This window comes from Aedes aegypti, chromosome 2 (assembly GCF_002204515.2).
Source record: "Aedes aegypti strain LVP_AGWG chromosome 2, AaegL5.0 Primary Assembly, whole genome shotgun sequence".
Taxonomy (NCBI): domain Eukaryota; kingdom Metazoa; phylum Arthropoda; class Insecta; order Diptera; family Culicidae; genus Aedes; species Aedes aegypti.
This window is the reverse complement of record NC_035108.1, coordinates 233362576-233425698: the sequence shown is the minus strand read 5'-3', so window position 1 is coordinate 233425698 and position 63123 is coordinate 233362576. Positions and strand designations below refer to the sequence as shown.

Below are 63123 nucleotides of genomic sequence, written 5' to 3'. Positions count from 1 at the left end.
ATCTGGCCAGTAGGTCATCCGGGACCTCGTTCCCCCCTAGGTTATCATTTTTTTTATTAGTAGTCTTGTAAATAGTAGTTAGGTTATCAATTTTTTTCTTTTTTTTTAAACTAGACGAAGGGTTTGGCGGCAATGGGAATGGTTTAGTGGGTCGGGGATGTAGTCCTGTTTACTGCTTGCATGTAGTAAATGGTCCCCAACCCCACACTCCTGGACCTTGGTCCGGGGTCTGTTGAGCAGATTGGGGGGATAATCTTGATAATAATTGCTAGGAAAAAAAAGGAGCCTTATGGCCCTTCAAGATCTGTTTGGACAGGACATTGGGATAGGCTGCTCTGGACAACACACCATGTAGGTTAATTCCGCACACTTGAAATATCAATTTTGTGCTCAATTTTCTTAAATTTCATGATGCACAGCATTGCGGAGCTTCTTTATGTGTCATACACTCCCGTGCATAAGTTTGGGTTCACCCCCTCAAAAACATACAAAAGTAATCTGTCCATATCTCAGTGATCACGTCCAATTGAAACTCTTTAAGCCGCATTCGAAAGACAAAGAGTTCTTCTTACTTCGTATGTATTTTTCCAAAAACATGTTTTGAATTTTGTATACTAAATTTTTACTTAAAGTTGATACATTTTTCAAAAAACACACTGAAAAATCATATCTAATTTCCTTAGCATTGGGTCGACCAAAATTTTAAATCCAAGTGTCATTAGAATCGTAATCTTATATTCTTTGAAGAGACCCCACGAAATTTTGGCGGAAAAATCTGGAAAGTATATTTAAAATGAATGAAACAGTCACTCAAGTCATCGTGCAAAAGTTTGGGTTCACCTGAGCCGCACGCACATCATTTTTGTCAATATCTCTGCCATTTTTCAACCGATTTTAATATTTTAAAGATTTTTTGACCGCAAATAATGGCGCGTACATGATTGGTTTGAGATTTCACAGATTTAAGTAAGTTCAGGTGAACCCAAACTTTTGCACGATGACTTGACTGACTGTTTCATTAATTTTTAATACTTTTCAGATTTTTTCGGAAAAATTTCGTGAGTGCTCCTCAAAGAATATAAGATTACGATTATAATGACACCTTGTTTTTAAATTTTGGTCGATCCAATGCTGAGGAAACTAGCTTTGTTTTTTCAGAGTGGTTTTTTTGAAAAATGTCACAACTTTAAGTAAAAATTTAGTATAAAAGATCAAAAACTGTTTTTGGAAAAATACATACGAAGTAAGAGTAACTCTTTGCCTTTTGAATGCGGCTTAGAGAGTTTTAATTGAACGTGTAATCACAGAGGTATGGACTGAACACTTTTGCAATTTTTTTGTGGGGGTGAACCGAAACTTATGCACGGGAGTGTATCTATCCTTAGTATCAAAATTCGTCCACTCTTGACCATTGAGTTGGGCTCGTTACTACACTAGCGTAAAACTGTTCCTAAAATGTTATCTACACTAACTGCTTGATTCAATGAGAAATAAATTTTGCATAACTCTTAGAGTAGTCAAGGTAACACAACTATAATCGATAGAATCGAAGCCTTGTGGAATTCTAACTTTGGTCTTATTATTTTATCGGTGTTTCAAACTCAAATTTAAATTTGACAATTTTACTGGCCTTAATAAATTTTTTAGTATATATATTAGTGGAGTATCAAGAATGGTCATTAGTAAAAGAACTGCTACAAAAACTGTTAATTATTCGAAAGTAAATCAGAAAAAATGCGAGTTAAACATCTGGAAATCATCATACAAATTCCTTGAATTATAAATGGAAGATATTCTGATTAATCTATCCGATATAATACCAAACGAATGGTGACAAACTTTCTAGGGAAACTTTGGTAGGTTTACGCTTAAATACAAAACTGAGTACGATTCCGAAAAAATTCTCGCATTCAGTACATTTTTGTGGCAATATTAATATTTTCATCTAGCGAGTTGACTACACTTGAGCTTTTTTGTGTCTCAAAGTAATATGATTTGAACCATGAGCTTATTCACAAATTTCATAACGCTGAAGGGGATGAGTGGGTGTCTTCACGATGTTACGGCTCATACAAAATTTGTATAATATACATACAAAAGGCGTTACGAGCCTGTTCGATTCGTGGAAGATGAGTCACCCCCTAGCCTTTTAGATGAGTTGGCTGATCAAGGAATAGAAACTGTTAATTTGAACCCGGGCCGAAATTCGAATGGCACTGCAGGTTGGCGTTTGCTAGGAACAAAAAAGGTTTGGCGCTCTGATTGGACAGAATATGACAATCGGCAACAGCGTCGTGCATCACAGCAAAAAACTAAGGATAAGGCCCAAAAACGGAAGAAAGCGAATAAACACAGAGGCCATAACAACAGTACCAATCGAAAAATAAACTCCATTTTTTCAAAAACTCCCCCAAGCACACCAGAATTAAAAATGAACGCGAAAATATGAAAAACAATACCTCATAAAAATGGTTCAACTACAACGATAGCAACATGAAGCGCAGAAGCAATGGAGCGGTTTCTAATGGTCTTCCCTCGGATAAGGATTTACTCGCAGCAGCAAAGCTGACTTTTTCCAAGCCTTCAGTTAAGCAACGTGGGATCAAATTTCAGAGAGGCGAAATTTTGAATGCGTTATCCTGTCGATGATGGATCCCTTTCGTGCTCAACCTCTAGTTCGAACTGGTAGTTTGGTCCTGTCTTAAGAAACTCCTTTTCGCAGCATTGTTCTGCATGCTCCTGTGAAAAAACGTGTTTTCGATCAACTTGACGCAGTCTTCAGACGTAGACCCTGGCGATCCAATCGTGGCTGATGAACAACCAGTTGGTAATATTTTAAATAATGACAATGTATCTAATAATAGATCTGAGCTTTCAAATTGTGTTATGCAAAGGGATGTGTTACCATCAACTTCTTCAGAAGCAAATGGTACCGAAATTTTAGTATATTGCCAAAATTTTAATCGCATGAAGAGTGCATCTAAAATGAACGAAATTTACAAAAAAAATGATAACTTCATCCTTCTCAGTTGTTTTGGGCACTGAAACTAGTTGGAATGAAAAAAATTAAAAGTGAAGAAGTTTTTGGTAATAGTTTTAATGTATTCAGAGATGACCGAGATCTGGTCCTTACCCAAAGAATGTCTGGTGGTGTAGTTCTCATCGTAATATCTACGAAATTCAATTCAGAATTAATTATTTCATCCAAACATAAAGAATTTGAACATGTGTGGGTGAAAGCATACATCGCTTCTGTGTATTTTCCGCCAGACCAAACTTGCAAATCATCATATGAAATTTTCTTTCAAACTGCTGAAGAAATTGTATCCCAGTTATCTCCAGAATTCAAAGTGCATATCTATGGCGACTTTAATCAGCGTAATGCTGATTTTATTCATGATTCCGAAAACGAAAGCATTCTGCTTCCGGTTGTCGGTGAAAACGAATCATTACAATTTATTTTTGAAAAAGCTACATTTTTAGGTTTAAATCAAATAAATCATGTGAAAAACCGGAAAAAAACTGTTATTTGGACTTCTTATTCTCAAACATTATGGAAGATTTCTGTGTGAATGAATCTCTTTCTTAGGGGACGGACCTGGTGTAGTGGTTAGAACACACGCCTCTCACGCCGAGGACCTGGGATCGAATCCCATCCCCGAGATAGTCACTAAAAATTTCAGTGACGTCTTCCTTCGGAAGGGAAGTAAAGCCGTTGGTCCCGAGATGAACTAGCCCAGGGCTAAAAATCTCGTTAATAAAAAGAAAGAAAGAAAAAAAAAAATCTCTTTCTCCACTATGGAAAAATGAAGCATTTCATACAGCTATTGAGTACTCAATTTTTGTTCACAATAATCACAATTCTGACAACTGTGACTTTGAGAATTTCTTTGATTATAAAAACGCTAATTATGACGGAATAAAACAAAAATTAAATAGAATAGATTGGCAATCCGTTTTGAAAAACCTAGAAGATTTAGAAAGTGCAGTGACGGATTTTTATTCAATTTTGTCGGAAATTATTCAGATGGAAGTTCCACTATTGCGAAGACGTCGTAGGAATGGGTCAAATATCCTGTTTGGATTAATAAGCAAATAGAAAATTTGAAAAATCCTGAGCAAAAGGCTCATAAAATTTACAGGCAACAAAAAACTCAAGAAAGTTTAGAAAATTATTTGTATATTGTCAACCAACTTAATCAAGCCATATCCACTGCACTTGAAGAGTACAACACAAAAATAGAAAATGATTTAAAATCTTGCCCTAGGAATTTCTTCAATTATGCTAAATCGAAGATGAAGTCTAACAATTTTCCATCTAAAATGACATTGGATGATAGAGCAGCAGATAATCCAGATGGCATGTGCAATCTTTTCGCTACTTTTTTCCAAGAGACTTTTACTAACTTTTCGGATAAAGATCGTGACTTTGAATATTTTTCTAGTTTTCCTGATTTTACAAGCGATATCGGTGTTAGTCAAATAATGGTGCAGGATATTTTAACAGGACTGAAGAATTTAGATTCCACCAAAGGATCAGGGCCAGATGGAATCCCACCTATTTTACTGAAAAACTTAGCTAATGAATTTACAGCACCATTATTTTGGCTATTCAACAAGTCACTTAAAATGAGCAGATTTCCGTAAGAATGGAAAAGATCGTATCTCATACCCATTTACAAGTTTGGTAGAAAATCTGATGTTCGAAATTATCGTGGAAATATCGTGCTATTATTTCATCCATTCCAAAACTGTTTGAATCAATTATAAATAAAAATGTGTTCAGCCAAATAAAACATAGAATAACGAATACACAAAATGGTTTCTTGGGCCGTTGGGCCGTTCTACTACAACAAACCTTTTGGAATTTGTAAATTACACTTTGAATGCAATGGATAGAGGTAACCACGTCGAAGCACTTTACACCGATTTTAGTAAGGCATTTGACAGACTAGACATTCCTATGTTGATTTTCAAGCTCAATAAAATGGGAATTGCGATGAGACTCCTCAACTGGATTGTATCTTATTTAACAGATCACCAACAAATAGTTAGATTTGAGGGAAAACTATCTAAACCTGTTCACGTTACATCAGGAGTTCCCCAAGGTTCGCATTTAGGTCCATTGTTGTTTATATTATTTGTTAACGATATTTCATATGTGCTTAAACATCTTAGAATTCTGATTTATGCCGACGATATGAAACTTTATATGGAAATCAATAGCAACAAAAATAGCGACATTTATCTGAATGAAATAAGTATATTTGATAAATGGTGTAGCAAAAGCTTACTTCAATTAAACGTCAAAAAATGTAATTTAATCACATATAGCAGAAAACGGAATACACCACAGATTACTGTCTCTTTAGGAAATCAAATTGTTCAAAAGTGCGACAAGATTAGAGATTTAGGTGTCATATTAAATTCTAAACTTACCTTTACTGATCATTATAATACGATTATCCATAAAGCAATCAATATGTTGAGCTTTATTAAGCGTTTTAGCTACAATTTACGGGATCCATATACGATTAAAACCTTGTACATTGCTTATGTAAGATCAGTTCTAGAATATTGTAGTATTGTGTGGTCTCCGCATATAAAAACACATGGTGATAGAATCGAATCAGTACAAAAGCAATTTCTTTTATATGCCTTACGCAAATTAGGCTGGACAACGTTTCCACTGCCATCATACGAGGCTCGATGCATGCTTATCGATATTCAAACCTTAAATAAGCGTCGCGAAATAGCCATGATTTCATTTGTCAATTATATTGTATCGCAGCGTATTGATTTTACCAATCTTTTATCATGTTTGAATTTCTACACGCCCGCTAGACAGTTAAGAAATCGGAATTTGTTTGCAACAATTAGTGTTTTTATGAGCCTTTCCACAGTTAAAAACTGAAACCAATCTTTCCCAACTAACCATCTTGCGATAAGAACAAAGATATTCCATCAGAAGTCGAATTCATTTCCAATTCACAGAAATCCTCAATTGTTGGGATTCGAATTCTCGACCCTTTGTCTTGCTGGATAGCTAGGGCCCATTCACAAATTTCATAACGCTGATACAAAATTCGAAAAATATTCATACAAAATGTGTTACGAAGGGGTGGGTGGGTGTCAAAAATGACCATTTTGGGCGTTATGAAATTTGTGAATAAGCTTCTACGCGTTAAACGCTACGGCTATTTGGACCCGAAAGGGAATATGTATAAAAAATAAATTTATGACAATTTCAAAAGAGAGTTTTCACATTAAAATAAATGGGAAATGTGAGCATATTCACTTCAACATTAACAAATTTTATCAAAATAAATATAAGACTGCAGGAATACTAAGTTTAATTAGACGACACAGCCTTCACATCACTTGACTGCCATCTACCTGTCGATGTTGTATGTAGCCTACTGTGAACTTTTATATGAATATATTCATATATGATCTTATCAATGAAGCGTTTTGACGTTTCTCATTCTACTGATCCATGGCAATTTTTGTTTGCAAACAGAGCACCACAGCTGCGAGACAGATGCATATGCTTTATGTAATTACCATCCAATGGAGCGCGCTGGGAAAAATCCTGTGCTGTGATGAACAATTTGTGAATACATTTGTAATAAAAGCTCTACAATAAGCAAAATGGCTTGTATGACACACGTACAACGTGTACGAACATTGTACAAAACAATATTAAGATTGCACAGAGGTAAGAATTCAAGTAGATATTCATTGTTGTTGAATCCTGTGGAGGTATGTTGAAACACTTCATACTGACACATCAGAATAAGTTAAAAGATTAACAAGTTTGATACTAGTATTAAGCTATACAATTTAAATACTTTTAGGCTTACCAGAAGGACTTCAGGTCCTAGGAAATCAATATGTACGTGACGAATTTCGCAGACATAAAACCTGTACTACTCACGAAGCGTCTCTATTCATGAACGAATGGACGGTAAGTGTCTTTTGAAACAAATTAACTTTGTATCACTTTAAAACTTTTTTTTATTTATTCAAGGACTACGCAATATCTTTAGCCAATCAATTGGGCATTAAAGGAAAACCAAATCCAATAGAGTACGTGGGAAACAATCTGGATGTTCACAAACTAGGTGATTTTCGAGATGAACAAGTGGCACAGCTATACGAATTATTGCAAGCATCTAAAGGAATGAACGAAGAGAATCGATAAAACAAATTGCGTTTATTTATTTATTTAGCAAAATGCGTTTATTTATTTTATCCGATATTGTCAGATAATTAATGAGTATGATAACGGATACCAAAACTTCTTCTATTCAATACTTGTTTGGGACCAGTATGTATAAAAGTACACAAAAAAAAATGGCATCCATTATCGATCATGCTAATATTTTAATAACTTATTGGTTAACGTCGATTAACACGAACCTGTTGAGGAGTACTTGTATTACAATAATTTCATTAGTTCAAAATTAGGAGGTATTCCATTCATGCATAATATTTCAAGCTCTTTTTAAAACAACTCAGCTTTAATAAATCTAATCTCCCAGAAAACATTGAATTGCCACGCAGCAGGTATGTTGCCAGTTCTATGCAAAACTCTAAAATAAAGTAAGCATCTTGTATTTTTTCGATTATAATCATTATCATTTACATTATTTTTTATATTTTCAGCTTCAGTAATTAATAACTTTATATCCAATTAACAGTTGCCTAACTCTTGACGATACTGCTTTAAATGATGATAACAGAATATTTCTGTTACTATTTATCTGATCTCTTTACCTGCCACACGATATACGAATGTGAAAATGGCAATATTGGCGAAGAAAGCTCTCAGTTAAAAACTACTAGCTGCTAAAGCTGAGAAGCAGGCTCTGTCCCAGTGGGGACGTAATGCCAAGAAGAAGAAGAAGAAGAAGACCAAAACGCAATTCATTGAATGATATATTGAAATCTTATATCAACTCAATTTTGACGAAAATCCAGATGGGACTGACTTGTGATTCATGATAGTTAACTTGATATGACTATTCCTTGACCTGACAAAAGGTTAATCCACCAGGTTTGCGTGTTACTGATGAAATACAAATACGATACAAATAGTATCAATTTTCATATCTGAAAGTTAACTTTAAATTAGTATAAATTGTTTCACAGTTGTTGCTAGGTTCTTCTTGATTTTAACTGTTGCATTTGTGGCAATAACCGATACATTTACTCGCCGATGCCACCGAATTTTTCCAAAAAAAAGCTCTATGAAATGCATTTTTAGATTTATCCAAACGTTAGTTCTGGACAAGGTTCCGAATTCTCACTCACTCTCACGATAATGGATTTATCCCTCAAAGCAATTTTCAGCGATAAGCTACCTTGCGATTTTGTCCGCGCACAAAACAAAGCGATAATAGATAGTTGCACATTTCAACAGCAATGAGAAGTTTGTTTCTTTCTTTTCCTATCCATGGAGAACTTCTTCTGTAGATATCCATCGCCACGAGCAGCAGTTGCTTTATGCACTAAATTAACCACTACTTTCGTCAAGTCGGTGAGGTAGCATGTTAAGCATGCACGCATCGTGGCTATTTATAGCAATGTTCTAGGTTCGAATCCCGTCGCCGGTACTAGTTTTTGTTGATTCACATAGTGATAATTCTCGAGAGCAGTTGGTGAGTGATGGAGTGAAAAAGAAATTATCCCCAGAGTGAAATGATTTTCGGTTATCCTCCATCGTAACTAGGGTAGGTGTACCAATTATGGATGCAATATGTCAACGGTATGGATAAAAATCAGATTTTAAAAAAGACAATTTACACCGTCTTCAGCCAAAGGCTGCACAGACTGAACGATCACTAACATTAGGCAACGGACATAACACATAACACCCAGTAGTCCAGCGATGAATTTTTCGTTTTGACGAAAAGTTTCCACCGACCGGAGTGGGAATCGAACCCACACCCCGTGACACAATACGCCTAAACGACTGACGCCGCTAACCGCACGGCCACGAAGCCCACATTTCTAGAACGTAAGCATGACTTGTTGATGTTAATTAATAGTTTGAAGCCTTACGAAACAGTTGAGCTAAACGGTTTGAGTACTAAATTGACTTAAAGCTTCTAAAAATTGGTTTTATAAAGCGTTGTTCTTGTACCAATTATGGCAATAGTGTTCCTAGCATTCGACATAAAAGTGGATCAATTATGAACTATCGAATATTTGCACGAAATACGCTTAAATGCCATCCAGAATGAATGATAATGCTATGCTAATGAGTAATGAAGTGATTGCTCATTAAATTTACTGCAATTTTGTTGTATATAGACATTAAACCAATTTATCGCAATGGCTTCATGGGAGCAAAAGAATTTTCTAAAAGGAGTCGAAATGTAGCGAAAATGAATAATATGATACAAAACAGCATTAATGAACCAGCTAAATTTGTTCATTTATTCTCACTAGGGAACATACATTCATCGGTTGAAGCAGTTTTACCGGATGAAAACATAAATTTCGTAACGGGTGTCCTTAAGGCCCAAGTAAAAATGGTGCAAAAGTCAAAACTGAAATAGCAGTTTTCTCTTATTAAATAGACAAATCGAAGAAAATAAAAACACACAGCTCTTTTATTTGCCAAATAAAAAGGCTCTGTGTTCTTATTTTTATTGATTTATCGTTTTAAAAGAAAACTACTTTTTCAGTTCTGACTTTTGAGCCATTTTTTCTTGCACCTTAAGCAAACCGCTAAGAAGGTGACGTATGTGTGAGGCAAAATTTTCAAATGTTCATTATTTGAAGCTTATTGCACGAATGTTCGTATCAAGGTTTAGTTATCATCAAAAACAAATAAGTTTATCATTCCTGTGAACATTAGCCGTTATGTTCTAGTAAAACAATAAGAAAAATATCTTTTTGTTCCCACTATTGCAATAATTGGTACTATAGCCATAATTGGTACTTCTACCCTATAGGGAAAATTAGTGTGAGCGAAAAGAAATGTTCGCGTGAGGAAGCGAAAAAGCATTCTCCTTACGTGCGAAAAATCGTAGATTTCGCATCATTGATACGAAAATTCAGAACCTGAAATATCTTTAGAAATTTATGAAGTGGTGTGGTTCTTTAGTTCTTTCATGATTAATCCTGGATTGCCAGCAGGATACTTGTCTCAAATTGATAAAATTCCTTCGAAATGTATACTTTTAGAAGTTCCATCCAAAGTATTTTCACAGATTTCGACACGAGGTTTCGCAAGAATCCTTCAAAAAATTGCCAAGGTTTTTTTCCTTAATTACTTCAGACCTACTCACAATAATTTCTGAAGTAACAATTAGTAGAATGTAGGAATATACATTTTGAGGATTTTCCTTTTATGTATCTTATTCTAATTTATTAAGAGAAATTTCATATGAGAATCGATGGATTGATGCTCGAAAAAATCTCTGCATTAGATAAGTAGATGAAAAAACCGAATTTAGTACTATACCATTTAATTCCACTAGAGTTTGTATCCTTTGACAGATACGCGTATTTCGACCTCAACTGTAAGGCCGTCTTCAATGTCGTGTACTAGACTCGACTCTAGTACACGACATTGAAGACGGCCTTACTGTTGAGGTCGAAACACGCGTATCTGTCAAAGGATACAAACTCTAGTGGAATTAAATGGTATTGTACTAAATTCGGTTTTTCATCTACTTATAGGTATTCTACTAAACATCTCGAAGATTTATTATCTGCATTAGATGTTGAAAATATATTAGTATAAATCCTGGAATAAATCACGACAAAATACCTATTAACTTTTGTGCACCTGACCTATTTTTCACAACCAAATTTTCGTGATCTTTTTGTTCTAATTTTCAGAATTTTCAGCCGATTTCTATGAAATTGTGACACAACACCATAACACTATTAAAGTTTCATTACCTGTACTGGGAAACCAAGTCGAACGGTCAGTTCCGGATTTATACGGTGTCTGTCCGAAGGAGGAGTCATTTGAGACATTTCCATAATTATTTTACACAGATCACAACAAAACTTCAGCGCTTGTAACTGTTAGTATATTACAACTCCGTTGGTACTTATCTGGCCGATTCCTGGAACATTATTTGAGGACCAAAATGTGATCAGCATAAAATTTATGTTTTAATCATATAATGCGACATCAATCTTCAAGATTTTACAATGGTAGTATAATACAATGCATATCGAGTATAATAACTAATAATAGTAGCGTACAATAACAAAGGGTTAGCTACTTGTACTTCTGGAATATCCTTGAGCCAATTCCAGGACCCTAAAAAGGGACGTCAATCCGTCGATTATATTTCACGTTAAATGAGTTAAAATATACACTGTAGTTTTGTTGCGATCTGTGCAAAATAGTTATTGAAATGTATCAAATTACCTTCGGACAAACCGTTTAAACCAGTGCTTCCCAACATTTTTGACTTTCGCCCCCCTGAGGCCAGTATATTTTTGGAATCGCCCCCCTAATATGTTTTTGAAATATTTATATTAGTCGCTCTACTTTGCTAAAATTCAGACCAAATCATTAACATAAACAATCAAAGATTAGTTAAGGTATCAAGTTCACTGATGTAAAAATGTTAAACATATATGGTTTTGAAACTTAAATTAATCATATCATATTAATTGATATTCTTGTATCATCAAATCTATCTGCAGATCTGCATAATATCACCATGATATATTTTCTTAAATTTCAATGAACGACAATGATGTACTGGTAAGTAATTCATAACAGCAATCAACCTAAGTGTTTTACATGCTACTGCCACAGTTTTCACTGCACTAAATAAATTTGGCTGACTTTCTGAACTTCTGAAACTTATAAATTTGATTGATTAAACATGTTATTTTTGAAATTGAAAAACAAATTCTATAAATTCTGTGAAACACATGTTTGACAATTTTAAAACTCCAAAACTTAAAAAAGAACATTGGTAAATCCAAAAAACTTTCCATTGCCTTATTAACTGTAATGTAAGCACGTTTTTTTTATAAAAATAGTATTTTTTTTCTTAAAATCTGGAGGTTTTTATCCGATAATTCTTATAATCTATTTTTAGTTACATGCTTAACGTCTTCGGTAATTATTAGTTTTGACGCTGGCACCTGTTTTTTGCCAACAACATTTTCTGATTTTTTTAATAGTTTGTGATATAAGAGTAACAAGTTTTGTCGAACCCGGATGCCAATAATCATAATACTAGCTGCCCAATTATAAAGCTTTTATAAATAAAACATCAATTTAATAAACTTAGATATTTGAAGCAATATCTAAAAATGTTGATTGATCGCTTTAAAAACAATTCCAAACTATCTCTGACTACACATATATAATATAGTTCTGAATACATTATGTTTTGGGAAAATTTCTGCCAATTAATAATTCATAGCGATTTTTAACACTCATGCTTAAAAAACTGGATGTTTTACAAACATATTTTGTCTTTGACAATGTGTGTCCAAGTTTTGTCTATCTTGATTTTAAAAGAAAATGTTATAAGGTACAAACAAATAGAGGGAAAGGTTTAGATGTGGAATCTTCAGATTATTAGAATATAATCTCCTATCAAATTGAATCTCTTTTCCAAATTAATCGTTGTTTTCAGTTTGTCCAACTTTCACTCCCTTTCCAGTATTTTAGCCCCATCAAATTTCTTTTCACAAATTTTCGCTCCCTTGGACGTGAAATTCACCCCCAGGGGAATTCTTGCCCACTTTGGGAATCTCTGGTTTAAACCCAGAATCGACCATCCGACATGGGTTCCCAGTACAGGTCATACAATTTGTGTTGTGCCAAAATTTCAAAAAAAAATTGGCTGTGTAAAATAGGTTAGTGGTGCAAAGCTTTTGAATGTATCAGATGGAGTTTCCGTGAATCCTCGGTATTCCTCGTTGAGCTGGAAAGTCCCCGAACCATCAGTCTAATCAACTCAACCTGCAATAACATATCCACGGAACACCATGGGAGGAAAGAACTCGAAGGAAGAGAATACAGCCCACACCCACGGAAACCAGCTGGTTACCGTGATACAAACCCAAGATGCCCACACGGAGGAACATCGACAACAACAAGGACTCCTGATGGCAGTTATCGCACTACAAATAATCATCCTGCTACTGATGGTGACAAAAATAATCTTCAAGACGATGAGGAAAAGATGGATGAACAAAGGTATCCAGGCGGCGAAATCCATTGCCAGCATCAATAATGTTTAAACAAAATGAAAAAGTGAATTAGTTATAAGCAATCAAATGTAAAATTAATACCAAGTGACCCGAAAGACAGTAAGTTAAAGGGTCACTCAAATAAAGATTTTCTATCTATTCTATCTACCTCGGTATTCCTGTAGAATTCACTATAGGAATTCATTAATGTCATGCGTCGAGTAATTCCTGAAAGAATCTGAAAGAACATTTGGAAAAATATTCGAGATGCATTCGTTTGAACAATTGTATCAATTTTTTTAAAGACACGGCACGTTAATGCTTCCAGTGGGAGATTTTCCATTTGAAGGAAGCACCACACTAGACAACGGACTAGCATGCAACGCCCAGTGGCACAGTCGAAATACGTTCCTGACGAAAAGTTTTCCGGACTGAAGCGGTAATCGAACCCATCTCCCTTGACTCGATGCAGCTAAATGCTTGGTAACACTAACCGCACAGCTACGAAGCACACACTTCCTAAAGAGAAGGCCACAAAGAATCCTATATCCGTTTTTAAAAGAAATACATACAAATGTTTTAGGCTAATATTTCTTGGAGGAACTTTGATTTCATGTGATTTCACGTCTTTTGGATGCACATAAAAAAGCGAGCTGAATGACGTAAATTTGTGTCTTAAATCTTAAATACGTTAGTGTTGGGAAATGTCAATCACAATTTTCGCGTAAAATTCCATTTTTTGTGCAATACATCTTCAAGAACACGTTGTTGTTACATTCCATCTCTTACATTATGTGTCATTTAGCCATACCGTGAATTACATCCACAGTAATTTCCATTATTTGTAAGAGTGAACTGATAGGAAAATTCCTTTCTACAGAAATGCTCGTGGGTGAGAGATGCTTGAAGGAAAACTTTAAAAACCCTTCGAAATAATTTCTTATATATTTTTTTATTTTTCGGAATTTGTTTGCAATGTTCTTGCAAAATAGGTTGAAGAGCTAATTTCTTAGAGGTATTGCTCTTAGTTTGATAGTAGTTTTATTATATGTTGTGTCTTGTTTTTTCTCTATGTTTATGGATGAATTTGCTTTCCAGAAGCAAAAAAGTGGAATTCTTATGGAATCTGTAAAATACTTCTTTGGGATATTACCAGGGTCTTCCTCAATCACATTTTTTTTTAATAAACCGGGGAAGGCATGATTAAAAGGTTTTGAAAGGAATTTATGCAGTTACTCAAGGAATTATTGAAAATTTACTTGAAGTTATTATTGTAATCACATCATCCCTTGAGAAATTCCATTTGAAATTCATGGATGAGTTTGATAAGAAATGCCTAAAGTAACTTTTTGAAGAATATGTAAAGAATTTCCTGAATAACCCATTACTGAAATTACCAGGCGTATACTTGAGAAATTCTTGAAAAAAAGTATATTGTGATTTGTAAAACATACTGTCTTTTAGAAGCATGAATTTCAACATAAAAAATGCATAAACAAATATTTGAGAAATTTTTGAATGAGATTCTGAAGAATTCTTGAAGGAAATGTTGTGAAAATACCAGGTAAAAATCACTGTATGTTCACTGAAGATACTCGAAGTATTTTCAAAATAAAAGTCTGAAAAAATGGAAGAACCTTAAGGAGAAATCCCTTGAGATATTACTGGACACATCCATCATCCATCCTTTCTGAATGTATTTATTTTGAAATAAGTAGTAGTTCTGCTGGCAAGATCTTTGGCAGAATTCTGGTTAATTTTATAATAATTTTCAGCAATTTACTTACGAGATTCGTTTTTGCTTCTCAATGCAATCTTTTTAGGTCTATGGTAAAAGTCTGATTTTGTAATTGAACTATAACAAATTTAGCATGATGCAACTATTCATAAATAAGAGACACACGTTGAAAAAATCGAACAAAATATTATCCTCCGTTACATATTTACCTTTTGAGTTTATTATCTATCAAATAGGAAAGGGGGAGGCAAAATATTTTTCAATTTAAAATTTAGTTGAAGTTTCTCACATCAATGAGCTATGAAAGGCTCAAAAATAGGCGAAGATTCATGAAAAATTGTTGTTTCTGTTTGTGCTCGTCAGTGTTGGCAAAAATTAGTGATTCAAGGAATAGCTGTAGAGTAGGGTGACCAAAAAGGATCATACTACAAAAATCAAATTTGTTCATTTGGACACCCGCAAGCAGGTACCCAAAGCTCCCAAAAGGTACTGTGAAAGTGTAAGTGAAATTCGTCAACTATAACGGGAGCTTAAAGTTTGTACAATGGGGAAAATTTACCAAATATATAGGACTAACTGTTTAAGCTACATTTAGAACCATAGGATGTGCTATAATACATAAATAAGAGACTGCAACAAATCAAAAATCTTTTCGTTAAGCAACAAAAAAGTTATACCTACACAAATAAAAACATTTAAATTTCAATGTAGCGTAAACAGCAGAGTATAGTAAAAGTAAATCAAAATCAATCTATTGTTACAGCATCACGTTTAATTTTCAACTAAAGATGCTTGGATGATCATGGTGATACATAATGGTGTAAATTTAAAGTGCATGCGATTGAAAAATAAGCGAGTTTAATAAGTTTATTTTGATGCTCCAAATATTTGCATGAAAATGAACTTTAATTTACAACATATTTTTAGCTGTGTATGGAAATCGAAATTTCTGAACTCCTGGGCGAAACGGACAGAAATATTCACGAACGTTACGAAAATGTGTGGTCTACAAAGCTAAGAAAGATAAATTGTTAATTAGTCTATTCGTAATTATCATTTTTATTAACGTGGCTTTTGCCTAGGGCATATTTGTCACTATTATGTTAGTGGAATGAATATAACAATGATTAATAACATGTTGCGATGATCATTTAGAAAGTTTTTCATAAATGCGGTACTGGTACTGAATTCCGTTTTCCTCTTGGATCTCCTCAGGAACATCATCATCGTTCTTCACCAGTTGAAACTCGCTATTGATTTCCGGGAAGAATGCGTCACATTCGTACGTCTCCTTGATTTCCGTCAGATAGATACGGTGGCATCTCTCAGACTGCATTGCTTCTTTGTAGACTGCATTGCCGCCGACAATCCAAATGTTTTCGATTTCATTTGCCAGCGGAGATTCATCTAGCTTTGTCAGTGCTTCTTGCATGCTTTTGCACACCATCACATCAGATGGGTAAGTATTGGCACTGGGATCTCGAGTTAGAATAATGTTCAGTCTCTCTGGCAAAGGCCGTTTCGACTCAGGTACACCGAAGTAAGTCTTCCGGCCCATGATAATGGCATTGCGTTTGCTTGTGTCAGTGATCTTCTTCGTCATTCTAGAAAAGTATTTCAACTCCTGCCTGTAAGAAAAGCGATCAGATCAGTTAGCGAGAATTAGAATCTATAAGTCATACCTCAATCTCCACGGCAGATCTCCTTTGATGCCAATTCCACCATTGGCACAAACTGCGACTATCAAGCTGAACTTCTTCATGTTTTAATTATACAAATTAAAAAAAAACGAAAGTATCTTCGAGCACTAGCGCAAGATCAACCAGTTGAACTGAACGAAAAAGTAGCTTTCGACAGACACAAACAGCCAACCACGAGAGATAACGACAATCGAAATGTGCGAATCATCAAGCCGAATCCTTGTCTGCAGATATCAACAAAAAGCTACCAAACAACAACAATTTCGCTTCAATGTTTGTGTGCCACCTTCACATGTTGTTTTTTTCACTCCGAAATAACACTTAAACATGCAAGTCGCGTTTGCCGCCTGGACTTGTAATATAAGCGATCGTAAGGTGCTGCATATAAATTCATATACTTGTAGTTCTGTACTTGTTTGTGCTAATAGTCAGCACAAATTCAGTAGTTGACTAGAAGATATCGCTTTTTGAACGATTAGTTACCATATGTATGACAAAAATACAAAAATAAGGAATAAATCGCCTAACTCCATTAAATGGGAACAAAGAGATGAATATCAGGTACGGTTTCCTCATGTATATAAGTAAAAAGTTTTGCCTCAAATCCTATAATCCAGGATCCGGTTTGATGCATTTTCCAACACTCACATACATCGAAATTCCACTGAAATTAGAAATATTGCAATTAGAGGTTTATAACTAGTATGTAGCACGATATAACTTATATAAAACCGTGATGTAACATAGCAAAAGCGTATTCTAAGTTTATTTCCAATTCTGGGTTTTTGAAATTATTCGATGACTTTTTCACTAAGCATTTACTTTTATTCTAAATCTACTAAAAATAAACTTTAAAACATTAAATTTTGTTCATAGCATTCCGTGACGTCAGTTTGTTCATATAAACGTTCCCAATACATTTACACAACATCAGTGCCTGATGTATCCCCACTAGTCTCTTACATCCTCTCAGCAAAATTGCACAGACTCAGTACTACTTGTTTTTGAGGTGTCATTGAAGATCAGCCTGCCGTAAGTGAGTGAGTGTTTAGATTTCAATAATGGCAACGAAGAAAATCGGTTTATAACTTTTTTTTTTCTGCTTCCCAAAGCGGAAAATTCCCGGCTTGCGTCTTTATACGTAAAAAGTAGTGCCCCGCGAAGACGCAGCAAGTGTTATTCCAAGCGTTCTGCATTTACATTGTTAGATAAGATTCTCATTTGCGCAAACAGTGAATTTGTGGATATTTGGCGAAATTTTCAAGTGCGGCATTAGCATCTACCTGAGCGATACAGTAACCAAATCTACATAGCAAAATGCGTCTATTTCCGGTGCGGATGTCCAACATCAATAAGATGTTGGATTTCTATTCCCAGTTCAACCCTTCACCTTTAAGTATCAAACAGTTCATAGACTTTGGTAAGTGGCTTACGGTGTTATCATCTATGATAGATTGCTTTACTACGTTTTACAATGGAAATGAGAGCATCATTTGGCTCACACAGATAAGAATTAATAATCACTGTTCGTTATGCAAACAAAGATGATGCAACACAGTTCATCGATCAGGGGTCCTTGAAGGATCTACCATTTTTAGACGTCAGATGTGCAAAAATATCAGATCAAGATATACTCTCGCTGCGGACAATTAAAATTTCATCACAATGTGTAATAACGACCTACACTACTTCCCTTGCCCTTGAAAATTTACGCTTCCCGTATGGAATAGCTCTGTGACTATGCAAATCTTGTCGGCTTGGTGTGTGAAAATAATATCGTGACGACCGTTTTAGTTAATAGTTCTGTAAACCCATTAAATCAAGTGCAATCTGAGACAAACTTTCATACGGCTTTTCAGATTTTCCTATCAAAGAACAGCTTTATGATAATATAGAGCACACCCTCGAAGGTCATTTTTATTTATATGTTAATCAGTGATGCCAGCTCAGCTGTAGCTAGCTTTACATCGTACGTGGAGGACAACAAAGTTACAACAATTACATGGAAATGAAATTGTATGAAGAAAATAACAATAATTTCAAAAATTGTAGCGTCTTAAATGTGGAAAACTTTAGTTATAAAAAATATCATTGAACAACAGCTTCTTCCGTTAACATGATGAGATGAATTTGCAAAAAAAAATAATCAGGTGTTTGCTAAAATACATAAATAAATTTCACGCAGTCGATTGAGATGAGTCTGCGATGATAAATAAAAATAGAAATCAAAATGAGTGTGAGCGTTCTTGTTTTTTTTAAGGATGTTTATGATACTAGTTTGCTACATTTGTCTCTAAGGCAGGAAAAGATTCAGAAGTTGAATATGTAGGAGACAGTGGGGAGCTGTTGGCCATGGGGAATTGCTGATCAGTTCAATATTTTTTAAATCGCTTTTGCTGAGTAAACAAATTTGCTTCATTAATATCATTCGTAACATTATATCCATGAAATGAATTTAGAGGTTCAGTGTTAGTGCTCTTCTTAATATGGTGAAACTAATTAGGCCATTGTTAACATTTTGTAGGTCATATATTACATTTCATTTTTCGATGCATTTCTGCATTCTCACAGGCAAATTCAAATCAAAGGCTGTTTGTAGATTAAAAAAATATATTTTTATGAAACTTGGTACAACAAGCTGGGTTTACATTATTATGTAAGAACATAACTTATACGTATAATTCAATTCAAAGTTTAAACATCGGATATTGTATGTAATGCATTATATCCAAAGCAGGGAGACAACCTCAGAATAAACATCAAAATTTAATTCTGAACCTCTGCAAATCCTTCTTTGGGCTATTACCTCCGCTAGCCTCGAGCGTAGCCAGGATTTTCATTTGGGGCAAACCCCGAAGGCAATATTCATCAATTCTTTCTTCTTTTCAACATTTCCTCAGGGATGTTTGTTGAGAAATTTGCTCCGTGTTTTTTTTTTTTTTTTGGATTTCTACCATGAAGCACTCTATGAGTTTCTCATCGGATTCTTTCGCTGGAGATTTTTTTTTTTTCAAGAGACTCTTAATTAAAGGCATGCAGAGATTTATCTTATCGCTAGTACAGAGATACATATGAGAACACCTTTAAGAGTTCGTTTATGTTTCCTTCTAAGAAACTTTTAGAATTAACACCTAACTTCAGTAATCTAGATGCATTTCAGATTTCAATTAATTTTTTTAAAAATAATTCAATTATTTCTCTTAGGGCAAATTTAGAAACTCCTCCAAAAATAAAGGTTAATTTCCTCAGAAGCTTCTTTTGTTATTTCTTTAAGCGTACTTCCAAGTATAGTCTTCTTCTTCTTTCTGGTGTTACGTCACAACTGGGACAGATGCTGCTTCTCAGCCTAGTGTTCTTATGAGGACTTCCACGGTTATTAACTGAAAGTTTTCTTTGCCAATTGACCATGTATGCATGTGCATATCATTTGGCAGATACGAAGATAGTCTATGCCCAGTAGTGTGGGACAAAATTTAGATTCTCGCTCCAGTCCAATTTTTGGATTGCATTTAGGTCATGGGACACAACAACTGTGCAAAATTTCAGCTCGATCGGTGAAACTATATTTTAGCGCCAGCCGATCAAAGTTTGTATAGGATTAACTATGGGAAAATTTACTTTTGCAAGGAAAAATCGTCAGAGGTCATCCATTGACCTCTATAAAAATTCTGAACACAGACCTCGATGAGTATTTTTACGATAAAGAATATTGCCCAAGACCGCGAAGCAATCCGTTACTTGTGAAAAAAGTTATTCAATGAAAACCTATTGGCAAGGCGACAGAGTGCAAGTAGAAGAGCCCGAGCAAGCATGAGTTTTTTCGTTGGGTCGTCGGTTTTTAGTTCTTTTTTTTCGGTTTTCACGTTTGCCGGGCAGTGCGGGTTAAAAAGCCCGAGCAAGCAAGAGTTTTTGCATTGTGTCGACAGTTTTTTACGTTTGTTAAGCTGAAAGTGGATTGTGGCTGCGCAGTCAAGGATGAAGTATCAATTGGTGAGCTCGTTTCATGCTTTTATTTCAAATCCGTAAAATTTGTATGACCACATTTAATCGTACAGCGGTGAAACGGCAATATAATTTTCAACAAACTATGAATGCTTCGAATAGAAGTAATAAACCATAGAAGAAGAATGTCGCTGGCGTCGCAGTAGGAACATCTTTTGCTGGTGGAGATAGGCGGGGCTATAAATGTCAACGCGAAAATGTATGCAGTTGGACACTTATGTACCCAACATGTTTCTGAGCGAGAACAAAGGCAACACCAGCGACATTATTCTTCTATGGTTTACTATTTCTATTATGCTTCGTCACAATGTGTATCGGCATAAAATCTTATCTGTAAACTTTTTATGTTTTACATATTTTTTTCCAAAAATCCTTTCCCTTTTACCTTTGTTTTTGTAATTGAAGAAATACTTTGGATGATTCGACACTATGAGTGTAGATTTGTTAAAGTTTTACATTATTCAACAAACTTTGAATGGTTTGCCACTGCAAGTTTCGGCATAAAAGTGTTCTGTGATGGTCCAGTCAATCGAGCTTTTTTTTTATTTTTCATATGAGTAAAATATGATAACCCATGCATTCGATCCTACCTCTGTAGGAATGATGCGTTCGAATATTTGAATGATTCGTCATTTTAAGTGTCGACATTATTTTCTTCTTCTTGGAAATTGTTCATATCAATCGAAAATATTTTATTCAAAGACATGTCTATATCTTACAAATATTTTTTATCATGGTCTATTCGCTTATCAAAGTGAATCCTGTGTCCCAACGATCCTCCCAATTAACAAACATACCTCCCAGTAACCTTTGTGGAGATGCAGAGGCAAACACGGCCTCCAAATAGCAAAGGTTACGCACTAACATTCCTTCCCCCAATCCCTCTTGACTGCAAGGACGTTGCCGGCGCCGTTATTTACCCTGTATAAATAGAGGCGCTGAATTATGCACATTGAAGAAGTTTGTAGCCAAGCACAGCCGAACTTCTAGTTGATTCTTTGTGCATTTTCACTAACCTCGATCAATCACGGAATAGCAACCATTGATATGTGAAGTCTGTCTAAGCCAGGGTTTCTCAACCGGTGGTCCGCGGACCCCTAGGGGGTCGTGAAGAGTTCTCAGGGGGTCCGCGAAGCTGTTGAGAGCAAGTGCCGTTTCTTCTAATTGATGAATAAGTCTAGCGTACAATTCAAACGGACCAATCCTCAGATCATGGATTCAGAGAAAATTTGATGTTAATATTGTTCACCACATTTTCAATTCCTATTTCTCAGTATTCAAATCAATCTATATGATTTGTAGTTCGTTGATTGACGATTTACTATTACATTCGAAGCTTATTATAACGACATCGCATGGGACCGTCGTAATAGGGAAATGACACTAAAGAGAACAGTTATAACATCAAAATATTATTCAAGGGACCGGAAAATGTCGCTATAGAGAGCTTTTGTCGCTATAAAAGTTGTCGTTATTGCGAGCTTCGACTGTACTACATGTTAATAATCGATTTTATTCTTAATACCGCCAAAACATGCTAGACCCATTTTCGATTTTCAAGCAGGCATTGGCGTTTTCTTTAATTTTGTTAGCGTGCCGTGGCCCAAGGCTAGGCCCTTTTGGTTTTCAATGAATGGGCAAGAGAGAGTTCTTGGCCTCTCACCATGCTACGATCAATGATAGTTTGCGAAATTTTCCGAATGTTAATGAAGACAGTTCCGATCGTTGGCCGTTTTGAGCAGGGGACCAATGAATGATTTGAAAAAAAAAACTATTATTGGCCGTTTTGAAAATCGGGTTTGTACGGTAAGTTTTATGATTATTGGTTGAACTTCTATTTGATATTGTATATATTGGCTTTTCTCGATGACAACAGACAAAAATAGCATATTTTGCGTTACGAGTTTCGGCTTACTTCACTTCAGCCCTCATCAGACGCCTAAAATTACATTTATTAAACAGTTACAATTTTTTTTCCACAATAAAACGAACATTTCAATTTTCACATAAACACTTACAACATGCTGAACGCAACCTTACAGCTTGGTCTGTCACAACTATAAGGACTGTTCATTAAAGAAAGTGGACACCTGATTGTTAACATTTTGGTGTGAAAATTCCAAGGAAAAAAATCAAATTTTGTTTCAGTGTGTACTCAAGTGTTTATTTTGACAGCAGAAGAAAGTTGACATCAAACAGTTGTAAATTACAAGCGATAGGTCGGTTTAACATGGCGACACGCAGATTTATTCTGCACAAATGGTGTTCAGAAAAGCTGTCGTTCCGAGATTTGGCTTAAATCGCGAAGTGTCCAAATTCCCATTTTTCAACACTGTATCGAAAACAGATGCTTATGACGACGTGCAATACATCCGAACAGAAAAATTTGGGAAAAAAGTTTTTTTATGGCAAGTAATTTGCTCCTGCGGTATGAAAAGTACTACATTTTTCACAACGGGTTCAATCAACGGCGAACATTACAAAACTGAATGCTTTTAAAAACGTCTTCTGCCCATCTACCGAAAGTATAACAAGCCTCCATTGTTTTGGCCAGACCTGGCATCGACTTACTATGCTTCAGCTACTTTGGAGATGATCAAGAAGGAAAAAGTCGAATTTGTTGAAACATGGCAGATTCTACCAAATTGCCCATAACTACGCCCCATTTGGAAATATTGGGCAATAAACAAACAACATCTTAAGAAGGGTGGAAGATAAGCAAGTTCCATGGATTTTCTCAAGAAAATGTGGTAAGCAACACAAAGAAAAGTTACGAAGAAAGTTGTGCAGAATCCGATGGGAGGCATCAAGAGAAAAGTCAGAGCATTATCCAGGAATGCTCAATAAATGTTCAAAATTATGTGAATTTGGTCGAGATTACTTTGATTTTCATGTATTTCAAGAGAACTCATGAATTTGTTCGAAAATAAACAGTTTGCTTTAAAAAATACGTGTCCACTTTCTTAAATGAACAGTCCTTACTACTGATTTTTCCAAAACCCCAATTAACTAGCGCACCTTGCTCCATCACCCAGTTTCATTTTCGTCAATGTTTCCTCTCTCAGTCGTCCGTGTATGTGGCTCTCCACGCAGTCTCGCCAATAGACCATTGTACGTCGAGTTGAAATTGCCGCACTCACGTTGCAGGTTTACGGTCTCTCTTTCTCCCTGCTTTTTGATGTGGAAGACCTCTGCGATCATCCTGGTCTGGATTGCAGAACACAAGAATGACAGCAAAAAGAGGAATCCAAAATCGGGATTAGCAGTGCACACGATCGAAGAAGGTCTTTGATTTCGAAAAAACGACTGTTTTGGAACGCATCGAGAACCCAGAGACCAGGATGATCGCAGAGGTCTTCCACATCAAAAGGCAGGGAGAAGGAGAGACCGTAAACCTGCAACGTGAGTGCGGCAATTTCAACTCCACGTACAATGGTCTATTAGCGAGACTGCGTGGAGAGCCACATACACGGACGACTGAGAGAGGAAACATTGACGAAAATAAAACTGGGTGATGAGCAAGGTGCGCTCGTTAATTGGGATTTTGGGAAAATCAGTAGTATAGTTGTGACAGACCAAACTGTAAGGTTGCGTTCAGCATGTTGTAAGTGTTTATGTGAAAATTGAAATGTTCGTTTTATTGTGAAAAAAAAATTGTAACTGTTTAATAAATGTAATTTTAGGCGTCTGATGAGGGCTGAAGTGAAGTAAGCCGAAACGCGTAACGCAAAATATGCTGTTTTTGTCTGTTGTCACCGAGAAAGCCAATATATACAATATCAAATAGTTTTATGATTATGTTGACAATGTTTACATAGTTTGCAAGTGCTGGGAGATACTACCAAATTGTATCAAAGACCGATTTGTTTACAAATTGATCATTGATCCTTTAGAATTGTAACTCAAGAAATGTTGCAACTTGTTTTCAAGAGTACATTATTACCGAGTTGCAAATTTTTGATCTGTGAAGTACTTTTAAACTTAGGTCTATTTTGTTCTTTTCAACTGTGAAAATACTGCGAAATACCATCAATGTGATCCTGTCAGTTAAGGATTGCAAGTCAGCTATAGTTACTCAACGCACGTCCATGCAAATTCTATCCAGTGTGATCTTGAAGATTAAAAACTAAGTTATTTTCGGTTATCATCAGGAAATGATTTTTTTGATAATTCTTCCCACGGCTTTAAAAGAACACATGAAATCTACAATTAACTCTTGTTTTTTTTTAAACTATTTAGTAGTGGAATTCTTAGTGTTTCCTTGTGAAATATTTTATTATTTGCAATTCTGATTCACTTCGACAGCTAAGATTCGAGTCCCACCGATCGAGGATTTTCTCAGGTTGTTTTTTATTCAATTCTCAGGACACAGAGTATATTCGTTTTTGCCACAAAACATAAAAATGCAGAAACAAAGTTTTTGAAGAAAGTTTTCAGTTCTGAACAGGAGATTGTTCATAATAACACTGTAGTCCCTGAAGAAGGTCCCAAACAGGCCGATCGTTGGACAATATAAAATACCAGTTTTTAATCTAGTCAAGACCGAACAGGAAATTCTACATCAAGAAGAAAATCAACTACATTTTACATTGAGATATTGTTGTGTTACAGGATTTGAACGACAACGATGTTATAAAAACAAGTTGATAATTTATTAACCTTTAATGACTGATTAGACACCTAAGCTCAAAACCCGGTCTTCTTATCACCGTCAATGAAACTGATCATATTATTGCACTTCAGGATCATCAAAACATTCTTATAGTCTTAAATCGGTAATGGTCATTGTATTCTTTCAGTAGAGAGTACCATAAAAGATAAGATTACCGCACAATGCAAAGAAAGTGACAGTGACTTAAACGGCACTGCTCACGGAAAAGGTGGATGCTATACAAAGGTCATGTTTATTATTACCGGCATCGACACAAACAGTCGACTGCACGTTTCTAGAGTACCATGAACGGAAGAAGGATTTAGACTTGTACTTGTGTGTACTAAAAACAATGTTTTCTTTTACGAACTGCTTTTTCTCAATATTTTATGAACATTCTGCGCTTTACAAATTGTCTAAAAACAAATAAAGAAAATAAACGCACATAAAAATTGTGTGTCTATTGTATAAAAAGGGCATGCTAGTAAGTAACATAAACATATAAGGTTCATGGTATACATTTAATAAGAGGGATCTGAAAAATCCCGAACCCCGGAATATTCCTGAAAATCCCGGGATTCCCCGAAACTGAACTGAACTAGAAAGTACTGCTGTGTAATTTTCAAATTATGGAACGAAACAAACGGCATGTTGTTTGGATGACTCAAAGCTCGCTAAATGAGGATTTTATTGAGGTTATCTTGCATGTAAACTTATTTTTTTTTTTTCTGGTACACTGATAATATTTGGTACACTGATAAGAATTGCAATTCAATTTACATTCAAAGACGCCATAAAATTATATTTAGCAACATTTTTTTTTATTACAATAATGGCTTCTGATCATCATTTTATTTGTTCGTTTCTCATAACAATGTATAATAAGTAACTTTCTTTTTTGTAGTATCGTTGTAGTAAACGTTGAATTCATGAAATCTGATATAACATTATATGAAAGTTATATGAAAGTTTTACAAATATTGTTTTTCTTAATTTTATTTTCTCCCAGCCGTTTAAATTAGCCATGTGCTCGACCTTTATTCTAACCTAACATGCCTGCGGTTGTTGCGCCTATTCTTCAAAAGGCATGGAAAAAATATATGAGACAATGAATATACATAAATAGTTTACATGCATGATCATGAGGGTCGATTCTGACAGCTTAATAGGTAAAACTTGAGAGTGAATGTTATCTTTAGGGACAATGGAAATACGAGGCAAAATTTTCGAAATATCGTGGATGACTAAAGCGATAACACCAAAATATCGCGGCTTTGTCGCGGTCTCATACTTTAGGTAATATTTCACAAAAATGCATGTTTTTAGGGATTATATCCTAAAAATGTGAATATTCAGCTTTATTTTATTAATTAAATTAAGAATGATAAGTTTAAAAACAACGTGACAATTCAAAATTTTTAATAGAACATGCAAACCAGAAGGACTTCCAAGTTAAAATCAAATTATAAAAAAATATTTGATGGTACATCGACTTCAAATAAGAAACAACTATTTTCATAGCTAAAAATGGGGATTCACTACACAGATAAAAATATTTAAATAGCGTAAACAGAAGAGTATAATAAAAGTAAATCTAATTCATCTAGCATCACGTTAAATTTTCAACTAAAGATGCTTGAATGCTACATGATCGTGTAAATTTAAATTGCATTCGATTGGAAAATAAGCGACATTTTAGTTTATTTTGATGCTCCATGAAAATAAACTGAAATTTACAACATATTTTTGTAATATAAATTCAATAAATTTAGCTAACTTTGCGGCATTTCGCGGGATTTCCTCAAATTCGCGGCGACAGCCAAATTTTGTGAATTTCGTGGCTTCCTCGAAATCCCAAATTTCGGTTGTATTTACTTATTACCTATTTTTTACGCATAATGAATGAAATTTATTTAAAAAAAATTACAATATACAACTTCTGACGTTTAAGGCGGATAACTGAAATGTTTTTGAATGAAATGGAAGATTTTGTTTTTGTAATTGTAATTTCGGTCAAAACAAGGGTCAAAACCATGTTCGGTCATGGTGAAACTGCGCAATAAAACTAAACTTTGCATCAATATTCTCTCCGACCATTTCATAGCCTTTCTAGAAGAATTTGATGTTATCCCGGTATTTCCCGGGATTTTGAAAAAGAAAATTCCGAATCCCGGGATTTTTTCTAGTCCGGAAAACAAGACCCTCTACATTTAATGGCCAATTAAAAATATGGTAACGAATGTTTGAGTCTACTTATTTTATTGAAAATCTCAAAAAGGAACACTTCTTTTGATTGGCTTAGTATATGGTGCAGTACTCCATGTCAACGTAATGCTTACAGCAAAATATCGATGTTTTTCTTATTAGTTGCATTGGTAACGTATTCTTGAACATGTACATAAAGAATTGAGGTTGAAACTGGAATATTTTGATCTCCTAATAATAATAAAATATATGTATATATTAAGCGTGTGCGATCCTCTCTTATATAAGTAAATGCGACAGAATTCAAGTTTTTTAGAATTTCTTGACTTCAATAAGCAATATTGTATCGCTGCCAAGCGGTATGAAGTGAAAAAATGCTAACGAACATGCATCTTTTCACCTTTATTCACAGAAGAGAGAATCTATGAAGAGAAATAGATCATGTGACTTACGCCCTCATTCTAGCACACACTTGATATATACAGGTGAATCACTAGATAAACTGCAAAAAAAAACATGCTTTAAACGTTGGGAAAAATGGTATAAAGCCTGGAGAAAATAAGAACATAATACTAATATCCAAATACAAACTTATAAACGAATTCCTGCATTGTTAAAAAAAACTTAGGAAAGTAGCACAAAAAGAATCTCTGTAAGCTCTGTACATTTCTTAAGAAACTTCTTAAAGTTGAGATTTTCAAAAACAATGTTTTGGGGAATTAGGGGCATAATGAACACACCGGGCGAAAAAGACACCTCCTTATTCTATGAGAATGTGAATATTGCCCTAAAATTGAATACATAAATGATGTTATGGTCTTAAAATAAGTATTTACCACTAATGTATCCATTAAACTCAATATCTCCATACATTGCTGCAAGGCACGCTGTAGGAACAGTGGCGTAGCTAGGGGGTGCGATGGATGCGATCCACACCGGGCTCCGGATTCTTAGGGGCCCCGTAATCAAGGTGAAAATTTTTCATAGCATAAGAAATTCACTTTTTAATTAACTAAAATGCATTGAGGCAAGGTAAAGCAGGTTCGAAGGGGATCTGAATGGGTACTCGAGGAAGGACAAATAACTCCCACCTATTTATGCATACCATATTTTGGTATCATAATTAGATATTGTTCTAAAGTCAATGCCTTAATTTTGAATAATTATGTTATTGAAAAAATGTTTAAGACAATTCATAATATCTTCTTGAAGTATTCGACAACTACTTTTGAAAAAACTTTTATAAGAAAATCCATAATGTATTATTTACCTGATCTAATTATCAGTAAGGTGTTTGTAGAAAATGCATGAGATATTAGTTGAGGTATTTTCCGTTTTATGCAGGGCTTTTTATACTTCAAACTGGTTGTACCTAGGGGTGCGAACTGGATATCAACAAGCAGCCAGGCTAAAATTTTCATCAAAATGATCCGGGTATGCCTAGGAATGTGCGGCCATTATTTCGTCACGCTAAAATATGCAATATTTTTTATGTGATTCAAGCACTATCAACTGTTGAAAAAACGTTCACTTGATCATATCAATGCGTAAGTTTGTGGGCTTCGTAGCCGTGCGGTCAGTGTCACCAGGCATTTGGCCGCATCGTGCTAGGGAGTGTGGGTTCGATTCCCGCCTCAGGCCGGTAAACTTTTCGTGAGGACTGTTTTCCGACTGTGCCACTGGGCGTTGCATGCTAGTCCGTTGTCTAGTGTGGTGCTTCCTTCAAAGGGCATAACTGCCCACTGGAAGCATTAACGTGTCAGTGTCTTTAATCTAGGGCTAGAATAAAAAAAAAAAAAGTTTTTCAGAAATTTTGTGAAATATATTTTTACTAACATACAGTTAGAAACTATCTGATTCAGCTAATTTATTGAACTTATTGCCTGTATCAAACTGCAGAAGCTTTGTGTGAAGTATTTTAAGTGTGCAACTTGAAAATGGTTTCCTGTGAGACAAGCAAACAAACAACGGCTCGCACTGGTAGAAAAAAATGTGTTCAAATTGAATGACCAAACTGTCGAAGACCACACCCCTCAGGTTGTAACTATTGGTAAATAATTGGTAGGGGATACCTTAGTTTGGTATTCAATAACAATTTTCTTCTACTCTATAGCATCCAGTATAAGGTAGCGTTCCTGTTAACACCATAGGACAGTACTTTCAGTAGTTTAAAAATACATTGTTCTGTTAATCATCGAATATCAGTTGGCCCTCTAGGGTAAACAGGTATAATAAACCACCCCCCCCCCCCCTAAGAAAAAACTGCTCTATCGCAGTGGCAAATGCATTACTTCTATAGTTTTTGGTGTCAAAGTGTTATTTACTTAGTTGGTCATGCTCTGCATGCAACTTTCTCTTGCCAGGTAGCTTCTAAAAAGAGTACAAGACGTTTTCTGAAAACGGTCCAAATCTTGACGTTTCAAAACAAACCGGGCAATATGCCCCTCCCGTAGAAAAAGTTTCGCAGCGTTGTAGAAATGTTCCCAAGGAGAATTCCACCACATGCTAAGCTTAAAAGGGTCCATTAGGAGTCGTCTTCCGGTAAAAGTTTTTATAATAAGCACAATATTAAAGGATGGGCTTCATTTACAACGAGGCTTGCCTATCGGACCCAAAACGCCAAAAAGCTGATTTTTGATATTTTTGGTATTTCTATTGGTTGTTCATACTTCCCAAAGATCTTATATCCGCAACATCATTTTTTCGCGGATATTTAAGATATGTAATCATATTTACGTGTCACAGAAGCCTCAATCCCTTAAAAATTGGCTTAAGGTTTGGATAAATCTTTCTAGATACCGTTATGACTCGAAAGCCAGACACTTAAGCACCGGACTAACTTCAACATCATTGTTCTTCTTTCTGGCGTTACGTCCCCACTAGGACATAGCCTGCTTATCAGCTTAGTGTTCTTATGAGCACTTCCACAGTTATTAACTGAGAGCTTACTATGCCAATGACCATTTTTGCATGCGTATATCGTGTGTCAGGTACGAAGATACTCTATGCCTTGGGATGTCGAGAAAATTTCCAACCCGAAAAGATCCTCGTCTGGTGGGATTCGAACCCACGACCCTCAGCTTGGTCTTGCTAGCTGCGCGTTTACCGCTACGGCTATCTGGGCTTCAACATCATGTGCATAATTAATTATATCTATTTTCATAAGGTACCGTAATCAGGGGTAACATTAATCAGTTTTTAGGATATTTCTTGAATATTTCATCCAAAAATGTAAATGTTGTGAGTTTTATATTTTTAAAACAAGTACTGCCACCCATAGCTCGTGACTATATACTGTAGTTTTTTTTTTTTGAAAGATTTAAGCATGTTAACAAAAATGTTATGTGTGATTTTTTTCATTTTGCTGATATGGGGTAACATTGATCACCCATGTAAACAACGTTCGGTAATATTGAAAATGTCGTTACTTACATAAATCATGGCCCCTGAAGCCGAATATGATGTCGAAACGCTTACATCTCATTTACTTTTTGAGTTATTTTAAAATTAAAAACACCTTGAACAGCGGAATACGCCTAAGGGTAGGCAATTTCCTAAGGGAATTCTACATTCTTAACAGTAATTCGTTAATGTTGCCTAATTGACAACGGAATCGTTTTTGGCGATGCCATTTTTAGTGAGAACCGTATTTTCCTTGCTCATATCGCTTGCAGAACTTATGTGAGACATGAATCTTTGGTAATGTCATCCTTAACCATTGAAATCATTGTTTCACAAACTTGACAAATTTACGCATAAAGTTAACGCAATTTTTGCAAAAATCTTAATTTTTAATAGCTTATAAGTATGAGAAAGAGAAGCAATATTCATGCTTTGGAAATGTTTCATCAATAAATGACGATACCAACTTATTACGAGATGAATCGTTCCGATCAATGTTACCCCGCTGATCAATAATACCTCGGATTACGGTACTGTAATGTTACACGACGGTAAATGTTTATTAATTAGGATGCTGTAAGAAAGATAACGATCATTTTTCCAAAAAAAAACGTTTCAATATGCAAAACCAAGAGATGTGTCTTGCTTCGAAATCCGGACCCTCTTATTAAGTTGATTCGAATTCCGAACACTTCTTTTTGACGAAATATTTGCATATTTTGTATAAAACTCAACTCACCGTCTATACATTTCAGGATTTTGAATAGTTTACTATACGTAATCACAAAAGTATCGAGTGTTGACAAACTCTGAAGCTAACAGAAATGTAAGGGAAGTTTGGGCAAAATCGATTCTCTCACTTCATGGGAACCGTGAGATGCAGTCCAACCACTATGGGCGGTTTCCATACAGACTGGCGGCCAAAAATATTTTTTCCATCTCATGTCTTATTTATTAGTTTTGTGATACAAATTTGATGTTTTATTTTCAAAAACAACATTTCGAGACTAATTTTTAAATAGGGCCTGTGGCGAAATAATAAGTTTTGTTACTAATGATGCATATAAGCCATTTATGCGATTAACGTTGTGCAAACCATTATAAATGTTAGAACTTACATAGAAATGATGGTTCAAATGAATTAGCAATATTCATTTATTTTCTGAATTTGTTTTTAGCTGTTTTTATAGGAAATGGTTTAAAATATTGGAAAAATTTAAAAAGCCCTAAATCAAAAAAGTGCAAATTTGTGCAGCTAAATTCGTCACGATCCTTTAGTTTACATCTCAAAGTACCCTTGGAAATAAATTTTAGCCTGGGACAAGTTGGGACAAAAAAGTATGGGATGTGTAGAGTTTCGATGTAAAATATATTTTTTTTTTTTCAGTGCACTCCCCACATTTTCTCGACCTAAAACCTTTTAAAAACCATTATAAATGTTACCTTTTTAAAACCATTATAAATGTTAGAACTTACATAGAAATGATGGTTTAAATGAATTAGCAATATTCATTTATTTTCTGAATTTGTTTTTAGCTGTTTTTATAGGAAATGGTTAAAAATATTGGAAAAATTCAAAAAGCCCTAAATTAAAAAAGTGCAAATTTGTGCAGCTAAATTCGTCACGATCCTTTAGTTTACATCTCAAAGTACCCTTGGAAATAAATTTTAGCCTGGGACAAGTTGGGAGTTTCGATGTAAAATATTTTTTTTTTCAGTGCACTCCCCACATTTTCTCGACCAAAATACGATTTTTTATTTCATTTTATTTTAATTAGATAGTGTTTTCAATGAGCTTTTGGACAGTATATAAAAATCTGTATAACATATTACGATTATGCAGTATATAGTATTCAATGTGTACCTTGTGTTTTCATTGAATTCTTCATTTATCTTAAAAACTTTAACTTTGGCATACTGTATCAATTAAAATATAAAAGATCTTGTCCTGATATTCCAGGAATAACTTAATAGAAGTGTTTACTATGGACTGATGTACAAGAAAAACCTATTAGAACAAGTCATTTTTTCGATTATTGGCCACCTGATCGCCCATAGTGCCAACACACAATAAAATGTGTAGAGTATCGGAACGCATTTTGTTCTTTTTTTAGTTACCTTATCTTGATGCCTACACCGATACCTTAACATATATTGTCGCGCGCCCACCAAATCGGAACGCGCGTGTGGGACACGCGACGTGTGACTCGTTCCCGACATAACTGTCATAATGACATGTGTGGCGCTGCATTCTTACGATGTTTGTGAACACAGCGCACTATTCAAATATTAGTCGCGACACTTGGAAATTGAGAAAAAATATATTAGAAAAAAATGTTTGTCCTTATTTCTGTCGGATCCATAATATAACACACAACTAAAGTGGAAGAATAGTTTTGTGCATAAGTATTATAGTAGAGTTCATATTTACTGTATGGAAAATGTGCAAAATAATCATAGTGTCCGGCTTTCGAAGCTTCCGGCAATTCGAAGCAAAACGGTATATATCAGTGGCGCGGGAAGTGGGTAGGACAGGTACACAGGACATGTACTACGCATAAAAACACCTGCGTAGGACACTCAAAGGATTGGCCTACACATGATTAAACGAAAAAAAAAATACGAGGTCAGATGAAAACTAAAAAAATAAATTAAATAACTTATTATTTGTTCCTAGAAGTAATTCTTGGGAAGTTTCTGAAACATCCATGGAGAATTATCAGAAGATTATTGAAGAATCTTTGGATGATTTTACGTGTTATACACTACACGAGTGTGATAGTGCTAGCGATTTCTGAACGTGCGATCATTCTTGATACAATCTATCCGAGCGTTGTTGAATCTCCTGACGATTTTCAGAGCGATTCACATAGAACTCCCACAGCACACTTTCTAACAGCTCTTGGCTTAATCCACTTTTAATTCCCGTAAAATTATTTGATCAAATTCCTATAGAACTCCCACAGCACACTTTCTAACAGCTCTTGGCTGAATCCACTTTTAATTCCCGTAAAATTATTTGATCAAATTCCTATTGTGACATATATTTCTATAGAGATTTTGTTCAATGCTTTTCTATACATTACTTTAGAAAATCCTGTAGAATACTATCATGTGATTTAATTGTTTTTTATTATCTAAGCAAGTTATAGATAATCTTAAAGGAAATCCTCTAAAACTCCTTCAAGAGCCCAGGAGTTATTTTAGAGATTCTTGTTCATTGAGGGTGACTTCAAAACTTACACAGGTTTCATTAGAGGTTACTCTAGGATTTTCTTTCATTACGGATTTTTTTTTCATTAAATTTTGTTTGTTTGGCGTTTCTCTGGAGACATTTCTGGATAATTCCTAAAAAATTAACGCTTACTTGAAAAAACTCAAAAAATTAATGGAAGAATTTCTGTAGAATAAGATTTCTAAGAAGGAATTGTTGAAGGAAATCCCTAAGTGAAATCTTATATAAATCCTAAAAGACAATTTAAAAGGAAATCCTTGGAAATTTCTGGAGAAGTTATAGATTGAATTTTAGAAGAAGTTTTGACCGGAAACCTTGGAGAATGTCCCAGGGAAATCGATGGATAACATATTGTAGGAGTTAGATCTTTCTTTAGAAAAAATCTCAAAAAGTATTTGGAGAATTTTGGAAATATTTGGAATTCTGATGATTTCTGAAATAATCTTTGGATAAATTCCATTTCTGTGGTTCTCCTTAAAAAAATCCAGCTTGAATTATTGGGGTATCCTGAACAAAATTCTTGGAGAAATTCCCTACGAAAATCCGTGGAGAAATTCCTTGGGAAATAATCACTAAATGAACTCCTTTAGACAATTCCGGAGTTATATCTGACCATTGGGAAAAAACCCTGAATTTATGATGAAATTCCTAGAGAAGTCTTAGATCTTAGAAAAATGTCTGCCCATATTATATAAAGAATAAAACTTTTATCTCCTGGCTATTATTAGGTTTCGTATTGTTTTCTTAGTTCCAGTTTGGTCTCTTTTCCGGCTCTTTTTGGGTCTCTTTTTTTTTGGCAAGAGGTGTCTAATTTCCGATTTAGGGCAATCAATCGCTACCAGCTTTGTAAAGACGAAGAGGGTTGGGAGAAAAGGGGCGTTAGTAACCAAAACCTAGTTACTATTTTCTTTTTTTTTACTAGTTTTTTCGGCACTATTTTGAAGTTTTTTAGGCAATTTTTCATTTTATACAAATTGTGTGGGAGTTAAAAAAACAGTCTACTAAGAATCATGTTATTTTTCTGTTGAATGGAAAAATCATCTGAAACTATCGCAAGAAAGCTTTAAAACAGTAGTCCACAACTCAAAACCGGCCAAAATGTCACTTACATCCCTTTGCGTTCGACCCCCTTAAATATGGTACCTAACTTCCAATTTCCAGTCCAGGGTTAAAATTTTTCTCACAACATATTTGCCAACGTTTGTCCTACCCATGGTTTCGAACGTGGACGCGCCTCTAGTATATACCGGGTACCCCCGTTGGTTTGACCACATTTAATCTGAACACTTTTTAATCTGAACCCTGCTAATTTGCACATCGTTCAGATTAAAAATGGTTCAAACGTCATTTAGCTAATGGAACGGAGTGAAGTGAGATGGAACGCTGTGGAACGGAACGCAGAATCAAAACAAAACAGTGAAAAAGGTAACCAGAAACACGTTTCTAGGGTGACTAGATGTTCAAATTAAAAATGAACCCCGATGGTTTGCATGAGGTACCGTTCAAATTAGCGGGGGTGCACGGTATATTATATACTAGTGGACCCGGCAAACTTCGTCTTGCCATCAAGTAAGCTGTTGCAAAACGTCATGTAATCCCCCATACAAAATGACACCTGAGTCTTCTCCCGTTTTCCCGATTTTCCGGAGACTTTCCCAAACTTTTTCTTTGCAAGAACACGTCGCGTCCCTTGTCAAGTGCAACAGTGAAAAACTTTCCTCAATCCGTTGATCCGTTATCAAGTTATTTCGTGACATACAAACACCACTCCATTTTTATTTATATAGATATTTCTAGATACCTATTGTATAAGAATTCTTTGAAAAGCCCTCATGGCAATTTTTCAGAAATAGTTCCAGCGGCTTTTAGAACTAATCCTTCAAGAATTTCCTCTTAGATTATCCCGAAAATTACTGCATAAATACTTTCAGGGATTATTCCACAAAATCTATAAGGAATTCCTCCAGGAAATTTATAATTTGTTAAACCAGGAATTCCTCATAAATTTCTTCATAATTTGTGAGTTCTTCCAAAGATTTCTTGAATTATTTTTGAAGTAAATTCCACTTAAGTACTTTAATTAAAAACAAAAATATTTAGTGTTATAAACCACAAAATGCTACATCAATTATTCCTGTAGCTCCTCGAAAAGTTCAACTCGATATTTTCCAGGGTTTTCCCCTTAAGAAATTTTCGTTGGATAAATACTAATATCTCTGAAGACTCATCCAAGAGATCCGAAATTTTTTAAAAGAATTCTCTTTTGTAGGAATTTGACATGTATTTCATCATTGATATTTTAAGGATTCCATTTATAAATATATCTATCTCTATTTATAACTTTTGTTTTGAACTGATACGGACATCTTAGAAAGAAACTCTTGCTTCACCCGAATTTCTAAGAAATACGAACATAATATATACAACCTATACCATAATATTAAAAGAAATATATGATATCTGTAATAAATTATTACATTGTTACTATTTTGTTCTCTTACAGGTCTCAATGCATGTCCCACGAAGTCGTACATATTTCTACGTAAAGAGTTACCAGTCAGATTGGCCAACATAATGAAGGAAATCACACTTTTACCAGAGGGTCTGCTAAGGATGCCTTCGGTGGGTTTGGTCAGTGCATGGTACGTGAAAAGTTTTGAGGAAGTCCTTGAGTTTGAGAAAACAGAACCCACTGGTGACAATCTAGACAAGTAAATACATCAACCTTTGAACACAATACGTTTGAATGCGTTTGCAGCAGAATTTTTACCTCTAGTTTATTTTCCATTTTTCCGGAAATCATAGATTCTGCAAATCTCTCATACAAATCCGTGACCGGCATTCAGATGTCGTGCAAACCATGGCGCAGGGAATTCTAGAGCTGAAAGAATCGCGAAATGGACAAATCGAACCATCGACCGAGCTCTCAATGCAGTACTTCCTAGACCGGCTGTACATGTCACGTATTAGCATTCGAATGCTAATCAACCAACACAGTGAGTGCAATATGAAAGTCTATTTTTGCATCTGTTCATTCTCATTGTGTTATGTTTGTTTATTAAAATATTTTAGCGATTTTATTCGGAGAGATTCCGCAATCAGGCAGACATGTTGGATGTATTGATCCATTGTGTGATCCGCACATGGTCGTTCGAGACGCTTACGAGAATGCACGCTTTCTATGTGACCAATACTATCTTGCTAGTCCTGAATTAGAAGTGATAGAACACAACGGTAAGCATTATCATTATTTGAATAATTTCAATCAAAGCTGATGTGTGCATAGTACAAATCAATGCTGCACTCTGCCCCGAAAGAGCCTCTTTCATATTCTCTCAGACAAACAGACATAACTCTCTTAACCGTATGCATCGCACGATTCAACGGTCATATTGAAAATATAGTTTAGTTGGGGCTGTGACAGAATTTTTTTTGATAGTATTATGTCTGTTTGTCTGTGATATTCTTACGTAACGCAGTTTGAGAAGACGGAGACGTTATGATAATAAAATCTAATTGAATCTAATCCGTGGTAGGTTCGCTCATTATCTATCACCCCATTGCACATATGTATTGTGTAGAATAAATGGGGCTTCCCCAACAACGACGTATTGAAGCGCAGTTCATGGAGATTCAGTATGAGATATAAAATCAAAATGCAACAGATTTTTACATTTCAACATTAAAAACTCTTTGAAAATTTTGATAAATTTTAATTTGAAATTCATTCAGAATAAATTTGATTAGATATAACCTTTTTTGTGTGCTCATGCTAAAAAATTGAAATGATGCCGATTAAAATGAAATGGAATCGAATTTTATCAATGTTTACAATAGCGATTTCGAAATAATCTTGTCTCAACATTCCTTGAGAGCATTTTGAACCAATTTCTCCCATGAGTCGGCACATTCTTACTTTGTGCAAGTCATCGCCGAAATCACGCTCAACTTATCACGAAGCATTTGACTTTGTTTACGCAAAGCAATGAGCGGCTATAATTAAATCAAGCGACGCAACCGAGTAACAATCTCCTTTCATAACTTTGTTTTATTTTCAAACAAAAATTTTCAAGCATCGAACTTTTATATTGGAAAATTTATTAGTTGAGAAAAAAAATAGAATTCTTTACAGGCGACTTTGAATTTCTTAATATCGCTGTGCACCCTTCCATGAGAGCATTTTGAACCGAATTCTCTCATGAATCGATTTATATTTTAAGCAAGTAGGGTAAACGCTTCCTTAGTGGAGGTAGCTCCTGGTAAGAGGAAGTGTGTTGTATACTTATGATGTTTATATTTTCCTTTGGTATACGATGCAAAAATAATACAACCAATCGAACTATATACATGAAACTTAATCGTAAAATTGTTTAAACCAATTATTTTTGCTTAAAATTGAGTGCATCAATATCCATATTGAAGGGACACATTAGAAATCAAAGGTTTGCACCAATAACCTTCTGTCTGTGCGTGATAACTTTACGGAATTTCAATCAATTTTCGATTTCGATGGAGAGAAAATTCAATTTACTCTTGCTTAAAAATATAAGAAAATTCATGAGGGTGGTGGTTCAAGGCGGCGAAGGGTTATTGTGAAAAAGGTACAAAATAACGTGAAATTTGGAAATTTTGGACGCTTAAATCTCAGAAACTGCACATAAAACTATACGTTCTTCTGTAAAGATTTGCAACAGGGGAAGGGCTACTATTTTGCACATCAATTAGTTGGGAACTCCACCGCATGATGGTGCATATCAGAAAACATTATTTTTTGAACGCCCAAATTCTATAATCCTAGAAAAATATTTTTCAAGGTATTCAAGGTATTGGTGCGTGAAACCGCACCAACGCACAGTGCGTTGCTCCATAGACAAAAATCAAATTTCAAGTTATTTAATTCGACGATAATAAGTATCCACAAGTGTTTATAGATAACATCGGCTATTGAAACGTGTATTTATAAGATTTATAAAGCACTAAATGACTACAACAAGCGTCGAAAGTAACAGTTGTCGGAGTAGCAGAAAAACTTAATTTTGTCGCATGTTTTTAACATTACTTTCAACTAGTACGGAGGGTGTTGAAACCAATCCATTCTATCAAAATTTGAAAGAGAACATGTTTGAAGGTTAGTAAAGTATATTTGATATAATAAAAACACAAATTTTAACTTTGAATATGAGAAATTGGCACGATGAGTTGGCTATGAAATCAAACTTATGAAATACTAACATGTAACTTTGGTTATCGATTCAAAAAAAGTTCCACCGAGTTCCACCCTAAGTCACTCACAGACATGTTTATCAGAGTGTCCTCTAAAAGATCTGAAAGATACAGCTGCAATTCCCTGCAACTCTTCGAGATTTTCAACTATTTTTCGGTATACTGCTAAACCAGCACAAGTATGAAAATGAGTTGTTTGTGATAAAAAATCCGAAAATCTCGCAACGCTATGTGGTCAAAGCTGAACCAGACATTACACCAGAGCAAGTTTATGTTTAAAATAATATATTTTAAATAAAGTTTCCAAGATTTTATTCAAATTTCATGTTAAAAGCTAGAAAATTTAAAAAAATATGCTCATTTTTTTACATAAAGGCGTATAAGTCACTTTTGCTGCTATGACTGTGAAGAGACATATTTGCAAATAACTTCTTACATCATTATAGGCAATAATAGTATAAATTACAAGGTTTTTCTTTGAAAATAATGGAATTGGCGCTTAGGACAGTTTTGCGATTATGCGTATACTATACGATTATGCGTACTACTATGTCATTATGTGTACTACTATGTCATTTATGCAAATTGCAGCTCTTTTCACCAGAAAAAACTTTTCCTTTCATACCAAGGTGCTTAAATGGCTTGATCTTCCAGTTTTGATTTTTGTCCCGCATCTCCATACATTCAACGCACTGTGCAACGTGTCAAAAATTTTCAAATCGATTCACTAACAAAAAAGTTAGCCCTTCGAAATGCTCTGGGTCATATTGACCCCAGAAAATAGACAAAGGGTCGAAGGAACCATTCTAAAAACATTCCACCACTAAAGGGGCGGTGTGGCTATTATTTATGCACGGCTTTTTGCAGGGAAATTTCAAATAAATTGTCGTATTCATACCATTGACTGATACGAGGATCTGAAATCTATGATGTGTTGAAATCACATATTGCATGATTTTGTTTCAGTGTTCAGCTAAGGGAAAACTTAGGTCCAGTAGATTTACCCTATTCGCTATAATCACACTCAACACATCAAACTCGCGATGCTTTGCAATTTTGGCTTATGAATCGATGAATTATCATCAAAAATAAAAAACATATTTTTTCGTTCAAATTTTGGAAGAAATTCTCATGAAAACCTATCTTTGCGTTACACATAGCAAATGCAATAATAGATTTTCATGAACATTGCTTCTACTCGCGCTGTAGAAATCATGAGACTCAAAGCAAATCCATCCACCCAGTAACTCTTCGAAGGAATCATCAAGCAATCTCTACTACTACATTTTTTCAGAAATTGTGCTATCTGTTTTTTGGTTCCGGGTCATTTGGCCGAACGCCATTTAACCGAAATTGAAAAAAATAAGAGTGAACTGCAGTTAGCATGCATTTGTTATGAATTTCTAAGCTGAATTTCAAAGCACAACTTATTTTTAAAGGTGGAATAATCATTGATGTACAGCTCTTAAGTGTTAGCTCAAGGAACAGTCAATGCTGAAAGAAGAACATCCTAAATGTAAGCAATTATTCACTTCTCTGCTAATGGTAATAGCTGCCAGCATAGGTTTTCGCATTGCGCTTATTGTCAGCTTTGACAGTTGACAGCATCGATTAGCTTCAATCATTCTGATAGTAGGTGTAGTAGGCTGATGTACTTAGTATTTATCTAGTAGGCCAAACTAGCATGTTGGTAAAAGATATGTCATTCTTTATTGTTTACTGATTCATAATAAACCTGTTTCACGGAACATTACATTGGCGACGAGTTTGCAACGTACCCAAAGATTCAGTATTATAATTTCATAAAACTTCGTGTGTGTGGCTAAGCAAAGAATAATTAGAACACAAATAACAAAAGTAACCAAGCAGTGACTGTGAATTGGAATATATAAAAAAAAACATGCAGTGGATCTATGGAAAACTGACAAAGGAAAATATCGGTGAGGTTGATTTGTTTCTAGTGTGTATAAACTCGGTGGGGAAATGTAAATTAATTCAAAGAAAAAAAAAGATGTGGTAACTACTACTATTCGTTGGAATCAGTGTATTGTATAGTTTATGTTAAAAAAATGCTAATAACGTTAATGTTCTTATGAACGAACGCTAACGCCAATTCCTCCAGCGGTAAGCTTAGCTCGTGTACGTACGGAGGAAATGTTTCTTGAGGCTTGAAAATATGGAATGTCAAAATGTCAACGACAATAAACGTTTCGGTTTACAACAAATGCTACCAACACAAATTGATTTGCTATTTTACGTTGTTTTAATGTTTAATTTCAAATGAAAAACTTGAATGCTTATCACGTTGACCCAGTATTAGGAAATGAACTATAACGATACTGTTGCTCATGAGTTCAACAAGCAGGTATTTCAATAGAGCTGGATTGATGTCTGTATCTGAAGTAAAATATAGTATTTTAACGACAGATGTAACTCAGTTCATTACCTAAGAAGATAATCATTTAAGAAGTTTAAGAAGTTGCCTCTATTACAATCCATAATGTTTCATGTCATATAATTCAATATTATGAAATAATGTAACGAAATTTAAGAATTTGTCACTTCAATATAATATTATAAATAACTATTATTATGTTATTTCCTCAAACTGTTATCAATTGGAAACGTAATTGTTGCATGACAGTTTGACAAACTAAATACACCAATAATATAATACAGTAAACGAATACTCAATACAAATTAAACAAAACTTTATTTGAACAGTATAAAGTTTCAGTTTCAAATTAATGATAAAGAAAAGCTCTCAGTAAATAACCGTGGCGGTTCTCATCAAACAATAAACTGAGTAGCAGGCTCTGTACTAGTAGGGACGTAATGACAAGAAAAAGATGTTTATACATTTATTGAAACTCAAGATAGAGTTTAAACATAGACATTATATATGATACATAATATGATAATTTAAAAATCAAAGTGTTACATAAATCACAAATTGTTGAACAGGTTTGTTGCCATAGACCAAAATTCAGGTTCAACGTGAACAGTCTACAGTACGATACAAAGCAAATCAGATATGATATGTGTGTTTGATGAGAGTGTAGCCTTAAGTAACCCGTCATTCGTTTTGGTACCAATGTTGATATTGAAGCTCGTTATTTCAAAGTAATAAAACTCAGTCCATGTAATGAATACTCTTACGGAAAAATAGCGCTATATGTGCTTACATACAGAAAGAATACTGATACTATTTCAGCTACATCACTGCAATACCAACTGATCCTCTTTAATTCTTCAATTGTGACAAGATGTAATAACAATCATCATAGACGCGTACGAAATTCAATGACGGCCTATTCCGCCTTGAGAGAATTATGCAGAGGTTTAAAAAAAATCAGTCCATTTAAATATTGAGGGCAAATAGTTTCTAAGGCTATTTGATATGGAACAAATGTAGGTAACTACGAAGCGAAGCAAATAGAGTTATAAACGCTATACAACTCCACGGAATTATAGGAAGTTCATAGAACTTCAGTCTAATTCCTAGTAAGAAACGTAGGGAACATTGCGACTGTTCTAGTCCGTTTCTGTATCCAAATAAAGGGGATATAGTTATCCTAGTCTATTTGGAGTGTGATGAAAGAGGAATGAAGGGGATTACGAATCCTAGTCCATTCTTTTAAACGAAGGGTGTCTTAGAAGACTCCAGTCCGTTGAAGACCAAAATGAAGGAGTACGACTCAGTTCATTTGGCATAATATCTAGTCTATCACAAGATGAAGGAAGCAGAATTAGCTTTAGGCCATCTGAAAAAGTGATAAAGAGATATGCAAAGGGAGCAATAATGTTCCAGTCTGCAACAGAAAAGACCAGATGTAGGAGATTCTTCTCAGTCCTTCTGGCAATCCAGTCTACTATGAGATGTAGGGAGAAAGTCTTCGGTCCATCTATAGTAAAGGGATATGCAAAGGAAACAAAAGTGTTTCAGTCTGCAATAGAAAAGACCAGATGTAGGACATCGAACTCAGTCTTTCTGGCAGTTCAGTCTACCATGAGATGCAGGAAGTATGTCTTCAGTCCATCTATGGTAAAGGATCATGTTCATTTGCTAGTCCAGTCTACCACAAGATGAATAAAGCTCAAGCATATTCAAAATTTCAGTAACTGCTTTTTTTGATATATTCATCTAGTGGTAAAGGGACAAAACAGTTAACAAATTTAAATACTTATTTGGTTTTATTTCATCTCAATATTAAATAAATAGTTTCATAGTTTTCTGTAGGTTTGAACTGCTTGGATATTGCCCTTACAATTCGATGATTGATTTTAGAAATTAAAAGTAAGTTACGTACTCAACAATGGAAACAGAAGAAAAAGATAACTGAATGATGCTAAGTATACTCTCTAGTTAAAATATCGTGAACGATGCATGTAACATCTTTTAATAAATCATTTCCTCCATATTTAGATATCAAAAATCCAACATGGACAGTGTGGCATTACTCCTTGAAGTGAAAGAAAAGAGTGCTAATGTTATAAACTGTTCTTCATGGCCCATCGATTACCTGGAACCGCCCATCGCTCAATAGACGGATGACGATTTTAATCAGTTTACAAATAATATAGGAGGTCGATTACAGTAAGCAAACCATACAATGTACCAAAATAGTAGTTAAGTCAATTGATACATTCAAAGAAACAAAAACGATCAGACTTGTCACGTTCTACACAAAGGACATTATTATCTATTTAGAGAAAAGGAGAGATGTAGTAGGCTGATGTACTTAGTATTTATCTAGTAGGCCAAACTAGCATGTTGGTAAAAGATATGTCATTCTTTATTGTTTACTGATTCATAATAAACCTGTTTCACGGAACATTACAGTAGGGTTTTGTTCTTCTTCGTCGTAAGCGTTACTATTCGTCGTATCAAACTTTAAATGTTCCACTACGGCGGATATTCAAACTTACCTGCAACATGGATCCATTATCCAAGTGTAATTTTGTGAAAGCTGTTATGGTTTGTACACTTGTACACCAAAAATGCAATAAAACTACTGTATTTCGGTAAATAACTTCAGCTCAATTATCCACTTTGCACTTTGTTATGAGCCTGTAATCGATATTATTTTCAGTGTCGCCTATTACTTTTGCGCCGTGTTTACATTCTGGTGCCAAGTAAGCCCACCATGTACGCCTTGTTTATTTTTTGTTTGCAGTGTCGCCGTTTACTCTCGCCGTGTTTTGATTTCGATTTCAGATGCGCCCATCACTTTGATAAACAAAAACACAGGCGTAATCAATACAGTGTGTGGTTTTGAATAAGGTGAAGTTTCGTCTTCTACTAATTTTGGTTTTTTTGAATAGTTTAATTATCGATAGGGGAAAAGTTTAAGTGCAGTGAATAGACAATCAAGCTACAATTTCAACGCCATATTTTCTTGAATTGTCTACATTTTGTCAGTTTCGCCTAATTCGCGAATCTTTCTAGACTTTTTCACCGAAATCGCATGGACGAATACGATTTGAGAGAAATGCTTAGCGATCGACTGAGCCACACACCACTTTCCAACACAAGTTTCTTCCCGCCCCCGTGGGTGACTTACTTCGCCGGGCACTTATTTTCACTATGGAAAACCTTCGTACCTCTTCACTGAAGGATTTCATTCCAATCACACGCCGTAAAACTCCAGTAAATCACCAAATTTACGAAATTTCCTCAACCGCCGCGAATAATTGAGAATGTAAACAAAGTTCAATCCGTCGTACTGAGAAAAAAAGCTTGTGCTCATCAATGTGTGCGCGACGCTCGACATAAAAATACGATTCCTTTGATTGTGTTGTTTTCGCTGTACTGTGAGCAAATGCCATAATTGTACGGTCAAAAGGAATTGTGTTCATATGTTTGGGCTGAATTTTGATGACGAACAATTAATTTTAAAGGAAATAAGTATATTCCATCATGCTGAAGGAATGGAGGGAGATGCCCGTAGATCTATATATTCTAGTAAAACATTTTATTATAGCATTGATATGTTGTGTTTTAACCATTCAATACACACAGTGAGCCGTAAGTTGTGAGACGAATCTGGAAACTGATTGCGACGGAGTTGAAAACGATACGACGGACTGAGAATACGGTAAGATGCATTTTCTTTGCATTATTTCCAAAAAGAGATCAAGATTTATCAAAATGTTATTGTACAATGCTAAAGCCGTTTTGAGAATGAATTGTTTGACATCGGTTTGTATCAGCATCATTCACTGCAATACTGGTAAAATTGCAGTTCTCACTGATCAATGCTTAATACGATGGATACTAACACATCACCCTACTTGGTAAATTGAATAATTTCAAACAACCACAAGCTTGACTTTTTCTTTTCACAACGAAGAAACAGTGAGCTTCTTTACCGTAAGTGTTCACACGTTGCAATCATTATTTTGGAGGATAATGACATCTCACCTAAGGTAACTCTTGTGCGAAAAATACATTTTTATAAGTTCTTTATGAACGTATTATAAACCTCAATTCCCAAAACTATGAAAAATATTCAAATATGAAAGAACAGCCTATTATCAAAAGAAGGAAAATTCTCTTATAAAATGTAAGCAAGTGTAAACACTTCAAATCCTAGCACACCGTTGATATCGAAGGGACAAACAATCAACTTACAGTCTTGACGTAAGTTCACAACTTTGTCCTAAATGAACGGATCGTTTAAAATAATTGTTTTGGAGCACTTATATAGCGACGAACATGAGGTCCGGCCAATCAATTAGCTGATCAGTTATTGAGCCACACTTATGAATCCTACACATCAGTGTTAAAAAATGGATTATTTTTTTGTTCGTAATTCGGCCAAACGGCATTCGGCCAAACGACTCATTCGGCCAAATGGCGTTCGGCCTAACGGCAGTCGGCCAAATGGCCGGACACCCTATTTTTATACATTCCTACAGATTTTTCCTGAAAATAGCAATACCTTCACTTGAAAATACTAAAAATCCTACCTTTGAAAACTCTTCTACGTATTCTTCTAGAAATTTCTTCACGCGTATCCCCTCGAAGTCGTACAGGAATTACACCCGGCATCCCTCTTCAGAAGTTTTAAATTACATATTTAGGACAGATTCCAAATGCTTTTATTTTTCATAAAAAGCATTCAGCAAATTTCATTAAAAACAAATTAACAGAAATTCTTGATGAAATACAACCTGAGATCCATCAAACATTTCCTCAGATATACCTCTGATAACTTCTTTAAGAATTCTTTTTAAAATTATTCCTGAAATTCATCATATTTTCCCCATGATTGTTCAAAAAATGCTAAGATTATCGAAAAATTCCCACGGGCATCATCCCAGGAATTCACGAAAAATACAGGAATTTATCAAAAAATTCTAAAAATTCCCAAGAACTTTATTTTGAATTCTGCCTAAAGTACTTTTCTTAATTTTCCTTAAAAAGCTTCCAGATATAACCCTAAGATATGCTTCAGGAGTTTTTTTAGATTCCTCCAGGAAATTGACAGAATGTATCAGAAAATTGAAATTTCTATATATGTTTCAAAGCAGTCCTTGTCGGATTCCTCCATCATTTGTTAGGAAGATGTCAACCGCGATTACTGCAAGAATTTCTCCAAGGATTCTTTGGGATTCCACTAGAGATTTTACCAAGAATTTTATCTAGAAATCCTCTCTGAAGTTCTCGGAGGAACTCCTTAAACAAATATTTGTACAAATTCAACGTATAACCAATCAATCTAATCAGAAGCTCATCTTCAGGTATTCTTTCAAGTGTTATATCTTGATTTCATCCAGAAATTGTAATAAAGTTGATTTAGAATATATTGCATTGATTTTCCAACGTTTTTTTTTCCTGGAATTTCTCTACCATTTTTCCTCAGCATGCCTCCATATATTGAAACAGGATTTTTGCAAGAATACATTAGAGACCATAATTCATAGATTCTTCCAGGAATGTTTCCACTTCTTCTGTCAAGCATAACTACAGGAATCTATGCACAAATATCTTTAAGAACATATTCAAACATTTATTTGCGGAATCCCAAGTAAATATTTTTTCTCATATTACTGCAAGTGATATGTTTAGAACAAATAGAGGACAAATCCTTGGAGGCGATATAGAAACACCTGATCAGGATCAATTCTAGACAAAATTGCTAAGGCAACTCCATTATTTTGTTTCAAGTTTTTCTTTGGAAATTTTTAGTGAAAACACTGGACGAATGTCAAAAAGAATTCATAGGTTCTCAAACTTTTTGAGTGCACGAACCATCTTGTCATCATTCGCGACCCACTATGGAAAACAGTGCACAAAAAAAATTGCTCTACACACGTGTAAAGTTCTTCTTCTTCTTTCTGGCGTTACGTCCCAACTGGGACAGAGCTTGCTTCTCAGCATAGTGTTCTTATGAGCACTTCCACAGTTATTAACGGAGAGCTTACTATGCCAATGACCATTTTTGCATGCGTATATCGTGTGGCAGGTACGATGATACTTTATGCCCTGGGAAGTCGAGAAAATTTCCAACCCGAAAAGATCCTCGACCGGTGGGATTCGAACCCACGACCCTCAGCTTGGTCTTGCTGAATAGCTGCGCGCTTACCGCTACGGCTATCTGGGCCCCTACGTGTAAAGTTACAGAATGTCAATTTCATCAGACAATATTCTCTTTTACCATTAGATTGATATTTTTGTAGGAAAGTATAAATTAACTTTAAAAAAATCATTATAATTAATATCATGTAACAAATAATCATTTACCAAAAAAGGAAAAATTTCTGGCTTGCGTACAATCACTACAAAAAGTTTTGGAAAGCATTAAAGATGAAAAAATCGGCTTCATAACAGTCATTTTTAGATTCAGTTGAGTCAATTTTTGCAGAGCTTGTCGAACATGAAATGTTGGATTTTTTTTTTATTGTCAACATTGTCTTTTTCTCAAAATTAAGGTTATTATTATTATTTATCTTCAATAAATTTGACTTCTCGTCCTTGACGAGTTCGCTGTTCAAAATTCAAGCGTTCCAGGTAGTAAAATTATCAATTCAAAAACATTGATCAACAAACAGTATCAAGTGATGTAAAGCCTGATGTTTTTTTTTTAATCCAATCGGCACAAATCTAAAAGGTTTTCAAAAACGGGGTAAATCAATATTTTTTTTCACGACTCACCAGAGGTGAGGGTAGCGACCCACAGTTTGGAAAACTATGGGTCATTCTAATAATATCTCCTAAGAAAATAACTATCAGTGTTTTGGAGGAGTTTAGAAAGGAATTCTAGATATCTATTCTATTTTAGATTGTATGATAAATATTCGAAGGGACAATCTTAAAGAAAATTTTAAGATTCTTGGTGTAACTGCAGTTTTCTTTAATTGTCGGAAACTATGCCAAGAAGAATTGCTGAGAGAAATTTTTTAAACAATTTGATGTTCTTCTACCAAAAAAGAATGCATTCCATTAGGTATCTCTAGAGAAATTCCCCAGAAAAGATTTGGTTAAATTTGCATGATAAAATTTAGATTAAATCGATTTTTTCAACATGCTTGCAGTCTCCATACAAAACTCATCGTTTCTGTTACATGGAAAATATAATACTTTTCAAAATCACAAAAATATAACTTTTAAACATGGAAGTTATTATAGACTTGTCTAATAAGTATTGTAATACACATGAAGTTTGTATTCTGTGGCAAATTATGCAAATAAATTGTCATGCAAGCTGGCTATCTTGCATGCAAGTTGGCTGATATAGTCATTTTTTGCATTTTCAACTGCCTCGAAAACTAGATGTGCTATGATATTTTTGAAAAAAGCAATGGATTCAGCAACCCTTAATTAAGTAAATAGCGGTATTTTGATGCTTGAGACAAAAGCGTGTGCCGCAAATCACTGGAATAGTTCTTTAAGCAAACAATGGAATTATTTAGGACAAAATTCCTGAATAATTATCAGGAGGTTGAGGGTATCTCAAGAAAACTGTCGAATAAATTTCGAAATAAAAGATTGCAGATATTTTTCTGAATAAGTGATATCCAGAATATTTTCAGGTTCATCCATTGAAGGGTTCTCTTTAACGTATTTTAGCACCTCCAAGGTCACTTTCCCAGGTTTAGTTATAAGCAGGCATTGCAGAATTCACTCTCATTTGATTTTGAAGCACGATCAAAGCAAAACGTGTATTTTTTTGCAAATTTCACATCAATTTGTTTATTTAATCCAAATGCAAAGTATATGTAATGTTTATTTTTTCGAAAGTTTATCAATTCTAAAATAAATCAAAATGTAAAAGTATTTGGCATGTCCAAAAAAGAACCATTAAGGTCATTGATACATTTCTCCTACATTTGTAACATCGCTGTGGTGCGTTAAGACAGAAGTAGGGCCAAAATGACAAAAAACATGTAAAAGCAGGAGTTCACATTCTATCTCGGTACATACATTGTAAATGGAATTAGAGCCCCAAATCGAACCGAAAAACTTTAATCTGAATATTGTTCAAAAGGCATTTCTGATTATTATGATTGACTACGAGGGATAATGGAATTACACTGTGAATACTGATTAAATAGGATAAATACTCACTTCCATGCTTATTTTTGTGCAAAATCAATGTTCTGTGTCATGTGCTGGAAGGAGTCCAGCACTAAAAGTCTCCCTCTATATGAGCTTCAGAACAAATCAGTTCTCATGATGAAAGTTTTGTCAAAATTGATGGAGTTATTTGTCCCAATGATTTGTTATCAATCAATCATAGAGTATTCCTAACAAGTTAGGAAACCAGTTCTGCATAATTCAAAAATTATTCCACGTGGCCTGCCACGTCCCAGCTAGTTCAAACACAATGCAATTTTTTTTACGTTTCAGATCTGGAAAAGGGTAAACCTATCAAAATAGTGTACGTACCTTCTCACCTGTATCATATGCTCTTCGAGCTATTCAAAAACTCAATGCGTGCCGTAATGGAATACCATGGTGCCGAAGATGATATTCCACCCATCAAGGTCACCATTGTCAAGGGCAAAGAGGACATCTGCGTCAAAATGTCTGACCGTGGCGGTGGCATTCCCAGATCCCATGTCGATCAACTGTTCAAGTACATGTACAGCACAGCACCGCAACCGCCAAAATCAAAGTCCGACCTCCCGCTTGTCCCCTTGGCCGGTAAGTTCGAAACCTGCGCAGGTCCAATTAGAGTGTATCTTCCCGGATGGGTGAACGGATGAGCAAAAGATTGAAATGCCGTACCACGATATAACCTAACTGTAGAATGGATCGTCGAACCAAAATTTTGTGTAATTAACTAGTCGTTTGAAACATTCAATAATTTAATTCTATAGACAATCATGAAATTTGAGCACTTTCTAAGTAAGATTTGTGGGTTGAAGGGACCAGAACCGGTTACGTTATGTCTTGGTATTTATATGTTATGAATGTAAGCTAAATTGTAAAAAAAAAACAAACTAAATTCCATCGCATGTGATGCACAAAATTGTAACATGTTCTAAGAAATTCAACATATATATCATGTAAATTTAAATGATGTATCATTCAGTTCAGAAGGAACAGCACATGGTTAAGTGTCGTATAAAATACATCATTTAATACATTTGATAAAAAAACAAATGGGGACGACCCATTTTACTTAAAGACATTTCACATGAAGACGTTTCACATAATGGACGTTTCACATAAAACAAATTCATACAAGAATACATACCACTTTAAAAAAAGGCATGAAGTTCTCCGTGAGCCAAATATCCATTATGTTAAACGTCCCTATGTAACCATATGTGAAATGGTCGGTCCCCCAAAGCATACATGAGTATCGTTGAATTATTATAATGCAAAAACACTCCAAACGTCCAATCTACATAACTTTGCTGTGGTTTATGCTCACTATCTGTAGGTTATGGCTACGGTTTACCCATTTCAAGGCTGTATGCACGCTATTTCCATGGAGATTTGGTACTATACTCATGTGAAGGATACGGGTCTGATGCTGTGATATATTTGAAGGTGAGTGACATTGTAATGAAATCCAGTTGACCAACGGTGTTCCAAAACCCAACATTCTATTGCAGGCACTTTCTGACGAGGCAAACGAGCTGTTGCCAATCTTCAACAAGACCAGCTCTCGTTTTTACAAGGCCACCGTGCCAACCGGAGATTGGTCAAATCAGGTAAAACCAAAGAAAGCAAAACCGGTTGTTATTTGACGTGGAGGTTGATGTTTGGTTGGCCATTATTTTGCTGACAATGAAGCGCTTGTTTTTCATCACACGACCTTTGACAAAACCTTGTAAATTACTCCATATCCTCTAATGTTACGTGCATTAATAGTTTAGGACGATAGTGATGTCACATTTTGGTTACTTGTTTTAAATGTCTTTCACTTGACACATGTGTTGTAGGAAAATATATTTTGTTTACAATAGAAGTACAAATACGATCTTTTAATTTTTATTTCGATATCATTTAATAGACTTGTTGAACGAGCACCAACAAAATTGACCTCTTTAAACCTTGGACATTCTCTAGAGTCTAGACGAATTGACACGACTTACATATCTACATTACCTTTTGTTAGGTCGATACAAGTTTGGTTTCAAAATTTCGTGAAAATAACCCTCTCTCCCTTTATACTGAAATACGTTATCAATGTTATCAATGCTAACAAACTGAATGCATGAAAAAGTGCCAAAATTTTGCTATCCAACACAATTGGAGGTCGGTACTGTCTGTAGCAATCATGTCCTGGCAGAAACTGCGTCAGGTGAAAGTTCTGCAACCATTGGGGCTTTTATACCAATCTGACACATTTGGTATTACGTTACAAGGCCATCTTTAGTAAGTTATCCCAATCCTGCTGCCAACTTCTAAGTATTATCTTTTGCGCTGCGGACTCCTGTGATACCTCTTCGGTTGAGCCATTGGCCGGATGGGCGTCATCCCGGCTTTGATTCACATGCCTCTTTGGAAACTGTCCGGTACACTTGCTTTTCAGCGCCAGTGCATCGAAATTCATCGTCTACCCGGAATAACTTGATTGATTTTGATACTCTACCGGGCACTATTGAAGCAAGAAGAAGGGAAATTATCCGACGTCGAAAAACTTTTCGCCGAAGTAAGCTAGCTCCACCATCGGAAACTAGGCCGAGTAGAACCGTTTGTAGCTAATTTCCAGTTCTGGATCGTCAGGCTACCAGTGAATCGGAGGTCATCCTCTAACTGGAATCGCTGCAACGAGCTTGCTATCCATCTGGTCATCCTGGAAAGTTCGAGCAACAGCACCTTCCACAGAGCAATGATGCATAGTGAGCAAACACATGAGCATCCTGTAGAAGTTGTGCAGGGCTCCGGCGTGATGTCGTTTGTCGACCCCAAACGCAAAACACGTTGTCGCACCAGAAAATGTGCATAACACCGGCTAGATTTAACCATCAATGGGTGGAATGAGTTGTTGCAGAGATACCGTTGACGAACTTTAAGTTCTTATTAGGGGCCTTCCTTAGCCGAGTGGTAACGTCTGCGGCTACAAAGCAAAGCCATGCTGAATGTATCTGGGTCATACAGCATCACAAGCATAGTTTTTCAATCAAAAGTTGTCTAAATTTAGGCGTATTATGCTGTTTTTTCAAAGTTTAAGGGGCCAGAACCCGTCGTCAATATGAGAATTTTTTAAAAGCAGTTTTTTATTCAAAATCATGAAAGTTTACATGAAAATGTGTTCACTGTGTTATTCTATTCTCCAACCGAAGAACAGTGAACACATTTTCGTCGAGTAAATTTCAGTATTGAACAGAAAAACTACAGTTGAAGTTTCGATGATGACGATGATTACGATCATTTAGCATATTTGCAGTAAAAGGGGAGATCCCCCAGTACCGGACAGCACCCAATACCGGACAAAGTCAGAAGTTTGAGAAATCATGGTCCAATCAAGATAGTGTATTAGAAGAAAATAAAGATATTATAGAAAGTAATGTTTGCGTAGAATAGCACATTCTTGAAATATGCATGCCTTTTTCAAAAAGTAGAGATGTTTCAAAATCGTCAAAAAATTGACAAACCACCCAATTTCAGCCAAATTTTGGATTATTTTGAATAAGGCAAAATAGTTTGGGTCACGCAAGGAAGATCGAATATTATCATAATTTGAAAATATGAATGTATTATGTGTCCAAACTTGATTTTGGGTCAAGCACCTCCTGTCCCCCAGTTTCGGACAGCTTGATTTGTTATATGATATCTCTATAATTTTTGCTCCAATGTCTCAGAATACATTAATTTTTCATGGATTCCATCGATCATGGTATCAATCAATTAAAATAAGAAGAATGAACATTCAGAACAACAATGTAAAATGTGTTACTTTTCATAATATATGAAAAAAGTTTTTGATGGACAGTTGGCAAACTAAATAAAACTCAAATTGTTCTTGTAAGTATTGCAAATGCATTAAATTGGCTATGAAATTCTATTCTTGAAAAAAAAAAATCCGATGATGTACAAATTTACACAAATCGAGCCATTTCCAGATTGTGTCCGGTATTGGGAGCCACCTTTTATGATTGGCCAATTTGGTACTAGATTACATCATCAAAATGTACTGTCAAAATTCATATTTTTTACGCTACAAAAATGATTATATTTATCATAAATGAAGTAACAAGTGCAAATGAAAGCAATATTTTTTTTCAATATGAATTTGGTGGCTTAGGGGGGGTCTGTAGCCTTGAGGTTACGCTTTCGCTTCATAAGCGGAAGGACATGGGTTCGATTCCCAGCTCCTCCACATAAAAACCCGTCCAGCCACCAGAAGACGCCTCACGAAGGACCGTGCTTTGGGAGCACATCCATCCTCCGTCAGTATCAGATGGTGACTGAGACAAACTGACCCTCTTCGCAGGCAGCTAGCCTCACTAACAGCAGAGCTCTCTCCTACCTGCTCGGTGCGAGAGTAAAAGATTAGGAGAGAGTGTAGATGTAAATATAGATAAGTTGAAAATAGATCTGTATCGGTTAAGAAGCTACAGATCAGCTGATTCCGGCACAGTAGTGGCCACGAGCACAGAGCGCCTTAAAAAAAAAAAAAAAAAAGAATTTGGTGGCTTAGGTGTCCGGTACTGGAGGATCCCCCCTATGTAGGGCTTCCTATATATTTTTCAAAAATATGTTTTCTTTGGCTGGCCAGAACCAAGGTTTCAACCCTAGTCGGGATCAGAATGGGTACCACTTCTAGTACTGCATTTGGTCCCTTTCCTTCAGGGGTTCCTCTTAATATACAGCCATCCCATGAAAAACCGATCTAGTGGGTCACCGAATTCCTTGAAAATTTGCTATTTTGTTCCTTATCCGAAATAAGGATACTCGTGTTTCTGGATTTTTTTTATTGGGGTGACTATTTCCGAAATAGGGTGACCAGAAAAACCACGACTTTGCAATTAAAAAAAAAATGACACGGACACCGTCTTCAGCCATTTAGCTGCACAGACTGTAAACTTAAAGGCCCAAACGCAATGATAGCGGAACGGCAACGGAATGCGGAACCGGTTCGCCAGCGTGAACTACAACGAGCTTGTCGATTCAGTGTTGGTTCAATTTCATTCGTTGTCAGCTCAGTCGAGATGGTGTGATTCATACTGGCGAACCGGTTCCGCATTCCGTTGCCGTTCCGCTATCATTGCGTTTGGGCCTTAACACTAGACAACGGACAAGCATGCTCCAGTGGCACAGCCGAGAAACATTCCTGACGAAAAGTTTCGACGGCTGAAGCGGGAATCGAACCCACACCCCATGACACGAAGCGATTACTGCCTGGCGACACTAACCACTCGGCCACGAAGCAATTTTTTTTTAGTCATAACTTTTGAACCGCTTGACCGATTTTCAATTTTCTTGGACAAAATGAAAGCTAAAGATTTTGACTTTTCAAGAAAAATAAAAAAAAATAACAAAAATTGTTATTTTACATGAAAAAAAAAACGTTTTTTCGTGTTTTGAAGGTCTTGGGACTAAAGGGGCTATTGCTGTTATAATTGAAAGTTCAAAAAATTTTACGTTTACTGTCAAATTTTCAGCAATGTATGTTTTTTAGTTCTGAGATTTTTTGTTTTAAATAAAAACTTAGTTATTTTTTCTATCGGCACACACTGTTTTATTTAAAAAAAAATCATAACTTTTGCACAGCTCAACCGATTTCCAATCTAATTTATATGAAATGAAAGCTTAAGATTTCAATTTTCCAGAAAAAGTATAAAACTAAAAAAAAAATTACATGATAAAATATAAAAAATTTGAGTTTTTTATATTTCTTCATAAAAACAAAATTTTCAGGGTTTTAATATTTTTTCTGAAAAGTTGAAATCTTAAGCTTTTATTCCATAAATTTGACAGTAAACATAAAATTTTATGAACTTTCAAGAAAAAATGAGAACAGAAAAAGCCCCTTAAGTCCCGAGGCCTTCAAAACACGAAAAACGAAATGTTTTTATTTTTTTTTTATGTAAAACATTTTTTGTGAATTGACACTTATATTGAGCTGTTCGGTAATCCAATCCGCATGGTTCATTAAATTAATTAACTTATTACACTTGGTGACTTAATAACTGAGTTGGTTACATAATTTGTCCACTTCTTTAAACATTGTATTATAAATTCTTCTATAAATCTCAATTCCTGTCTGGAATGAATCAAACCAAATTTTTTACTGGGAACATCTCCAACGGTTTTTTTTAGACAGGGATGCCTTTAGAAATCATTTTCCAGTGGCTTTGAGCTATCCTTGCAATCTTCAAAATGCTGATTGGGCTTCTTCAAGAGTTTTCTTCGAGTTCCAAGAATTCATCCAGTAATAACTCTCTGTAAAGGATATCTCATGAAAAAATTCCGGATAAATCCTTGAAACCCTGAAATAACTTTCGAAATATTTTCTAAAGAAATTCCTAAAGAAACTCATGGTTGTTTTTTTCGGGTATTATGAAAATTTATGAAGAAAGCTCTGAATAAGACTCTGGAGGAATTTCTTAAATAATGCTAATGTAATAATGAATAATGTAGAGCTCCTGAGTAAATAACTGTTACGAGATTCAAAAAAAATCAACAGAAAAGCTCTTATATGAACATCTGTAGGATTTCTGGTGAACTAAGAAAAAATCCTGATTCGTGGAGTAATTGTTGGTATTATTTCTTGAATAATCATTAAAAGTAAATCAGAAATAATTTCTGAAACAAAAAAATAGAAAAAAAAATCAGTTTTTTTCTCAAAGGCATTCCAGAAAGAACATTTGGAGAAATCCTTAGACGCATTACAACAAAAATATCTCTTATGAAATTTATTCAAAGACATAAGCATGGCAGAGACTAAAAAAATAATAGGAGTATTGTCTTAAGATATATTTTAATGGTATTCCAAGAAACAAATATAAACTAATTCTTGAAATAATTTTAATATGATTTTTAAAATAAACATCGACATGAAGGTAAACAATTTACAACAAACAAAACCAACAGGTAAAGCAATCCCTAGAAAATTTCTTATTGGTATTGCTGAATTAATTCAAGAGGAAGTATTCGATGGAATCTGTTAATAAATTGAATGTATCATTAGAGGAACTCTTAGGAAAATATTTAGAGAAATCCAGTAAAAAGGAGAATCTTTGAGGTAGTTAGTATAGTATTAATGAACTATGCCTTGTGTTTTAAAAGTTTTACATTTTATATAGGACACATAATCAAGAAGGAAAATCTACAACTAAATCTTGAAGAAATCTCATTTTCTAGTAAATTTCTGAAGGATTCCTTGGAGAAATACTCCAAAAAAATAGTTAGGGATGACAGCAGAACTTGGGGAATTATTTGGTCGGTGTTCAGACAGACCGGACTAGACGATATTTTGGCCTCATAAGGATAAGTCAAGGTCTCCGATTCCGTTGTTCCAAATGTATGCAGTACGGTTTTCTGAAATAATTAAAAATTACTTGGTCCGATCTGACTGAACAACGGCCATTTATGGAAGAAATGGTGGTAGAATCTTTCTAAGATATCATTGAAGAATGTGTATCAACTTGAAAAAAAACTTGTATTTTCCCGTGTCAATAACTGGCCAGAGTGAAATTGCCGGTTATTTGAACTCTCTCGAATTTGGAATTTTTCTAACCATTAATGTTACTCAGCAAACAAATTGAACCAAAAGCGTTTTGGACGCCACAATACTAACTAATAGAATAAATGTCCTTCATAGTATAATGTTTTATTCGAAAAGGGTGCAGAGGTTTTTTTAACCAATCATTTATTTATTAGGCTCATTTGTTTAATTAAAACTTTACGGAGCCGAAATCATTGTTAACATACTGTTACAAAAATATTTCAATAAACTCAATAATATTCAATACAGAGCTTTACGTGCACACTTTTTCTTCGGTCGTGAACCAGATCCAGAGCCAGAACTGGAGTGGGAAGCCGCAGATTGAGTTCGTCGCTGGTTGGCCTGTGGGTTTCCCATCAACTCTTGGATCGCCTTAGCAGTCAGTTCCACTTTTTCCGCCGCTAAAGTGAAACACTTCCTGCTTCCCTGCGAGTTCATCTCGTCCGATTTTACAGCTTCCTGTTCCGTATCGGAAGCATTCGAAGCCTGGTCGATAAATTCCTCTTCCAACACTTCAATTATTTCATCACTCGCTTCATTTGACGGCACTTGTTCAACTGGCACAGTGATCTTTCCTGCCACAACACCAGCATAAGAGCTATCCTTGGACTTTTCCTTGCGTTCCTTTCTCTGGTCGTTCTTCCGAGTTCCGAGACGCAGAGGACAAGCATTCTTTCGATGACCATCTGCATGACACAAAAAACAAGTGTTCTTGAGTTCCTCATAGAATACCCGTCCTTTCAGTCCAACAACGTCAATTGTTGGCGGAATACTTTTCTCAACCTCCATGTACACGCCACGTACTCCAGTGTACATGTGGTCGAGACCTAGTTCCGCGGGAAACTTTTCACGGATCACACGTTCAATTTTCCCGAATTCTCCCAGTACAAGTGACAAGCGATCATCCTTCAGCTCCGGTGTGGAAGGTCAAAAATACGGACGTATCGCATGTTGGCACCTGCGATCGACATCCGAACTTCTACCGATTTGCCACTTGAAATTTTCGAGGTTCCGTATTTTTGCCCAACGATGCCTCCATTGCCTCAAGTGAAACGAACTTCACGAACAGCGAACGGTCGTGTGCTGTTTTATACGCTGTTTCCATCAGCAGCAGATCCGTATCCAACTGCTTCAAAAAGTTGGCAATTTCCACCCAGGTAGGTCTTGGACTACCAACTGGGGAACGAAATTGAACCGTATTAACGTACATCTCACTTGCGGTCATAGTGAATGTTAAAGCCAAATCAAGATCAAGGGCGTTTGATTTTGACTACCTACACAGCATAAGCTGAAGGCAAAACTATCAGAAGAGCGAACAAAATGTGCTGGTCCGCACCGAACGACTGTTGCGACAGAACTGGAGTGCAGAGGTTGTGTATACTTAAAATTAGTGAATGATGTTTAAAGGTCGCTTGCCCACCTCTTACGGAAATGCTGGCTTCGCCCATGATTACGATAACGGATCCTTGATAGTCTTAAAAGTTAACTTTGCAATAAGGTGCCCAGATAGCCGTAGCGGTAAACAAGCAACTATTCAGCAAGACCAAGCTGAGGTTCGTGGGTTCGAATCCCACCGAATGCTATCTTAAATTTATCTAAAAATGCAATCTCTTGACTTATATAGCATGCTGTTTTCTCTCAAAAGAAGCACAGACAAACAGACGTGACACTTGAAATAAATCAAAATCATCATCGCGAGAACATGTACGCAAAATGCTTAAATCATGGTATTTAGTCACCACAATGGGGAACCAGGTGGCGGTAGTTTGTGAGCGTCAAACACGAACAAAAACGCTTCGGATAGTGACGAGAGTATGGTGTCAGTTTGTTTGTAGAGAAAGAATGATCCTTTGAGCAATGGCATTTCTTGCTTAAACCTACCTACCTACAAAATAATAATCTTGTGGTATTAATGTTTCAAAAACTGCAATTTATTCTATCTAATATTTCTGTTCAGTACTGTACATAACTTTCTTCATTATCGCTTCATATTCACTTCTCATGTACATTGTTGCAATAGCATATGTAGAATATTCATGTAAATGAGCAACGTCATTTAATCTGATATCAAATATCTTAGTTCTTTCTTTCCTGTGATTTAGCAATCAAAGTTGGATTTGTTGAAAGTGCGGACACAGGGTAACAGACGTAAAACATAAGAAATATTCATCGATGATTTCAACTTTCTTATATTTTATACTTCTCAACCAGAGGCACGCACATCTTTTTTTATTTATTTCTGACTAGCGCCTTTTTCAGTCCTCATGGCATATATAATAGTATTGCGTGCAACATGCCTACTAAATGATGATTGTGTCAAGTGGGCGATGAATTTCAGAGGAAGCCGTTCTAAGTGTTACGTCTGTTTTTCTGTGGTGCAAAAATCAATTTTGATTACAGAGTATGTCATTTTTCGGTATATATCCCCTTCTTTATGACGATCAGGTGTGGCACTCCATGTATCATTATGTGTACACTGTAAATTAATGCATACGTTTTCATAAATGTTTTCTATGAGCTAACACAAAGACGGTGTACTTTACATGCACCGAACGCAATCCAGAAGAATGCGCCGAATAACGAGTGTTTGGTTTGCATTTTCATGTGAAAGTGCTTTCTAAAGTGTGGTGCGAAAAATAAATGGATGAACCTGTATTGTAATTTCCTGTTGCTTATACTACTGAAGTATTGCTTATTTAATATGTTTTCAATTGTTTAATTTGTATCCTTGCAGAATCAAAAATACTATTCTTCCTCAAAAAAGCTTTAGTTAGCCGCAATTGGAATGCTGATAAATTCCTGTCATATTTATTTTACACACGCTAAGTATAATCAGTTTGTTTGTTAAGTAATTGTTGAACCTAATAAAAATGTATAGTATGTTACTGGTATTTTTATTTAACAACTTGTGATGATCAGAGTTACTTTTTACACTCAAGAGTTCATAAAATGTACAGAGGTAAGATGAGAAAACATGAAGAACCCAGTCAAAGGAGCAAATGTCCTGCTCATAAAAAAATAATTGTCAAATAGATGCCACAAAAACAGATCAAGAATAAGGAGGTTACGATAATCGTCTATTACAAAGCAATACCGTGCACCCCCGCTAATTTGAACGGTACCTCATGCAAACCATCGGGGTTCATTTTTGAACTTCTAGTCACCCTACGAACAACAGAAAATCGTACTTCTGGTTACCCTTTTGGCTTTTTTGTTTCGATTCTGCGTTCCGTTCCACAGCGTTCCATTCCACTTTACTCCGTTCCATGAGCTGAATGACGTTTGAACCATTTTTAATCTGAACGATGTACAAATTTGCTGGGTACAAATTAAAAAGTGTTCAGATTAAATGTGGTCAAACCAACGGGGGTACCCGGTACACTGATCCCTCCTTGATGGGAAATGGTTCCGGGAAGCAAACGATCTGAAGTCAAGAGAAATGTTTGTTTTCTGTACATCTTAGGCGCTTCGTACCCTCACTTCGTCTGTTTGCAGTTGACAGCCGCTTTTCGTGCGCGATAGACGTGTTTTCATAGAGCTCTTTATAGCTCTCGTTGTACTAGTACCCCACGATCACTGCTACGAAACACAAGATGTCTTCGCATCGAAAAAACACTCTTGTTGTAGATTTCAGTGTTCTGCCGCATCGTATTTTAACAGATCAGGTGGAGGAGTTCCTCAAGGATGTCGTCAAGCTCGACATGACCGATGTAAGGAACATCCAGCTGCACAACCTTGACAACTGCCTGTACATCGAAATGCGTGACGCTGGCGTACCCCCACGCCTGGCAAAAAAGCATCATTTGCGACACTATCTTGAGTATCAAGGGATACTCTACTACATCCCAATGTACGTGGATGGTCCCACCACCACTGTTAGAATCCACGATTTACCACCGCAGATGTCTAACAGCACCATATCCGACTACATGCAGCAGTATGGTAAAGTCATCTCTATCCACAACGAGTTATGGAGAAAGTATTTTGCGGGAATTCCGAACGGTGTGCGAGTCGTACGCATGAGGATGGAGAAGCCGGTGCCATCGCGAATAACAATTGACAAACAGCATACACTCGTCACCTATTCGAAAGACGACAAATCGAAACCAGTCCGTCACGAGAAAGGGGACAGTACAACAACGCATCAAGAACAAACGTCCAGCTCTACTGTTGCAGATGGAACTAACCATACGAACAACGACGACGATCACTCACCAACACCGCATGACGACGACGACGAGAACAACGATAGCGAACGAGACAGCGAACTGGAAACATCCACGAAACGGCGGCTGTCGGCTAGAACATCGAGCGAAGAGAAAGAAGGGACGCAAACACTCGGTGCGGACGAAGAATCTGGCAATGAAATGGGCAGAAAACAGTCTCCTGATTTAGGCTGGAGAGTCACTAGATCGAGAAAGTGTAGGAAAATAAATGAATGAATTTGATATGTATATGATTCGTGAATTAGGTGCTTAGAATAATTAATTAATGAATTTGTTTAAATATCCGACACGAATGCACGGTTTACGTGTAAAGTGTCGTAAATAAAAAAAACAAACAAACAACTTCGTCTGTTTGCAGATTTCCCCCTCGTGAAAACAAAGCCTTGCTTCGCCATTCAAGGTTTAATTAAACACGATCAATCTATAAACTGATTGTGTGAAATGCGTGATGGATTTGAAAGAAATACACTAGTGGTCTCATATACAAAAATAACTAAACAGGCAATTCGCAAACGTGCATTTGGTGCGTTTATAACACCGACAGTATTTAATACTTCTTTATAAAGAGGAAAAAATGCATAAGTAGACAATGACTGTATGAAGACATTATAATATGTATGACTATTTTTTGTTCAACAACTATTTATAGATTTAATTTTACTGCATCGACACTATTTTTATTTCATCATCAAGGGTACAATGATTTATGTATGTATTTCATGTGTTAGTAATTGGAACGTCTAATCGAAGAAATACCTCAAGTACTGTATGAATTTAATCTTCTTACCATTTTAGAACTCGGATATGAACTCTAAGCAGATGAACGCCCAAACCAGACGCAACACGACAGTATCCAATTGAATTCAACTGAGTGTGCTTCACAGTCATCGTTTTTTATATATTCACCAAAAATGTCTCATGATTACATAACACACCTATGTTATTCAGCAAGTAGTTTTTTGACTAGCAAATCAATGTTGCTCTTATCATGGTGATTAGTGGGTTACAGATCTAAAAAAAAATATCATATCACCATAAGCATCTCTGTTATAAACTACTATGGCCAATAAACGCAACTATGGATTCGTTATATAATATAGAGAACATGATTTAGTCTCGTTTATTAAACTAATGTGAAAATTCTACCAATTCGTAAGTCTTTGAACAATTTGGAGGCCGTATTTGCCATCGTTTTTTTTGTGTTGTTTTTATTTTGAGCTAAAAAAGGTTCAGAGTCTTACTTTTGCCGGTTTTTAGGTTTTCCATAGTTATTACTGTAACGGGGAAGTAGATACAGAAAAATCAATAGTTAATTTCATCTTGTTGTTTAAGTAATGTTGATAACGTTTTTTTTCTATAGGCAACAAATGAGAGACCAATATACTTCGAAAAATTGCATTAGAAATTATTTTA

General features: G+C 35.4%; 3 protein-coding genes across 4 annotated transcripts; 2 read left to right on the top strand and 1 right to left on the bottom strand.

Annotated features, from left to right (window-relative positions):
- The first annotated feature begins 6521 nt into the window (after positions 1-6521).
- LOC5569116 (succinate dehydrogenase assembly factor 3, mitochondrial) lies at positions 6522-7237 on the top strand. Its single transcript, XM_001652665.2, has 3 exons — positions 6522-6718; positions 6858-6967; positions 7031-7237. The coding sequence occupies exons 1-3, from the start codon at positions 6652-6654 to the stop codon at positions 7202-7204; spliced, it is 351 nt and encodes a 116-aa protein (XP_001652715.2). The 5' UTR covers positions 6522-6651; the 3' UTR covers positions 7205-7237.
- An 8727-nt stretch (positions 7238-15964) lies between these two features.
- On the bottom strand, positions 15965-16904 carry LOC5569117 (dihydrofolate reductase). Its single transcript, XM_001652666.2, has 2 exons — positions 16612-16904; positions 15965-16557 (listed from the first exon to the last, which is right to left on the bottom strand). Exons 1-2 carry the CDS (start codon positions 16689-16691, stop codon positions 16077-16079), a joined length of 561 nt encoding a protein of 186 aa, XP_001652716.2. The 5' UTR covers positions 16692-16904; the 3' UTR covers positions 15965-16076.
- Positions 16905-17625: 721 nt separating this feature from the next.
- Positions 17626-62814, top strand: LOC5569118 (pyruvate dehydrogenase (acetyl-transferring) kinase, mitochondrial). 2 transcript variants are annotated; one of them, XM_001652667.2, is made up of 8 exons: positions 17626-18049; positions 36628-36835; positions 36930-37120; positions 37197-37358; positions 50203-50499; positions 51245-51354; positions 51420-51518; positions 62506-62814. In XM_001652667.2, exons 1-8 carry the CDS (start codon positions 17947-17949, stop codon positions 62569-62571), a joined length of 1236 nt encoding a protein of 411 aa, XP_001652717.1. In that variant the 5' UTR covers positions 17626-17946; the 3' UTR covers positions 62572-62814. The 2 variants fall into 2 exon arrangements, with proteins under 2 accessions (XP_001652717.1, XP_001652718.1); XM_001652668.2 differs by lacking the exon at positions 62506-62814 and adding an exon at positions 60219-60369 and having other exon boundaries at positions 17627-18049.
- The last annotated feature ends 309 nt before the right edge of the window (positions 62815-63123 follow it).

Bases quoted from the DNA above. Each gene is read 5' to 3' on its own strand.
- LOC5569116 (XM_001652665.2), top strand. From the start codon at position 6,652: ATGGCTTGTATGACACACGTACAACGTGTACGAACATTGTACAAAACA. The intron at 6,719-6,857 runs GTAAGAATTCAA...AAATACTTTTAG, and splicing joins AATATTAAGATTGCACAGAG to GCTTACCAGAAGGACTTCAG. The intron at 6,968-7,030 runs GTAAGTGTCTTT...TATTTATTCAAG, and splicing joins TATTCATGAACGAATGGACG to GACTACGCAATATCTTTAGC.
- LOC5569117 (XM_001652666.2), bottom strand. From the start codon at position 16,691: ATGAAGAAGTTCAGCTTGATAGTCGCAGTTTGTGCCAATGGTGGAATT. The intron at 16,558-16,611 runs GTATGACTTATA...CTTTTCTTACAG, and splicing joins GATCTGCCGTGGAGATTGAG to GCAGGAGTTGAAATACTTTT.
- LOC5569118 (XM_001652667.2), top strand. From the start codon at position 17,947: ATGCGTCTATTTCCGGTGCGGATGTCCAACATCAATAAGATGTTGGAT. The intron at 37,121-37,196 runs GTGAGTGCAATA...AAAATATTTTAG, and splicing joins AATGCTAATCAACCAACACA to CGATTTTATTCGGAGAGATT. The intron at 50,500-51,244 runs GTAAGTTCGAAA...CACTATCTGTAG, and splicing joins CCCGCTTGTCCCCTTGGCCG to GTTATGGCTACGGTTTACCC.